This window comes from Tetrao urogallus, assembly GCF_951394365.1.
Source record: "Tetrao urogallus genome assembly, chromosome: 1".
NCBI classification, from domain to species: Eukaryota; Metazoa; Chordata; class Aves; order Galliformes; family Phasianidae; genus Tetrao; species Tetrao urogallus.
The window spans coordinates 14,598,711-14,670,799 of record NC_136813.1 but is presented as its reverse complement, the minus strand read 5'-3'; positions in this window follow the sequence as shown (position 1 = coordinate 14,670,799).

Sequence of the window (72,089 nt, the reverse complement as noted above, 5' to 3'; positions counted from 1 at the left end):
GGAAAAATTTATTCTCAAAAGAAGTGGTTAGGCACTGGATTAGGCTGTCCAGGGAGCTGGCAGACTCATGGTTCCTGGAGGTTTTCAAGAAATATTTAGATGCTATACCAAGGGACATGGTTCAAAGGAGAACTGGCAGTAGGTGGATGGTTGAACTAGATGGTCTTGGAGGTCTTTTACAACCACGGTGATTCTATGATTCTATGATCCTAAAAAGTATTACCCATCCAGAAGCATCAAGAGATATCTAAAGATGCCTATATATATTCTAATAGTATAGATATGTCGATGAATTTACTTTAGTGAGTAAGAAGTAGTCAACTAGAGGTTATTAAGCTACTTTTATCAGAGATAGTAACCTGTGTCAAACTTTTACAGTTCCAGCTAGATGCTTACTGAAAGTCCTTTTAAAAGTATCTGTAGTACCTGTGACTATGATGTAAAGATATACAAACAGACAAGTATATTTTCTTAAACACATGGAAATAATAGTCATCTATGGAAGAATATGAACAGATACCTAAATTCTGATTTGCAATAAAACTCATATACACAATGAATGTTACAAATTGTCTGCTCTAATTAAATTATTAAAGCAGTGATTAGGAGCATACGTTGTGTTTAAGATCCGTTATACCAGCTTGACTACGGATACAGAGTGAAAAAAGAGTTCTCTGCATAGACTTTTCATTTAGAGAAAAAGAAATTTATAATATTGACCTTGTTCTACCTGAATTCTTCTTAGATCAAGAAAAGCTGTTTCTCAACTTGCTAACACTGTTTAGAAAGGAAATATATGATCTAAAAGAAGCTGAAGAAAAGCTATGTTCAAATGAGAAGAAATGTGTGAAGAAGTAGTCAAATAGTAGATAAGAGGAAAAAGGAATAGGAAATAGAGTATAGCATAAGTCTATTCTGTCAAGAAATATTGTTGCATAAATTGTGCCTTTTTAGCCTACTTTGTAGTTTGCTTCTTTTTCTTTCAACAATTTAGTCACTAGCTATTTTTAAAGTTAAATTTGAAAAATAAAGAAAAGAGATGGGAAAAAGTCCCAGCAGGAGCCCTTTCAATTGCTGCACTCCTTTTATCTTTTTCTCCATATATTTTGTGGGTATGTTTTTGTATTACTGCAGCAGTTCTGAATTTTAATGATAAAACATTTGGCTTAAAATCAACATGCGCAATAATGGGCTTAGTTACTCAGTACTTGTCCACAATCTCTGAGAATTTCAAACCATAGCACCTTTGGAACCAGTGTATATCTTATCCCCATCCTAAAATGTAAAATAAAAGTGTATGCCAAAACACAGAAGTTTTATCTTAAAGTAGGAAAGAGTGAAATGAACAGATTAAATAAATAGAAAGCTGAGAAATAAAAAGAAGAAAGTGTATTATCAGAAGAAAGGAATGAAGAAACATATCTAATACCACAAATGGGTGTGCTGCCCTTCAAAGGGACCTTAAAGAGCTGGGATGTAAAGAGATTTCAAAGAGAAATGGGATGTAAAGGACCTTATGAAGTTCAGCACAGGGAAATGCCATGCCCTGTCCTTGGGGAATAATGAACCCAAGCATCTGACAGGCTGGGAATAAATGGCTGGGAAGTACCTCTGCAGGGAAGGACACGGGGGCCTTAGTGGAAAACATCTGACATGAGCTAGCTGTGTGCCATTGCTGTAAAGAGGGCAAACAGTATCATGCCCTCCATCACATATTGGTGATTAGCCTGGGGTTGTTTCTCTCCAGATGCAGGACTTGTATTAAATTCTTTTTTTGCTGTTGGCGTTGACTTTTTAGCAAAAAGACAAAAGATTCCTATGGCTGGAGGCAAGGTATTAACCTGATTCATAAACACTTTTTTCCTCCATCTGCTGACCAACTAGCTTTCTAGGTTTCCCTTCTCTCCACATAAGGAAAGAAGGTTGAGCAAGAAATTAATCTAGAAGGAATATTTGTCCATTTGTATCCAGGCTAGCCTTAACCCCCACCTAGTTCTGAGGTGCAATATTAGCCAAGGTGTGGGAACTCAATTGTTTGAAGTGATGTAAAGTCAAGTAACTCTTATAGCATTTTGCTGGAGCACTTAGTCCTGTGTCTGAAGAGCCAAACTTTTCAAAAGCTCTATTAAATTTCTAAAGCATCGTTGTATAAAACCAATGCAAGGATTACAAACAACAGTGCCAATACTAATCAGGGTTAGCCAAGGTTTTCTCATTTATACAGCTAAGGGAGCATATGGAAAACATCATGCTGCCATGGCAGATTCTTTGCTTCAGAAAGTTGCACGAAACATCAAAGTCAAGTAAAATAATAGCTGCATATAGCAAATGTGAGGTACAAAATCCTCAGATAATAAATTTTGTTTTTCACTGAGAAGGGCGCAATAAGAATGCATGTAAAAATGCAGTCTGATGTGTTGTCTTTTGTCTAGCTGTCATTTTATCTCTTCTTGCAAGTTGTTTCTTTATTTTTTAAATGAAAGCATTTAACAGTGCTTAAATGAATTTAAATGAATACATTTAATATTTTCTTCAGCACACAAAAAACCCCTACAGTTAATATTAAAATTATTATTAATTTATAAATCATTATGCCTTGTAAATCTTGAAGCACTTCCTTTTCATATGAATGTAGCTCTTCTTTCTTTCTAAGGTCTGTGGGAGTTAGACAAGAGTCAATAATTCTGTTTGTGTTACTTAGTGACTGAAACAAATATGATAGTATTTTTAGAAAAATATCACTATTGTACATAGCTCTTTTCAACGTGATGGCTTTGTATGACTGAAAAGGTATTTCACACTCTGGATCTATTTTTGGACTCACTTAGAAAGAAAATTTTTCAAATTTTGTTCCAAAAACTCTCATGTATGTTCCCTTAAATATAGCATCATTGTTAATAATTTCAATGATTCTTTAACTGTTCTCAGGGATACTGAAAAATCTGCTGTGAAGAACACAGCAGCCAGAGGGAGGAATCTAGAGATTGAGAAGAATGTCTGTTTGCCAGGAGAATATGTAACAGGTTCTTCCTTTTATATATATTTATTATATTTATTATATATGTATATGTATATATATATAACTGAAGAAACAAGGCAATGAAAAGTATTTGAAAAGTGTTTGAATGAACTGCTTGCGTATTTTTTTTGTAGTCTTTTTTTTTCTCTTGTACTTCAAGTTGTTGAATTAGCTGTTCACTGGTTCTCAAAGAAAGGAACATAAGTAGATGAAATATAAGCATTGCAAGATGTTTCCACCTCTATTTCTGACTATTTCTTGCCTCTGAACCTGAAAAGAACAACACTTTGCAAGAAAGGACATTTTTCCCTTTGTGGTTTGGGTAAGCTCATGCCATAAGACTCAGACCCCTGGTCTGTGTTCTCTGCTTTTCAGCCATTCAGGTTTTTTAAAGGAGCTTTATTTCATTTATCTTATTGTAAGAGAAGAAAGTATATCAGTCGGTTTTTACAAGGAATGTGATTGCTCAAAGCCTTGTCCTAATGTCAAGTCCTAATACAACCACAAAAGTGGGTTTGAAGCTCCTGTAGACAATAATAAGTTTAAATGGTACATCAGATAAAGGAGCCAAACTGGCATGGGAAGCTCCGGGTAATCTGATCCTTTGTTATTGGGGCAGCAGTAGGATACACTGAGTTTGACAACTACAGGTAGGTAGAGTGGTGGAACCTCTTGGGAGCTATTGCCATCTTTGTAAACCACAGCTTAAGCCCCCTCTTCTCCCAGATCTCCAGAATATGTAATTGGTATCCTGCAGTTCATGTGCATTTGAAAATTTGATGGATGTCTGTTGAGACAAGAATGGCTCTACCTGTCTCTGTTATAGGAGTAGCAATCACTGTAGACCAGAAGCTTCCCAGTGATTGTTAGAACCTGAACATGCTACTTTAATGCAATATTCAGGCCTATCCAATTAATTCTTTGTTTTTACACTATCACATTTCCTAACTTGAGGCCATGGCTTAAGATGATAAATATATGATAAATACTTTCATGTTGTTCCTGGCAGAGATTACTAGAAAGCTGTCAAGAACACTCATTATGGGCAGTCATTTGGTTTAACTGTTTATGATTTGATACTCATAAGAATTTGTTGTGTTTTGTTTTCTGTTGATCTTTCCTCTTAATATTTTGGTAGAAAATGGAAGACAGGGTCACCAAGAGAAACTGGAACTGTTTAAAACCTGTAGATGGCATTATGACATTACTGCATTTCTATCCACCGGTTTTAAACACATTCAAAAATACAAAGTACTGAGAGGTCATAAAGGTGTATAGCAGCTGTGACACAACTGACTGTGTTAGCTGATTGCTGTGCAGCGTCATTTAAATCTCTTAAAAAAATCAATATAATGTTTAGATGCAGTCCAGTGTAGTAAGGGACTGCTGTATAACCTGTGAGTAATGTAATGACTAACATAATCTAACTTTCCCAGAAGAACCTGGCTGTGGTTTTAGTCAACTAAGATCAGCAAATGGTGAATCAAAAATGGCAGATATTGTGTAGTCAACAGGCGAAAAGGCTGAGATGTGCCTTAGGGCCTTAGTTGTTCTGCCATATAGAAAACAAAATGACCTGACAGCATTACACTGCTGATATTACGCCTTGGAAGTATCAAAGATGTGTCACTTGAAAGGAAAATGTTATTGTCCAAAAAAATTCTCAGAGTCCAATACAGAAAATCAAGATGCAGAAGAAAGTGAAAACAGATATTTAAGGATGTGTTAGGATTCTGTTGGCATGCTCTTTCTCTGCATTAAATTTCAGGTCAGTAGTCTGTAACAAATCCTCTGTTCCAGGGGGAAACAAGCTAGTGCATTACAACACAGAAACCACATTCCTTATAAAATGTTTGTGAAAATGAAATGAGATCCACCAAGATACAAAAAGAAATTAACACATTAAAAGTATAGTCTACTTCTGAGATGAACATAATCATTATTTTTTTAAAGATCTTTCAGTAGAGATGTGCTGCATTCAAATTGCCTTCTGTATTCACAATATACTCTGAGATAGTCATTGTCACCTGAGATGAAAATTGTACTGTGGTGCTTATTTAAAACATAAAGCCTTCTTGCATATTCTTAGCAGGTTTTTATTTTGCTGGTACATATTCGAAATATGCTACTGTAGTATTACTGTAGCATTTTGAATTTTAAGTAGCATTATGCTATTTATGGCTGGAGAGTAATGGAATTGTTCACCACAGAGAATTCAAAATATGGTGTCATGCCAATTTTTCTTCAATTGTAACTTGGCAGTTGCACACACTGAAGTATGACTGCCTTGCATCAGCCATGGGTTTAAGGTATTTTTGTATAAATGAAGAGCAGCTGCCATGATTTAGTTGCCCACCAGATGAAAAATCCTATTCCTGCATTTTGACGAGGTCAATGCATTCCGGATAGTGTGTCACAAGAATAAAATCACTCAGTTGATCCAGAAATTAAGCAACAACCAACTCTTATGATGACACTGTCATTATTGTAGTGCTGTTAAAGAAAATAGCACTCTAGCATGTTAGGAGGCCACTAATCAGAAGTTGTATCCATGTAGACTTCTGTCTATTTGAGAGAAGTATATTCTCAGTGTTTCCGCACAAGATTTTGACAAGACTAGATTTACCTCAGTGGACTTTTTCTCCTAGTGTCCCCCAGGCCCACCTCTTTCAGCTGAGAATTTTGGAATTTACGAAGCTTTCTGTCTTTGAACTATTAATTTAAATTTCCAGTTAACAGAGAATTGCAGCAACGAACTTGGCTGGAGCATGAATATATTAGAATGGATGAAATTGCTGTAAGGTCAGACTACAATAGCACTTCTCCTCTGTAAAACAATAAGCACCATCCATCCTCCATTCACTGCAGTGGCTCCCTGTGGAATGCTGAATAGATAAAGCACAACTTACGTCTGTCTGTCTTTGCAGCGCTGCTGGCTTCTTCATATTCAGCTTTAACCGTCTTCCACATGCTATGAAACATTGCTTCTTATATGCAAAGTTATAAATCTCAGATAATTTTTTCTAGGTTAAATTCATTACAGATTTTCCATTTTGGTTCCTGCCTGGTTAGCAATACGTTTAATAGTTAAAACAGTGGAATAAATGAACTTTTTAAGAGGATTGATGGTCAAAAAAATTGCATTTGGTTTTGTTGGTGTTGATGTTATATTTGAATCTCTAGCTTTTGAAGGCCAGTTTTGGACAGTACACATTTGGTACATTTTAGGAAAACTGTTTTAAAATGTGCAGTGCAATTTTCCTCTCAGACAGAAAACTAGTAAATGCTTTGCTGTGAGAAAATAAGTTTATCTGTGTGATCTTTGCAACTGAGCATTGTGATTGTCTCTTAATGTTATGTTTCTTGTAATGTAACTTAACTGAAATACAGATGAGGTTTAGATCCTGATATAGCACTAAACAGCACGCTTTCTTTTCTGCTTATGAATTGCTGTGCAAATCAATCATCTGAGGATGTCTTACAAGTTCAGATCAAAATCCAGTCAACTCAAAAATTCTTTTTCCTGTGTCAAATATAGCTGTGACAATTAAGTAGCATATACAGAACAGTAACTGTTCTTGATTACTCCTACTAGTGCTCTAACTGTCTTCAGTGATTTCTGCTATGAGCATCCATTGTTCAGTTTGTTTCTGAATAGATTCTGATGCTAATTTTATTACCTCTGTAAGATTGTGTTTTCATTTAGAACTATGAAGTGGAGATTCATAAACAAGCCATAATTAGAATAAGGGGTTTGTGCTGTTCTTCTATTAAAAAAAAAAAAAAAAAAAAAAAAAAAAAAGAAAAAAAAGAAAATAAGATGCTTACTAACACTTATAGGGCAACAATTTAAAAAGCAGCTGATCTACTGTACTGGAAGTCATTGTGAAATTGAGAAGAGAAAGGTCTGTCTCAAATAGCCATTGCATATATCCTGCAGGTTCTGGCATTCTTCAGGCTTTATCTGCTTCTTTCTTGAGAGCTAAGAGCTGTCTACAGCCTAGTGGTGTGCAACCTTGTGATCAACTTGATAGGGGAAGCCCTGAGAGCTCCTAATGCTGATGACAGTTCAACCAAACAGCAAAATTCCCACAGACAGGAATGGTTGCAGTTTGTCTTTGGAAGTGCATTGTTGTCACTGTGCACATCTTTTCTAATAAGTGGTTTTTCAGGTCTTCCCGATTCCTGAAACTATTTTCTATATCCTCTATTATTTTTTGAGGTCGTTATGGTCATCTGAGCCTAGTCTCAGTTGCTATTCTATTTACTGTGTTTCCCCTTCAAAGCATTTTTCTGTAACCATAGCCACTCAGTGTTACATGGGGACAGGGAAATATAGTCCTTGAAATTGAAGATGCTTTACAGTACTGTCTCTAAGAGCAACAAATATCACAAAATGCCTCCTTCCCTCCTCTGCTTCATCTCACGTATGGTGTGTGGGCTTTGGCTTTCCAGATCTTTAAATGCTCTGAGAAATAATGACTGTGACTTAAAACAACAGTGTATAAAGATGAGAAGATTGCAATTCTGTGTGCAGAGAAAAAAATAAAATAATAGTAATCATAAAGATATTATCTCCTCTCAGGCAGCATGTCTATCTTGTATTCATTCAGGAGAAAAAACAAGTTCTGGGACAGCTGGTCTAGTGAAATATAGATGCCAGGACACCTCCTGGACACAGACCCATTAAAATCATGGACTGCTGGACACAGCAAAACAAAGCCTGCAGACTTCCAGCAAAGGGTCAAATTTCAAGGTACAAAATGCACCCTTTCTCCTCAAAGCGTTGAATACAATTTCCAAACTTTCCTGAAATTCAAATACGGAGCCCTGAATAACTCTCTGAAAGTAACGCCTCCTATTTATTAACATGGGAATTACAGATAGAAAGAGCACAATAACACTATTACAACAAATTCTCAGGTACAAAACACTGTTTTTCAGTGCAGTTCCTACCATTAGCTATACATGTTTGCCAGTGATGAACAAGAGCCTGCATTCTGCACATATAAAAGTCTGCACCAGTGGAGGTGACCACTGTCGCGGTCACCTCTGCTGAAATGCACCACCCACTGCCTCACTGTGCTCACATCCACTGTTTGCTCTCCACAAACATTCAGCAGGCAGTGAATGTCAATGGGTGCAATTTTTTCCACATGAAGAAATTCAATTCCACATATTTGCTCCATACGCACTTCCACGTCAAACACTATTTGCCCCTCTTCTTCAATCAGTCTCACAGCAACAAAATGTAGCAGAATATTGGTGGGAAGGTTCAGTCTCTGCTGCCATACAACAACATCCTCCTTTGACATCATGAGCCGACATCATAAAATGGGAGACATTGTTTTCAGAGCAGCCTTCATAATTTAATAAATTACTTGCTAACAAAGTTCTACTACCCTCCCCAGCCAAGTTAGAAAATGGAATAAAGTTGCTAGAAAAGATCTGTAGGGTGTTCTTTTGACACAAGCTAAAATGCAACGATTTCTATATAAATATAAGAAAAAAAAAAGTTGTAATATGAGGGGGGAACAAACACTAGAGGTGGGTAGAGAATACCTTTGGAGATATACTGACTGGACATGTTTGTCACATGACAGCCTGCTGTCTGCAACCCTACTTTGAGCAGAGTTGTACTAGATGGCTTCCAGGGGGGCTCTCCTAGCTCAGCTGTCCTCACTTGTTGGCTGCATGCAATATTCATTCACTTCCACAGAGGATTTTGTACTTTCTACTCAGGCTGGAAGCTCTTGGAGCTATGAACTTTTCCTCAAAATATTATTCAGTGCCTAACACAGTATGATCTTTATTTCTTCTGGGCTGTGTTACAGTACCAGTGTTAGTGACGAGTTAATTTTTCAAGCATGTGTTCCCTTCAAATATGACCATTTGTAATTGTTATTGTTGTTTAGGCAAAGTATCACAAATCACAACATCTGCAAACAAATTCTCTTTGCAGTAAATAACTCAGTTAGGTGCATACATCTTGATGTAGTATGTACCATTCTTTTGAAAAAAGCATTTTTAACATTTTATTAAAACAGTTTTTTAACCTTAAGATGCAAATGTGGCATATTTGCTCTGAAATCAGTAGCATTTTGACATTGTTGGAAGATTTTTGGTAGTTTTGGCATGTTTGTTTTTATGTTTCTGCTGTTTTATTTTTATAGGATCAGTATGTTTCCAATTAGACTAAATCTAGTATCTATTTGATTATTCAAAAACCTAAAAAAAATTATCACCTTTTTTAGCAATCTCCAAAGTCCTGTCTCAAGAAGCATATTAAACACGAATTTGGTGAGTACACATATTTCTGTGTTCCAGAAATACCAGTCGTTGTTTTCTGCTACATAGAGGATACTTTCTATTTCTCTTTTTTTTTCACGTTGAGTTATAAATGACTTTCAAGATTACCTGTTCCTGCCTAAAATCTCTAGAAAGTTATGTAGGCTGCTAAAATTCAGAATGACTAGATTTGCCATCTAAGAGGATGGTATAAAACCATTCAGATACCCCATTAATGAATTGCTGGAAACGTAAAACAATTGAAAAACTTCCTGCCATACCTCACACATAATACCACGACTTGTCCTTCTCTTTTGAATATCACATTGAGAAGAAACACTTTCATATCACTTTCTCTAGATGAGAGCATAGGAAGAACAAAGATACTCAAGTGGGGACTCACCTGTTAGTTGACATAATACATCTTTATAGACTGTGGAGTGAAACTGGAACTACTATGTATTGATTTAATTCAACATCAAGTTAAAAAGCTATAAAATTTACAGTTGTTCTCCAAAAAATTTCATGAACTTAGAAAACCTTCTGCCTTTCTCAGATAAAATTCTGGGTGCTGTTGCAGACTACAGTTGGTAATCTTGTCAATTAAGGAGCAGTAACAAATGCTTGAAACTCACTTCTGCAAGACAGACCATTCTTAAGGAAGCAGCAAAATATCCAAGTTTGTTTCTGTTGAGGGTTAATTTTTAAAGAAAAGAACAAGAGACTAAAAAGATAATGATAAAAGAAATAATTGTAATTAATTCTCCTTCTTATGTTTTATTCAGACCCTAGAGGAGAAAAAGACTATAAACAAGCTGGGAAGGTTAGGAACCAAAAGGAAGTTAGCTTTTGCAATTTTAAATTGGCTTAAATTATTTTCTGCCTGCTTGTTTCTTCATGCATTGTACATTATATGTCTGTATGTCTTGTATTTTACAGTTGATAAATGCTGTATAAGCATATGAATAGAATTCAGTGTATACATTATGATAGTCTGTGTCTGTACCTGCACTAGTACACATACTTTAATGGTATATTTTATGCAAATATTAAACAAAAGGATAAGTAGTCATCTTAGTACTGAAAATCATACAATAGGTTGTCTCACGGACCTATGAACACTTCAACAGAGAGAAAAAAGTTTGCTCTTTTTACAAGATCTACTGAAAATTTAGAATGAAAATTAAGTGCACTTGAATGAGCATGGGAAGCTGGGAAGCAGAGGAGGGCAGCAGAGTTATCACTAGAGTTCTCTTGCTCCCTGTTGTTTAGGACACTGAGTACCAAGGGTCACTGTCATGTGAAATCTCTCAGACTTTGTTTGAAGTCCAACAAAAGATCAAGGCAATTTCACCCAAGCAGCAAATCCAAAAAGAGGACCAGAGAAATGCTTTTTTAGACAGAAAAAGCAGTATTTTTCAGCCATCCTCAGAACTTTGTTCCCTCTGCTCAGTGAGGCCCCATTCAGTTTCAGCTTTGTCTTTTTGCTGCCACATTGTCTTCCCAAGATGTGCAAATTCATCCAGTCATCTGCCCATCCCCAGGGGTGGAAATCTGTTTAAATCCACAAACTGAACAGATTTCCACCAAACTCAATGCATTTTACGTTCAGAGTAAGGCTCTTCAAGGTTGTGAAAGGATTTGTAAACAATATTTGAGTCTCGTAAACACAATTTTGATACTCATAAACACATTTTTCTTTTCTATTTCTACCACTGGTGTGTTGTTTTATTGGATTGGCATTCCCAGTATTCCTTCCAAGTCCCACCTGTCTTGTCTAGATGGACTGTAATGTCTTTGGGAAGGAACTGTGTCCTGCTACATGATGTATATCATCCGTAGCAGTAGGTCTGATATCTCAGCTGGAACTGTTATATGGGAAAAAAATAATAATACATACTTTGTCTACATTTGAAAACATTCTAAAGATATTTAATGTGGTTAATAATCTCTGATTATTACTAAGGATGACATCTATCGAAATTATCTTCAGTTAGCACAGTAGTTTCAGAACTTCTAATTCTCAAATTGAACTACTTAAGAAATATTTTACTAAAACACATTTCTGAGAAAATTATCCTACATGTACATTCATAGAATAAGAATTTGCTTGAATTGCTGTTGGTTTTGGCAAAGCCCACTCAAAGACATTTGTGTTTGTTTTGTGCAGTGAGGATAAAATTGTACACGTAATACTTAAAAATGCCTGTGGATTACTTTGCTCATTCATTTTACAGCTAACTTAGCTGTTGCTTTAGCAACAGGAAATCCATTGCAGACAACTCTCAGATCAGATAGAATGATTCAACTCAGTTCAAACGTGATAAATGTGACATGATCAGAGATTCTTTTGTTATTTGTAGGCTTATAAAAATACAATATTCATTTTCCTTTTGCTAATGATGTAAAATGCATTACTCACTGTATATAGGTTATTACTCCAATCTCTCATTCCTCTTTCCTGTGCACGGAAATCCATAGTTCATGCCTTTTGAGGCTGGTGATATCTGAGTGCATTATGTTCCTACTGAGCATTTACTATATTCTGTATGCATCATGTGCCTTGTTTAGAATAATGATTTAACACTAAGTTGTCACTAGTCAGTTGGTCTGAAATGCAAAAGTCTATCATTTCTCCAGTTCAGGCTAGTGATTTCATGTAACGTGACTTTACTGGCTTCTTGTGTGTTATCATGTCTTCTTGGGCTAATCATTCCAGTTAACACATTCTACTGTGTCATGAAGGCGTGCAGTTATTTCCAGTTGTTTTGTGACATAGCAAACATTTTCTTTAATCCTAATGAAAATGAAAATTCCTAGGCAAAATATAATTCAAAGCAAATCATTTAAGAGTACATTTATTTTGTTCACTATTCCATTACTGAGGCACCAGTAAACAATTTGCAGAGTCAGCTGAGGGTAAAGGTGCACTTCATATCTGCTTCAGTGAAGCAGGGTGTATGCAGTGGTTTGGTAAAACAGATAAAAATGTAAAGTAAATATTTAAGAAATGTAAAGATTCAGAAACTAGATCAGCCAGTTTAGCCCTCGGATTGACAGTGGAATAGTAGATGAACAAGACTAGCCTTCCCAACAAAAGCGTTAAGAGTTTTTCAATATAAGTAGGAGGAAAGTGGGCTGGGTTTTGTGGAGAATAATAACTAGTGGAGAGAGTTCCTTAGAGACTCACATGGTGTTCTGGGTTCAGGAGCAGCCTGCTCCTGAACGATGGGCCCCATGGTATGGAGCCGTGTTGGAACAGTGCTTGAAGAGCTGCACCCTATGGGAAGTCCATGTGAGTTCAATTCGGGAAGGATGGCATCCCATCACTTTTGAGGCTACTATTTGTATACATTACTGCACAAATGTCTCATGCAGACTTCATAAATAGCCTCAGTGATATCCACAATTTCTCCTTCTTGTGTGACTGTGTTAAACATCAGTGTGCAGGATTAATTTAAGGCTTTGGGAAGTGAAAATGTTCATGCAGTGAAATAACAAAACTGATTTCACTCCATCAGCTTTCTGAGATGCTGCCCCAGCCTCCAGGCTGTGATGTTAAAGAAGCATCCCTTCTCTTTTGGAACAGATTACATTAAAATTCTGCCACAGACAATGGAGAGAAACAGGAACATTTAATGGTCTATACATCTTTACAGAAGGGGTCTTCCACTGCAGAAGTACTGATCACTCTCCACTCACTTAGTTGCTTACATATCTCTGGACACAAACATCTCTATAGATGTATCAGGAGAGTAATTGCCCATGGTGAGGGGAGACAATTAACACTCTTAAGGATTTTGATTCTCAGTGTTAAAAAGCAGTAAGGACAAGATGAATGATAAAACACACATAATGCTAGGAGAACTGCAAAACCAAGGCTTTAGATTCTTAGGCAAGGGAACCCAAACTTGATTTTAATTTTCTGTACCTAGACTTCCTGTCTGCCCCTGGAATGAAAAAGAATACTGGCCTATATTGGAAGGGAGTTAAAAATTCTATCTGTGATTTTGATAATCATCATGTAACAGAGATAAAAATTTCTGGACTGCCTTTGGATCAAGAAGGGAGTCCTGCCCAAAAAATAGCTGATAGGACTCCATAAAATATCAAAATTTTGACACTGTGGACTGAATGATATTAATTTTGTGCAATGACTGCCAATATGGCAGACAGTATGTTTTCATAGTTGACTAAAATATAGGACTTCTATAATAAGCTGTATAACATGCATTCATATAATTTTAACATGTGAGATGAAGTGATGAATCTAGCAGGAAAAAGGCAAATCTCTAGTGTTAAAGTAGAAATGAAACCCAGCATGATCGAGGAATAGAATCATCCAATTCTAACACAGCTCTTAAACAGCTCTGATGGATTGTAACCTGCAAGCAGGGGGTGAGCACTGGACTTAATTACTACATGCATTGCTGTTACTGTGAAGAAACGTTCACAGAAGACATTATTAGGTACTTGGGGCAGCATTACCTCATCAACTTACCAGCAGCATAGGTGAGCTGTGAAATGCCCAGGGAAGCTCTGATTTACCAAAGGTAGATTGTCACTCTTGAGTGATACTCCTGATTTTCAGCTGTAGGATCCTCCTTTGTGGTTAGAAAGTTTATACTAAGCCCAAACGTGAACACTCAGCATACAGGTGTTGAAATAAGATTCAAAAAATACCATTCTTACAAGAAAGCAATTACTGAGAGATACAGATGGGGATGTACTCTCTAGCTCTGAACACTAGCCATTGAAAATAGCATTTGAAGATTCGAGTTAAAAATACTCAGCATGCAAGTTGGAAGGCTCAAGCTCTGTGATAATGGGATGAAATCCTCTTTCTGTTGAACTGAACTGACAAAGTTCCACTGACTGCAAACCACAAAACCACGCAAAGATTTAAGTTTCAGGAGCAGACCAGCACCACAGCCACAAGCTATCCTTATTGCAGGAATGTGATGAGGCTGTCTACACTCTGGGACACATCACGTTGCCTATCTCACAAGCTCCTTCTGTGTGTCTGGATGGGTCTTTCCAGCAATAATACTACACTGAAGGTGTCTGCACCACAGTCACATGAAACTTTACACTGCTCCATGCCATACCCTCATTGGTTAGTTTCAGTTTCTCATTGGGTAGATTTAATCCCTCACTGTTGATACTGATTTTACTGATGAGACTTTTTAACAACTATCTGGAGGAATGGGCAGGAGAGGAGAAGGTAAAATGAAAAGCTCTTTTCAGCCTACTGGCCTGTGAAGCATGTTCTGATTTCTGGAATGAGACTTGAATGTTGCCTCAGTATTGTGTTTTCGTGTTTCTGTTAGAAGAAAAGCTGGCTAAGTGTGCAGGTTGGGAACATGATGAGCGATCAAAGTCACTAGGCAGTGTATCTGTTCTGTAATTTACAGATATCCTCAGGAGCCCAACCATCTCTGATTCCTTTTCTCTTCTGTAAGAATCTTACACTACTGGTGATAGCGCTCAGATCTCCTTATAACCTTTGTATTACTCATGGTAGCACATAAAGACATTCTGGCATCTTTGGGTAATTACCCTTTATCAGGAACTTTCACAGTTCCTGAATTCTTTATGCAAGTCCTGAGATGTTCTCCATCTGCCAGACTGTCATGTCTTGTTCTTTGCTAGGGGTGCAGAGATAGATTGATTCATGCTTCAGGATTCCATCGGTCATACAGAACTCTATGGAGAAAACACATGCTTTCTGCTTATGGTTCCTGATCAGCGTACATCTATCAAGCCAGGAAATACTGTGTCGGATATTTTAAGCTCTCAAGCCTCAGAATGTCAGTGAAGTTGCTGAAGCAAAAGACATCAGACTTGGAAACTCAGCTCTGGAAAGACTGTGTCATTTAGTGTTTTCAGACATTACTCTTGCGTATCTCTGAACTTAAATATCCAATGGAAATGTTTACTACATGCATGCCACTCTTACTTCAGGAATAAGTAAACAACTGAATTCACACAAACACCTTGTCCTGAATTCTGCTGTAGACTGAGTTTATTATATGAGGGATAGCTCTCTGAAAAGTTGTGAGATCTTCAGTGCAAGTTCAGTGTTTCCTCTGTGTTTTGACTTGTCACATCCCAGGCTTTCTGGGGGGCCAGACTTTCTTGCTATCCGATGCTGTACTGGCAGAAAGGAGAGAAAGGTCAGAATCTGAGCTTAGTTCGCTGTCACAGAATCACAGAATCATAGAATCACAAGGTTGGAAAGGATCTACAAGGTCATGTAGTCCAACCGTCCTCCCACCACCATTGCTACTACAAGCCTCTAAACCATATACTACAAGCCTCTAAACCATAAACCATACAAACTGTATACCATATACCATATACATATACCATATATCCCAGGTGGCCAAGAAGGCCAGTGGCATCCTGGCTTGCATCAAAAACAGTGTTGCAAGCAGGAGCAGAGAGGTGATTGTTCCCCTGTATTCAGCACTAGTGAGGCCGCACCTCGAGTACTGTGTCCAGTTTTGGGCCCCTCACTGCAAGAAAGATACTGAGGCCCTGGAACATGTTCAAAGGAGGGCAACAAAGCTGGTGAGGGGTCTGGAACACAGGCCATATGAGGAGAGGCTGAAGGAGCTGGGAATGTTCAGCCTGGAGAAGAGGAGGCTCAGGGGAGACCTCATTGCTCTCTATAACTTCCTGAAGGGAGGTTGTAGTGAGCTGGGGGTCGGCCTCTTCTCTCGTGTCATTAGTGATAGGACCAGAGGGAATGGCTTCAAGCTACGGCAGGGGAGATTCAGGCTGGACATTAGGAAGTATTACTTTTCAGAAAGGGTGGACAGGCACTGGAATGGACTGCCCAGGGAGGTGGTGGAATCACCGAGCCTGGGGGTGTTCAAGGAAAGGCTGGATGTTGTGCTGAGGGACATGGTTTAGTGGGAGCTATTGGGAATAGGTGAACGGTTGGACTGGATGATCTCTTAGGTCTTTTCCAACCTTGGTGATTCTATGATTCTATGATTCTACTGTAGATCCTCATCCAGACACCTCTTGAACGCTGCCAGGGATGGTGACTCCACCACCCCCCTGGGCAGTCATTCCAGTGCCTGACCACTCTCTGAGAGAAAAAGTTTTTCCTTTTGTCTAATCTAAATCTCCCCTGGTGTAACTTGTGTCCATTTCCTTGGGTCCTGTTTGTTGCCTGGGAGAAGAGGCCAAACCCCTCCTCATCACAACCTCCCTTTAGGAAGTTGTAGAGTACAAGGAGGTCTCCTCTGAGCCACCTCTTCTCCAGGCTAAACAATCCCAGCTCCCTCAGCCACTCCTCATAAGACTTGTGATCCCCTCACCAGTTTCATCGTCCTTCTCTGGACATGTTCCTGTGCCTCAATGTCTTTCTTGTATTGAGGGGCCCAAAACTGAATACAATATTCGAGATACGGCCACACCAGAGCTGAGTACAGGGGGATGATTACCTCCCTGCTCCTGCTGGCCACACTATTTCTAGTTCAGGCCAGGATGTCATTGGCCCTCATGGTCACTGTCAGCTCATGTTCAACCAACACCCCCAGGTCCCTTTCCTCTCCACAGTCATTCAGCCACTAATTCCTAAGCCCATAGCACTGCATGGGGTCATTGTAGCCAAATCGCAGGATCCATACACTCAATCCCCTCATCTGGATCATCAATAAAGATATTAAACAAGATGGGTCCCAGTGCCAACCCCTGGGGACACCACTTGTAACAGCTCACCAGCCGGACTTAACTATTAATTACCACATACTGAGCATGGCTCTGCAGCCAGTTCCTTACAAAAAAGAAGGGTATACCTGTCCAGGCCACGAGCAGCCAGTTACCCCAGGAGAACACAGTGACAGGCTGTGTCAAAGGCTTTGATGAACTTAAGGTAGACTACACCAACAGCCTTTCCCTTGTCTACCAGTCTGGTCACCCAGTCGTAGAAGAAGATGAGGTTGGTCAAGCACGACCTGCCTTTCATGAACCCATGTTGGCTGCCCTGATCCCCTGGATGCCACGCACATGCCATGTGATCTCACCCAAGATGATTTGCTCCATAACTTTCCCTGGCACTGATGTCAGGCTGACAGGCCTGTAGTTCCCCGGATCCTCCTTATGTCCCTTCATGTAGATGGGAGTCACATCGGCATGCCTCCAATTCTCTGGGACCTCTCCAGATAACCAGGAGCACTGGTAGATGGTGGAGAGTGGCTCGGCAATTACTTCCGCCAGCTCCCTCAGCACCCTAGGATGAAGCCATCTGGTCCCATGGACTTGTGACAGTCCAAATGGAGGAAGAGCTCTCTAACTATCTCCACCTGAATCACCGGGGTGTGTCTTGCATACCATCTCAGATGTCCAGATCAGGGTGTAAAGTGCCCTCAGGATAACTGATCTGCCTATTAAAGGCAGATGTAAAGAAGGCATGGACCTCAGCCTTCTCCTTATCCTCAGTGGTCACATTCCCCGCTGCATCAAGTAAAGGATGAAAATTGGTTCTTCTCTTATTGTTGATTTATTTGTAAAAGGATTTCTTGTTCTCTTTTACTGCAGTGGCCAATCTGAATTCAAGCTGGGCTTTTGCCTTTCTAACTTCCCCCCTGCACACCTTAGCAACTTCTCTGTGTTCTCCCCATGTAGCCTGTCCCTTCCTTCTTTGCTGCCACTCAAATAGGAAAGAGATGACAGAACCAGAAGTTCTTCTGGAGAGGAAGTCGGAGAGTATACAGGAGAATGTGAGAAAGTGAGAAATAATAAGCCATGTCAAACTCATACGGAAAGGAGTCTAATGAAATGTGACTTAACAGAGTTTATATAGAATCTATTTTCACCTAGCGCTTGATGGGCTGACAGTAGTGATTACAAGTATTTGAGTGAAGAAAGGTTCCGAAGGGCATACTCGTTATTCTGCTATGCCATTTGAAATATGGTGGGAAGGAAGAAGAGATCACATATTTATGGATTTGCAGATAAAGAGAATAGTTTCTTATTAGTAATTAAACCTTTTCCCCCAAATAAAACATGATCTTCAGTGGTAAATTGAAAGTTCACATATTTGAAAGGCAGAACGGATTTAGACACATACTACTGCTAGGTTCTAGACAATGCTACATGCATTTTAACAACGATGACTGTTAGAAATAAAGTTTTATGTGAAAATACACATAAAACTCACATTTAAATTTTTTCCATTTTGTAAATGCTTGGAAGGATGTAACTACAGATAAAATTGTGGTTGTGACAAAGAAATACCTCTGTCACAGCAGGTGTTTGTTTGGGCTTCAGTCCTCTTAATGTGAGAGAAAAATCTGTGAAAGAGTACTTTGTTTTGTCAGCCTCTAGAAATATGTTTCATAGTTGTAAGCATAAATTCCTAATAAATAAAATCTATACTTGTGGATCTTCAAAGCGCAATCTTTTCTCCTCACATGTATGTCCTTTAGTTCTTCTGAAATGTCCAGATGTTAACTGAATTCCTTTCACTGGGGATGCAGTAAATGTCTGTATTATTTTGAAGTAGATTCTGCCTCAGGTGGAACATATATGTTAGGGCATGAAGTTCCTTCATGCACAGAAAGCAAGAGTGTTTCACATCCCAACACTTGTATTCACCTCTGGTATTTGCTCTCAGTCTCCAGGGTCAAAATGAAGGAAGGTTGGCACATGGAAATTTAAGATTTTTCCTTTGAGTTCAAGACTATCTTACTATCCAGGTTATGTGTGGGAAAGAGATGTGGTGCAGAGGAGAGAAGTTTTCTTGCAGTTGCCAAGAGGATAGATTCAAGAAGCTGAAAATTCTATAGGAAGCAATCCTGAAAATGATTTTTAAGCCCATCCCTTGAGAGATAGAACAGACTTTGCTCTGCCTCTGCTGCAGGAAGTTGGATATATTTGGTGGAAAGGTATGAATAACCTAGAAACGAAGGAGGAAAAGATCAGCTTCAAACAGATGGGGAAAGAGAGACTGCCTACAACAGCAATCACAATGAAAAGTTACAGAAGAAAGTGCAGTTTCAAACTATTGTGCTTCGGAGAAGCTTGGCTTCCTTCCCCATTCCCTCACTTGCAGTTGGTTGTGTACCTAAAACTGCTCCTGTCTGATGGAAATGCTCTCTGTCTCCCTAAAAAAACTAGGAGTCTGGTAAGATGTTTTCTGGAAACATTCACAGTCTGTCCCACACCGCAGTATCAGAATGTCCTGTGGAGGGTGACTATACAATGTTCAGGATGCTACTTTGGGTTCTTATTGATCCTGGAAAGAATGATTGTGTTTTGGCTGAGAATCAAGGCTGCAGCATTTTCCGTTCCAAGGTAGGATGTTTTTTTGAGAAGAGAGGTGAGGAAAAACAATGGCTGACTGAAACTCTGGCTCCTGATGTCGCTTAGAGGGCTGCCCAAATGAGCAATCATACTGGAATAAATGAGGTTATGCTGTCATTTTCTTTCTTCCCAGTTGGAACTTTCCCTATTTTTATGCTTTTCTTTCAGTCTGATGGAGAAAAACAAAAATATTTTCTCTTTCTTTAAAAACTTTTAAAAAAATTTTGCAGTACAGGTAAAATTATGAAGGGTTCATTGCTATGTTTTTAAGGAATTATAGCTGTTACTGCATTCTTTTACTATAAGTCCAAGTATCTTATACTGATTCACATCCCAGAAATTAGCATATCATTATACTGCTCTGATTTATCTACTGAACTTTTCATTGGGCTAGCTTTCATTCCCCTAAATGTCCATTTGTTTCATGATGCTTGACATTTGACTCCATGATAAAAATAACACGATATCTCCTCTGTTGCTTTTCACCAGTAAAACTATGACAGAAAGGATCTCTGGGGAAATGGTGTAGCCACTGATGCTGGTACCAACTCACTGTAGTTAACCACACCCAGATCTTCCATGCTCTTTCCCTCATTGATCAGACAGTTGAAAAGCAGGGCTACCACCTGGACTAGGAGTGAATTGGAAAGGAGAGAGAATGTGTTCAGCCACAGCCGAAGATTTAAAATGTCCAAGCACTTTATCTTTTATTCTTTTGTACAGTGTTTGCATGATGAGGAATGTAAAGTGCATGAAGAAGCTCCTGAAATCAAAGCCCAGTGAACAACATAACTTCAAAGTAATGCTTGGACTCCCATTTGCTTCTGAATTTTCATTTCTTATTTCTGGCTTCTGGCTTCAGCCTGGAACACTTCATTTAACCACCAGGTCCCTCCCTTAGCTAAAAGGAAGCAAAAACTAGAGTAGTCCCTGTACTTTGTTCAGAATGTCTTTTGGAGCACACCTCAGATTTAGGGCAAATTCATTTTATTTAAAACTAGCCAGAAACTACAGGCCACACTATCTTTCCTGACCATCTGAAATGACCAATCTCCAGGAGGGATAGGAAAGGAAGGCAAAGTTGTTGAAGATACCCCTCAATATGAACAGAGCTATAGTGTTAAGTATGGTGCCCCACAGTGAATTGACAAAATTTGGTAAATTGTATCTTTTAATCCTACGCTTACAATTCTAGTTCATTTGTTATTCTGTATCTACAATGTGTAAAAATGTGAGCTCTGTTTTCAGTTGACATTTCAAAGTTCACATGTGAGCATCTGAAATCCCAAAAGAAAGGAAAAAGATTAGAAAAACATTAAATGTGATTCCAGTGGACCTGAGCTAATATTTATTCAGATTTCATGACCTTAACACTCTGTACAATGCTTTCTGCTATTATCTTTGTACTGCACCTCATATTACAATCCATAACAGCTTTGGTTTGCATGTGGCAAATACTGGCATTGTGACAAGGTATATATGGTATCTGGCTTATCAACAGACAGCAGGCAAGATGAGAATTGACACCTACAAATACAAATATTTCCCTCTGTACCAACAAAAGTAAGATTTGATAGCATTTTCAAAGTTTTATTTCAAGTTAGTACTTGCAATCTTTCTCTGAAACAATAAATTATAGGTATTAAGTGAATTTTAATGTTACTTCTAAGAAGTTGAAAGATAGTAAGCCCCAAATGTATAGACAGAATAACAGAAACTAATGAATGCTTTGTGCAACAGGGGAGTAATGTAATCACTTCCACCGGACATGAGTTACTACTTCTACAATAGAAATTTGTAAATGTAACTCTCCACTTGACCTAAAGAAAGCATATTTAGTGTTTTAGACTACCTGTATGGTGTATTACTCATATTACAAAGTCAATGAGCCTCTTCTTTTTCCTTATGAAGGGGTTCCCATTAAAAAAAAATTACTTGCCCACAGTTGAAGTAGGCTGCAGTAACTCATTTTGTTTAGTTACCCTTTTGATTTGAAAAGGAAGAATGTTCCTACATCTCACAGCTTCTAGATTAGTACCTTTGACAACTTCTGATAGAGCCTGACCTGTGGATTTCATACTGAAAGTGAGCTGTCATAATTTCCCTGAACATCTGTACTGTTCTTTACTGAGGTTTAGTTTATTAGCTTTACACATAAAAACTGGACTTTGCATGTTAGTATTGCTTGCACTTACTCTGTTTCTTTTGTTCCCTTCTTTGGTCTTTGCATCTTACCTCGGCTTCCTCAAGTTTTTTATCTTACAAAACACAAGAATTTCCTTCTTTTTTCACATACCAGGATTTAAAACTATTGTCTTTACAACTGCAAGTTCTATACATTTGTTTACTACCTGGACTAGTGGTATAGTCAGGGGCTAGATATGCTTTCTTGGATCATGATTAATGGGTCAGTGAATTTCTAAAACATTTCTAAAAGTTGCTGGGATGGAAATCAGAATTTGAAGACTTTCCAAACTGTCAAAGCATATATATTATGAAATGTATGTTAGAAAACTTATGTAACATTTCTATTTGGAGTTTTCTATTTTGGGCATTTCTATTATGGGCATTATAACTAATGGCTTCTGGATCAGTCTCACTGAACTGGTTGATATTCACGCCCAGTTACTAAAGAATTATTTACAGATTAGACAGCAGGTCTGTGAAGTTAGTCTCTTAGTTTTTGCTCCTTTGTTGTTGTTTTTTTTTCCCCAACTTCTGAGAAAATGAGCAAAAAGGTTAAAAGGGCTGTTGAAATTGAAGTAAACAGATTGTCTCTCAACCAAAATATGATGTGGATGACCAAGTTCTCTTCCTGAACTACCCATAGATTTCTGTTGTGTTCCATCTTTTACAGTATTTCCTTCCTATCACTCATGGAATTTATATTTCCCTAGAACACAGAATACATTATAGCACCAAATTTTTAATTTCACAGAATCACAGAATCACAGAAACACCAAGGTTGGAAAAGACCCACAAGATCACCCAGTCCAACATCCACCCATCAACAATAGTTCTCAGTAAACTATGTCCCTCAACACAAAATCCAAACATTCCTTGAACACCTCCAGGTTGTGACTCCATCACTTCCCTGGGCAGCCCATTCCACTGCCTGACCACTCTTTCAGAGAAGTAGCATTTCCTGACGTCCAGCCTGAATCTCCCCTAGTGCAGCTTGAAGCCATTCCCTCTAGTCCTATCACCAGTTACACGAGAGAAGAGGCCGACCCCCAGCTCACTGCAACCTCCCTTCAGGTAGTTATAGAGAGCAGTGAGGTCTCATCTGAGCCTCCTCTTCTCCAGACTGAACAATCCCAGCTCCTTCAGCTGCTTCTCATAAGCCCTGTGCTCCAGACCCCTCACCAGGCTTTGCTTTGTCCTTCAAAAGGAAGATCTATACAAACATAAATGGTCATTGGACTCTTATTCTTCACACAAGATGACAAAGGATTGATCGGTAAAGCATGTTATTTTAATTCTCTGTGTCTTGTAGAGGGTTTGTTGGATAACAAAGTATTTTCAGAACAGTTGCGGCTCTGCACAAGTAACATTTTGGAGGACACCTAGTCCTGGAAACAAGAGATTTTGAAAATACTTGAAACGTAACATTAATGAATAGAATTGATTTCCACAATGTCACTAGTTCAAAAAGCTTAAGTGGTTAATGTGCAAGTGGGGAGGAAGAAGATACTCTGTATACAAATCCAGTTCCACCCTTTGTCATCTTTTTATTGTGCTGCAGCATTGACTGATCTACTTCTTTTGAATGAGACAGAACAGGCCAATTTAATTTAATCTTTTCTGCTCCCTGCTTCCTGCACAATTTTGAATCAAAGCATATAAAGACAAAATGGTGGATTTTTTTCCACTTAATAACATTAATTCTCTTGTGATTAACTGCTGATATTTATTTCAGTGATATTTGATCAATGCTACTGTTGAACATCAAGAAACAGTCAAATCTGAGTCACACAGTATATGGCAAACTCTTCCATAGCTCTGTTAACCATAATGAATTTGTGTCATTACTACTCTGTCATTTCAGCAGCAGCCTTTTTTCTCAGTAAATACAAAACCATTAAGTAGTCAGACATCTGCAATTTAGTAATCCTGATGAAATTAAAAATCTCATACTTTCGTTACTGAAATAATTAATAACTTACTCAATTTAATAATAGGATGGATGGAGGTCTTTCATTGCAAGCTTGAATAAGCCTGAAATTGAAATGTCTTTTATATCCTGAAGAACATCTCATCCCTTTGAAATACTAAATGTCAGTTTTCTTATCAGAATATTTTTTTTGCTGGATCTTTGAATGAAGATAGCTACGAAGATTAGCTATTTGCTTCTACTTTGTTTTTACTTGCATATTAAGCCAGCTTTTTAGGAAAAGCTCCTCAGGAAATGTCCCATTGAGAAAAGAGTGGTTGAATTTCATTCTTACCTTTGTTGCTGAACTGTCATGTGATTTTGGACAAAACCATGGGGTGAATCACCTTGTGATAATGAAAGTTCTGTTCTGTCTGGAACAGGAAGGCTGGTACTCGGGAATTTCCAGACCTAACTAGGGGTCAGATCTAAATACCATGTCGTCCTGGGAAGTCATTTACTCCTATCCACTTTCCATCTTACTAAGAATCAAAACCAGGTTCATCCAAGGAGTGAAAGCACAAAACTAAATCATTATAGAAGTAGACACTGCTATCAAAAATCCTGCTCTTGGTTAGTTCAGTTTTGATTTTCTGCATGCTGCGATGGCTGAAATCTCTGCATTATGAAGAAAACATTTTATCTTAGGGAAAATAAAAATACTGACTAAAATCCCCAGCTGTAATAGTTCTCAAGTAAATACAACCACTGACATAGCCTCTTCTGCCCTCTTCTGACATTGAGCTGCAGAGAAATGGAGTTAAATAGGGCTAATTAATTTATTCTAACATAACAATGAGATTGATGCCTTCCATTAGGAGAGATTGTTGTAAAGCAGGCTACTGTTTCAAAATTCATTGTCCCTGGCCATGACTGCCAGATGCAACAGCCTGGATCCAGCTTGATGTATTCTCTCATTGTACTAAGTACATCTAGCCAGAATTAGTTCTGTAGACTTGGCACTGCAGAACATGTGTACAAAAATCTGCTACTTCTACCCTTCCAAAGCAGGGTAACTGTGTTCAGTTGCCACTTGGAATGGGATCTGTCAGGTATTGGCCATGTTCAGGCAGAATGCTAATTTGCATAAGCCAAATGAGTATGAGATAAAGCTAAGAAAAAGGTATGAATGATCACAAGTGAATTGTCTAGCTTGTACTATGCACCTATTCTTCATTTCCTTGTATAAGGATATTCAGCATGCCTGTCTGATGCAGAAACATGCAAGATAATACGTAAAATATATTCCATTCTCAGCTGTAGTTTAAACTTTAAACATGTAAACATACATGAATTAACTGACTTATGTTGAATGTGTTCATTGTAGACATACATGTCTTTATGTGCCTATATGTGGATGCATAATCACCCTTGCATTCTAACAAATTCAATTTATTTCTAGTAGACAAGCTTTGCTGTTTTCTTCTCAATCATCATTACCACTAATATGAAATGATAGATTAGAAATGTTGCAAATCCTCTGCCTAACGGGAGCCAGAAGAAAGCAATTTCAGAGGATGATGTGAAACAGGTTTAAAATAAAAATAAGATACTACAAGCCAAATGATTTCCATAGTTACACCTCTGAACATTCACTAAGATTTCAGAGCTGTCAACAAGAACTGAAAATGGCCTCTACTGGTTGTGATGGAAAGAAGAGAAATAAACCTCTCTGATTCTCAAGATGTGTCAAGTTCTCAATGGTAGCCATTCTTAAACCTTTTAAAAAATAATAAAAAAAAAAGGTGATGTACAGCCTACAGACATGAATATACATCATGATACGACCTACAGGTAACTCTAAGTTATAGCTTAGTACACTGAGATAATTCTTTTTCTGTGCAAATTTACCTTGAGTCTATACTTTGTGTTATGCCATATATGTACCAAGTCAGACTTTAGCCCCTCCCACTTCCCCATATCCTTCACTGCTTTTCCTGATGGTGCTTTAAGGCAAGGATTTCAAACTGATATGGAAGCATATGGATTATGTATTAGATTTCATCACTTTCTTGAATTTAATGAAGATGTGTTCCATCAGAGTGGGAAAATATCTGTGCAGGTGGCTTACATCTCATCTAACATTGGCCATATGACATAATCTGTACTTCTAAATGCTTTTTGGTGGAGAAAGATAGGTGGCTTAAGAAAAGAGGCTGTCCTATGTGATAGTGTGTACCCACATTAATCATGTTCTAGATGCATCTAATCCTCTTCACTGAATTTGGAGGGAAATTAGGGATTAGATTCACCTTTCCTAATGCAAATCCTTCCGCTATATATGCTTGCATACATACAGGCTTTCTATATTGTCTATGGGAATAAATGGGCAGCTCCTGAGTGTGACTCATCACATACTAAATTAAAGAAAATGAATTATTCTTTCTGTATTACTATACTGGAAGTACATGGTGTATATGGTCCTCTACACAGCTGAGGTAACTACATTACAGTCATTCAAAGTCAGGTGAAAACAGAATTTCAGTGAACTGGAAAATAGATAGCTTGTTTAGATTAAACACCTTGTTTCCCTATGGATGATACTTATTCCATAATCCATAGTCCATATTCCATGCATAAGTAGGTTATTAAAATACAGTAGCAATCTTATTTCCACTCTTCTCACAGCACTAGAAACTCTTCAGAAATGTTGATTACTAGCAGAACAGAGAAATAGGAAAGTACTTTAGAAAATATTTGTCAAAAGCATATCTGATGTATGACTAGCTGCAGTGAAAAACTATATGGTTAAGGAAGAATACTTGAAGGTGTATCTCAGAAGGAAGCTGGAAAGTCTCACTTCCTGATGTAGTATGCATGGTATAACTATGCAATACTGACTGCCCACAGATCTTATGGGATGTAATCTTAACTGGCCACTTGGACTAATAAATAATTGATAGAGTTAATTTGGTTGGGTTTGATAGTACCATTTGGATTTGTCTTTCATAAACACTTTTCAAATAAGCCTTAAATGTAGTTGGGATAGTTGAAGGTGGAGATGATGTGGAGAAAGCTGGATTTTGAATGTTTTACTTTGTTCTATACAGGACAAAAGGTTCATAAACATTTCCTTCCATGATTAGGATTTCATGGAAATCGTGATTATTTGGGTTGGAAAGGACATTTAAGATCATCTAGTTCCACCCCCGTGCTGTAGGCCAGGAAACCTCCCACTGGACCAGATGCTCAAAGCCCTGGCCTTGAGTGCCTTAAGGGAGGGGGCATCCATTTCCTTGATTGGCAAAGCAGATCCTAGGCATAATATTGATTTATTAGAGACTAAGCAAAGAGCAACTTCAGCAACAATCATTAGACCTGAAAGCTAAAGATAGATGGCAGGGGAACATGTGCAATTTAAAAACTGGATTCTCCTCTAATAAATCTCAGCCAAACTCTTCTTCCAAAGGACAAGTTTCAGGAGCCAAGACTTTGTCACTGTAGCCTGTTTTTAGTTATTCTCTCTGGTGTGAAATATGTACATCCCTCCAGTTCAACAAAATGCTGATCAGTATCTTTCTCATTGAGTGCAGAGCTAGGTTTGATTTGCTGAGACACTTATGGAGCTTCTGGCATATGTGCTAGAGAACATGATATTCTTGTCTTACATATCTTTGGAGCTATTTATTCCATACACTGTATTCTTCCCACTCAAGCTGAAAGAGAATCTGCATTCAAATGAATTCTTCCTGAGAACATCAGTTCCTCAAGATTTGAGAAATAGCATTGTCCACAGCAGGTGTACTAACAAAACTAAATATTTCTAGACACTGGGACAAAATGGTTTTTTTTTTTTTTTTTTTTTTGGGGGGGGGGGGGGGGTGAGGGGTCCATATTAAAAGAACAAATTGGAACATTCTTGTTTACAGAAAATGCACAAGAAGTATCTTGTCTGATTTCATTTGATTAACGAATATATCATTTATATATAACTTTAGCTGAAGCCAGTACTCCACCTAGATTACATTATACTTCTCACTATATGGCTAATAATAACTACAATGGCAGCCAGCAATGTAGATATAAAATCATCAACAGTGAATTGACTGGTTTTGGAAATATCTGTGGCAGAGGAAAATGGTTCACAGCTCAGAGAATGATAAAATAGCTCAAGACTTCATGTGGAATACTCAGGCTTTCCATTAGTCTCATAACTCAACATATTTTTTGGAAGGTCGATAAAAAATTAGCTGAAATTTTCAACTTCAGAGTGAAGTAATTAAATGAGTTGCTGCAAGGGAAACAGGATGAATGAACTGAAACCACTTGAAGAACTGTGGCCTGAGACTTTTTTCCCACTACAATCACTGCTGCTGATTTTGACACTCACTAACATTGTGAAGTGCTGTTGCTAGTCTGGATCTTGCTGGTCACTATTTCCTACTAGCAATCACAATGTCCATGTGCCAGATTCACTTGTTTCAAAACCCATAGTTACTCTTTTCAGGCAAAGATGTTTTGATGAAGTGCAGGTGGGTTTTCTGGTTCTCAGTGCATGTGAAAAGGCATGCTGGAGCAAAGTAGGAGAAAAATGAACTCTTGATGGCTGAAACATTATCTAGTCAGAGGAGCACATGGTGCTGTGGCTGAGAAGTATTTAAGAGAAGTACTGCAGCCATGGGCAAATTGCACCTAGTTCAGGACACTAGTGCAGCACAAACATTACACACACAGTGACAAGAAACTTGTACAGACAACAGAAACCATTGCAAAAGTTTCTTCAGACTCCTGTGATGCTCACTGCTTCCTCAAAGAAATTTTGATGGACTAAGTGTAACCACAGCAAAAAAAAACCTGATATGGGGATGAGAAAAGATAGACATGTGTACAAGTGCTTGCCTAATTGTTTATGCTGTTCTTTTTCTTGGTATCCATTCTGTAGTGGAAGGTTTGTGCTGGTTGGCAATAAAGCAAATTTCTGTGACTGCAGGCTGTTTTGCCTTCAACATGAAGGGAAAAAATATATTAACTTAGTCTTAGAATGGAATTTCAGAATATCTCAAATGTGATTTGGTAAATACACTTTTGCTTTATACTGATAACTAAGGTTAAAGAATATTAGTGAAATATTGAGAGTTTCCAATGATGTATTGGAAATGGATTAAGAAAACCATTTTGCTGGAAACTATTAAGGAATGGTGTATTCTGTAGTATTTTTAGATTCTCTGGAATCGATTCCTTCACCTTACCTGCTATAATTACTGCAATGTAAAGTTTTTCTGGGGAAAAAAAAGATATGACATATGATGTTATCTAAATGTCAGTAATACTGGTACAAGACTCAAGGGTTAGTTGCAAGTGTGAATATTATGAATTCAAATTCATGTAGACGTTGGAAGTTAGTAGAGTCACATGCATCTCTTGGTTTGCAACAAACCAGGACTGCTTATGAAGAGCTCCTGTTATGCTGACTGAATGTGGAGAAAACAATCATAATAAAATAAATATGGACTCATTTTTCAATGTCCTTACTAATGAAAGCTTCGCTGTGTCATCCTACAGTGAAGCTAAAATCAGATGCAAGCTAAGTGCTGAAGGTGTTTACAAAAACATGCTGCTCCTGATTGCTGATGGCATGGGTACTGTTTGCCATTATAAAATGCCTAACTCAAAAATCCTGCTTCAAAATCTGTGCATAAGAAGAAATTATTTCAATAATTTCTATGATGTGGGAAGGGACTATTTTTACACCAATTGTCTTACATTATAGAAATGTCTTTTTTGTTTTGGTTTGGTTTTGTTCAAATTATTGTATATTTTAAAAAATAAAATACATTTCCAGAGCACAGGGCATTGATACAAGACAAGATCAAGAGTAAGTCAGTGGAGTCAAAACAAAAGCCTTTGCTAAGGGTTTGCTAAAGGGTATGCTTCTTTTCCAAATTTCACATTAAAAAAGTGTTGCTCAGACTGAAAATTTCAATGTTGTTTATTTATTTATTTCCTAAGATCTCTAAAATTTGCTGAACTCTTGTTGGAAAAGTGGGTTGTGTGTTCTATTAACATCTCATTAATAGGCACTACAAACATCTGCTGCCCTATTCACATTGACTAACTTAGTGTATGTAACTATCACTGACCCATTTCAGAATCACTGAATTCCAGACGGCAGCTCTTTATTTATGATATGTGCACTCTGGCCAAATCAACTATTTGAACATCAGGAATGTTCAGCAACATCCCTATTCATCTGCTTTTCACCTTGGACAATTTTTCAAGGTAATTAGAAAGACTGAGTTTTCCTGCAATTTGATATTTAGTAGTATGATTCGGAAGGGGTTGATCTGTAGAGAACCAGGGGATGAAAAACAGAAGTTTGGCTCCTACACTGGAGTGTAGCTTAAATGTAAATATTGCAACTATGTATTTCCAGACCTCCAGCATTCCAGAACAATGCACACTGCTTATTTTTAAGACACATTTTCCTTCAGACACACCTTTCCTAAATTTTCTCATTGAGTCCATTTGTTTTCTTGTAAAACACTTGCCAATTCTGTCATAAGCACTGATTGTCTTTCACATAGATTCTCAGTAAAGCTATACTGTGTTATCTTGGTTTGTTTTTGTTTTAACTCCTAAATTAAACCTTGTCTTTTTAATCTTGAAACAAACTTGAAATCTTGAAATTAATCTTGAAATTACTTTTTGTTTTAACTGTTTATAATTCTGCGAAGAATCAGACTATTTAGAATTTGGGAATCATGCTCAACCAACCTGGTAGCCTTCTATGCTGGGTAGATGGGGGGAGTGCAGTGGATGTCATCTATATTGACTTCTGCAAGGCTTTTGATACTGTCTCCCACAACATCCTGATAATGAAGATGAGAAAATGTGTGATAGATGAGTGGATGGTGAGGTGGGTTGAGAACTGGATGACTGGCCAAACTCAGAGAGCAGTGATCAGTGGTGCAGAGCCTGGTTGGAGAGCTATGACTAGAGATGTTCCCCATGCATCAGTGCTGTGTCCAATCTTGTTCAGTATCTTCATATACGACCTTGATGAGGGAATAGCATCCATCCTTCAATGATACAAAGCTGGGAGAAGTAGCTGACACACCAGAAGGCTGTGCTGCCATTTAGCAAGAACTGGACAAACTGGAGAGTTGGGCAGAGAGGAACCAAATGAGTTTTAACAAGAGCAAGTTCAGAGTCTTGCACTTGGGAAGGAATAACTACAAGTATCAGTACAGGTTGCGGGATGACCTGCTGGGAAGGAGCTCTGCAGAGAAGGACCTGGGGGTCCGGACGGATGACAGGTTGGTGATGTGCCAGTAGCGTGGCTTGGTGAAAAATAGGACCAGTGGGGTCCTGGAGTGCATTAAAAGGAGAGTGGCGAGCAGATCAAGGGAGGTGATTCTCCCTGTCTCTCTGCCCTGGTCAGGCTTCACCTGGAGTATCATGCCCAGTTCTGGGCTCCCTGGTACAAAAAAGTCAGAAGTCTCGTGGAAAGAGTCCAGGAGAGCACCACAAAGAGGATAAAGGGCATGGAGTACCTTCCCTATGTGGAAAGGCTGTGTGATCTGGATCTGTTCAGCCTTGAGAAAAGAAGACTCAGAGGACATCTGATTAGTGTTTGTAAGTATCTTAAGTGTGGGAGTCAAAGAGGCATGGTCAACCTCTTTTCAGTGGTCCATGGGGACAGGACAAGGGGAAAGAACCATAAACTTGAGCATAGGATGTTCTGCACCAATATGAAAAAGAATTTCTTCATGGTGAGGAGCACTGGAACAGGCTGCCCTGGGGGGGTTGTGGATTCTCCACCTGTGGAGATATTCAAGACCCGCTTGTATGCCTACCTGTGCTATAGGGAGCCTGCTTTGCATGGGGGTTGGAATAGGTCATCTCTTGAGGTCGCTTCCAACCCCTACAATTCTGTGATTCTGTGATGCGATCTTTTATACTTTTTGACCAATGTGATTATTGCAAGTTTAAAGTGTTGCATACTTCAAAATTTTCAAAACATGTCAGCTGCTGAATCTTGAATTATATTATCTATCTTCTTAGATATCCTGGTTGTAAACCCAGAATAGTAACAGCACATTTTGTTCCACTTGGCAGCTGGATGAACAGCTACATGAGAAGACAGCAGACAATAAAGAAGACTCGGGATTGAAAACAAACTTTTTAATTTTTCCTACTTACTTGCTGGCAGATGGTTACCAACAGAATTCCTCAAGTGTTTCCTACTATATTTTTTACCATCTTTGTGTTGTGGAGTGATGTATTCAAATACCAGGTATAAAATATTCAGAGAACTCTGAAAATGTGTTTACAGGAATCAGTATAATTGCTGGTTATTAATCATAATCATCACAATCATTTTGGCTCTGGTATTTATGTTTATTTCTTATTTATCTTGTAAAGAAGCAAAAGAAAAGGTTTGGTTTTTTGTTGATGCAGAGTAAGTTGGGCATGAATCTTCATCTACAAAATATTTTAAGAGAATATTGTGAAAGAAAGGCTCATGCTTACCTGCTTATATTTTCATTTAGTTGGACATGGTGAGTCATTCGCAATAACAAATGTGTAGGACAGTGAATGCTGATCACAGCTGAGTTCAGATCTGCATTATTTATGGATAACCAAACTACAACTCAGCCAATCAAGATCATTCACCTGCCAAATTCACTTCAATAATGGATATCCATAGAGCTCACTCAACCTTTGTAATGTTGATGTAAATTAGGACAATAGCAAAAGTTCTCATAAAATCAAAACTGAATGAAAAAATATCTGTCTAAATGTAATTCCTGAACTATAATAATTTGGCATCAGTGATAATGACATTTTAAGACAGGAATTGTAAACATTGTAGGAAGCAGAAAAAACTGAAATCATTTATCTTTGACACAATTTTTCAGCAGGCTGGGATTTTCCTAAGCTCTTACATACAATGATATTGAAAGTTAATTGAAAATATTTGTTCAGTATATCTTTTTTTTTTTTTTTCCACTTCACTGCATGTATACTTAACAGCTAATTTGTTTTGAGCTACAACAAAGTCTTTATTTCAGAATACTTAGTAGGTTCATTAGTGACTTGCATTTGACTGTGACAAGTTTTAAATCATTTACTATCTAAATATTCATAAAAAAACACCAATACTTAAAAGTTTTCAGGTGAAAGTAAGAAGTGAAAGAAATATCCAGATGATTCAAACAAAATTAGAACAAATGTTTGCAAAATCAGCTGAAAGATTAAAAAAAAAAAAAAAAAAAAAAAAAGTATACTCCCCAGTTTAAAGATTTTGACAGGAGAAGGTGAAATTATAGCAATCTACAGTATGTGTAAGTAAGAGTGGAGACTGTCTGCAGCAAGGTGAACTGTAGAAATTATGCCTACAAAGACATTAATTCCTCAAATCATACATGGTACTTTTGACCAAACTCTTCAATAAATTGTATATATTTTAAGTTTCAGTTGCTTAGAGGCTGGAACTAATATTTTTACAGTGTTTTCCTGTTGTGTTTAATGTCTATAACGTTTTATGTTTCTATAACTGTAGACAGTCAACTTTCAGTCACTCTGGTATGACTAGATAAGATTGTAGGGAAAGAAGACTTGTTTACGAAGACCTGCAGTAGCTGCAGTTTGGCCCCTCAGAATAAAATTTTGCTTCTAATAATATTCGTAATTATTAATAATTATTATAATATTATTTATATAGTATATAATTATAATAATAGATAATAATTGTAATAATAAAATAGTTTTAATGAACTGATGCCTTGTTGCACACAGAGGTGCACGTAACAGTATGAGGCAATTGTGAAACGAGACAGCACAATGTGAAAATACATGCCTCTTAGGTTTCATTGTAGGACAATAAGAACAGCTTTCAAATAAATCAAAGCAATAAGACTTGAATTCAGAAGCAGAAATGCAATGATGTCACATCAGTTTAAAGAAATTTATGTACAGATATGGGTAGAGTGGCCTTAACACACAAAACAGAATCACAGAATCACAGAATGGCCAGGGTTGGAAGGGACCTCAAGAATCATGAATCTCCAACCCCCTGCCACAAGCAGGGCCACCAAACTCCCCGTTTAATACTAGACCAGGCTGCCCAGTGCCCCATCCAACCTGGCCTTGAACACCTCCAGGGATGGGGCATCCACAACCTCTCTGGGCAGCCTCTTCCAGCACCTCACCACTCTCTCCGTAAAGAAATTACATCGAACAGTAATTTAAAAAGTGTTAAGATTAGGAAGCAGGGACTTTTCAGCTATGCAAAGTAGCTCCCTTTGGTACTGGCTTTCAGCACTTTGTTTAATGAAAAGAGAAGCGTGAAATCTACTATGTACAATAACAGAGACATCTGTAAGCAACTGGTAACATATAGATAGGTCTTGGTGGGTGAAATAGATCAAAGGCATTCAAATTAGTGCTTTCTATTGCCTTTGACCACTTCTGGTTAGTTCAACCTAAACTTAAGTGGTAAAATTATAAACTGGTTCTAAAGGGTAAAATCAGAAATTTTCTCCAAGAAATGATGTCTTGATGCAAGACTTCAACTGCTTACGTACGTGATATCTGTATATGCTTCACAATGGTAAGCCCACATATTAAAATAATGACCACTGAACTTCAAATGAGACAGAAGATATATAATTTTTGAAGAATCTAGCATTTATTTTACTTTCTCTAAGAATGTTCTCTGACTTTCACTTGAAATTAGGCCATGATTTCCTTATTCAGCAGTCAGCTATGCAGGCACCAGCTATGAGTCAGTCAGCTGCATAAGGTAAGCAGGCATAACTTCATTCGACTGAATTATGAGCATAAGACTAAGAAGACAAAGCTCTACATAATTCCACTCAACCCTATGGTAATATGCATTTAGGAAGATGCTAACCTATCATTTACTCATGTGTTCTCTTGTTAAAACCTCACGTGTTTTTCCTAACAGTCCTCCAAGTGTTGTGAGTTTAAGAGATGTCTATGAATCAGAAAACTGTTCTTCATTCTTGAAGAATATCTTCTGTCTCATTTGGAGTTCAGTGGTTATTATTTTAATATGTGGGCTTACCACTGTGAAGCATATACAGATATCACATACGTAAGCAGTTGAAGTCTTGCATCAACACATCATTTCTTGGAGAAAATTTCTGAGAATGAACAGACAGCATAGACAGGTCAAACGTTGCTCTACTATAATAAACCTATGTGGACTGTATAAATTTTCTACCTCTTCATTCTCACTCTAGCACTTGCAGCAATAAAAATAGCCTATATTTTCAAGAGTGATGTCCTGAGTTAAATTCTGATTTCAACAATGAAAAAGTGTTAGACTGTTTGCATAATTTTTCTTCATCCTCTCGTAAACCAGTAAATTTAAGCTGTAGTGTTTTATAGAAGTGCAAATATAAATTTGTTTAGCACAGTAGAATCAATCAGCTGTGAAGCTCTTAATTCTGTATAGAGAGATCTAATATGCAATCTTTTCAAAAGTTCTGAAGGAAATATAAAATTAAGAGAAATTATTATAACTGAAGAGATTGACTTCAATAAATAAGATGAAATATGGTTTAGGAGACATGATCAGTGGTATTGATTAATACAACCATTACAGAAGACTATTTAAAATGCAATTAGGATTTCATGTGTAATCGCTTCTCCAGGAATTTGTCACATGAGAGCTTAGTATTTCAACACAGGGATCAATTCACAGCTCTTGCTAATTCTGATGCCTTTTGCCCACACTCTTCCCAACAAAGTTTGTTACAGTATCCTGTGAAAGTTCATTGATTAGCTTGGATGCTGTTATGCCACAGACACTGAAAAACTCCTGCTTAGTTCAAATATTTATTCTATAAAGTAAACTTTAAAAAAAGGTCATAAATAACATTATAAAATTAGTATCTTTCTTTTTGTTTACTAATCCCATTATTTTTATTTGTTCATCTTAATTCTATGTCACCATGGTCACTTTTCCAGGAAAACACCAGTCATGGTTAGTTCCCCTTTCCTAAGGCCAATAGCTGTAACAATTATTGTATACATATTTACGTCTGATAGGACCATGCTTTTCTATCTATTTTGCATACCTTTGACTTTGATTTATTTAAAAGGAAATCCTTATCCCAGCACACATACTTTTTACTATCAGGGAGGCTGGAAAGGAGAACAGAGAGATAAAAGTACATTTTTGTCAAGATTTTCAAGTTTCTATCAAGTTCCGGGCTCAATTATATTTGTTAGGAATTTTTCTGAATTTGTACACATTTTAGAATAGTTGAGGTATCCTTTTTATCAGCTCAGACTGATGTATTAGTAATATCCAAAGGCAATATACACTTCACAGCAGATATAATGAAAATTAGACCACTCATACAACAGCAAAATCATTGATGCTTTAGTAAAGAATATTTTTGTCTATCTACAGATTCCTTTGCCCTTTAGATAAAGCAAGTTATCCACTGAGTAATATCTCAATTTTTTGCCGTGTTCTGAAAACAGCAACTTTTCAGCTTCAAAGATTAAGCATTTTTGTAAAAAATTAACTTTCAGCTAACTGTATTTTAGATGGATCTTCAGAAGAATATATCATAACCACTTGTTTCCACTCATCCTTTCCTTTCCTTTCTTGGATCAGTGATAAATTAAATGATATTTCTGCATTAGCAGAAAAAAATGAAAATGCCCCACCCTAGAGTAATTCGCTGATTTGGTCCCTTTGGATTCAGATTCCTTCTGGCAGGTGTTGTAGGCAAGTGTTGCTTTGAGCCAAAGCACGAAAGTGAAAATAACCATTCAGCTGGCAAGATAGTAAATTTTACCTTCTGTCTCCCTGCAATAATTGGGACATCGACAACCAAAAAATTTTCTTCCAAATATTTAGCATTTCTGAGTTATCCCTTCATTTTTCTTTTATTGAAAAATTAAGAAAATGAGAATATGACCTGCTGAGCAAAAAAGAAGCTCATTTTAATGGCATTTTAATAACATAGGAGTAGGTTCTTGATCTAGGCAGGATTCCATTTGGGAATGACTATCTTGAGGTGGATAAAAATTAAAAGGTTCAAAAATCTAAAGGAGAATTGCTATAAGTTACCACCCTTTGAGATTTACTGCAAAACCTCTATAATCTATCTTAGAATTTAAAATCCTTGGACTCCTGTATGTAAGATGTAAAATTTATGAAAACTGAATCTTATTAAGTCATCTTAAAGCTCTAGAGAACTTTATATGGAACTTATCTGATGATCCTACTGCAATGTTTCCTAAAAACAGCTAAATCCTGACTTTCCAATACTAAGAGATGGAAGCATCCTTTTTTTATTATCCTTATTTATATGTCATAGAGTCATATAATTGTTAAGGTTGGAAAAGACCTGCAAGATCATCTGGTCTAACCATCAACCCATCACCACTATGCCCACTAGCCATCTATTTAAGTACTAAATCTTCACATTTCTTGAACGCTACCAAGGACAGTGACTCCAGAAGTGTCATGGGCAGCCTGTTCCAACACCTCACCACTCCTTCTGAGAAGAAATTTTTCCTAATATACAACTTGAACCTCTCTTGGTGTAACTTAAGGCCATTACCTCTCATAGTATCACTGTTCCCTGAGTGAATAGGCCTTGCTACAACCTCCTTTCAAATAAATGTAGAGAACAATAAGAACTCCCTTTAGTCTTCTTCTTCAGACTAAATAACCCCAGATCTCTCAGCCGCTCCTCATAAGACGCTTGTATTCCAGACCTTTCACAGCTTCATTGTCCTCCCTTGTGATGACTGGCCCAAATCTGAACACAGTACTTAGGATGCTGCCTCACCAGGGCTGAGTACAGAGGGACGATCACTTTCCCACTCCTGCTGGTGGCGCTATTTCTGATAGCCAGGATGCCATTGGACTTGTTGGCTGCTTGGGCAAACTGCTGGCTCATGTTTAAACAAGTGTCAATTAACATCCCTGGTCCTTTTCTTCCATATGGTCTTCCAGCCACTCTGCCCCAAGCCTGTAGTGTTACATGGGGTAGTTGTGGCCAAAATGCATTACCCGGCACCTGGTCCTGTTAAAGCTTTTCCCACTGGCTTCAGTGCAGTGATCTAGCCTGTTCAGATCCCCCTGTAGGGCCTTCCTACACCCATGCAAATGAAAGCTTCCTCCCAGAGTGGTGGGAGGGTGCACTTAACACCCTCGTCTACATCATAAAAAAAGATATTAAAGAAGACTAGCTTCAATACAGAGCCCTGGGAAACACCACTTGTGACCAGTCTCCAACTGAATGTGACTCCATTCACCACCATTCTCTGGGTTTGGCTTTCCATCCCGTTCACAACCTTAGACAAAGTATACGGAGATACTATTTAATTTTTCAAAAATATTTCCCTAAAATGAAGCTCAGGTTCCTTTGCCCACTCATGAGTCAGAGATTTTAAATCTCTTCTAATATAACTATTCTTTTTTAATATTAAATGGAATGCAGGATCATTTAGATTGTAAGTTCAATTCTTAGCTTCCTAACTACCAAGAGAGTATAGTAACAGCAGCACATAGAGCACCATACAGGATAGCATCACTCACTCTGCAGTAGCTGTGCTTCTGTGAGAACACAAGTACAACAAGAGTTTGAAAAAGAGGAACTGAGAAAAAATTCTTGGCCTAGTAAATACTTCTTGCGATGCTTATCTGTGAAGGGACATTCACAGTTCCTCAGTGATTCTCTCTGTACAATTTGTGTTGTGTGGTGGGATTTATTTATTTACTTATTTACTTACTTACTTAACTTCTATGCATTTGTAATACATTTACTGTATATTTCTAATATTAATTGGCTGATAGCAGGAAGTACACAGTGAGGTGATACAATAAATTATGGAGCAGGAAAGTGGACAAGGTGCAAAAATCATTCCCCATAAATCTTCACTCAAAACAGAGAGATTATTGGAATTACTATCTTGGATTTAAGATCCTAAAAGTTAACCCCATAATTTCTGAGTCAATGCATTCTCTCTGGATCTTAATATGTGTAATGTATCTCATCTCTATGAAAGACAAATAATTGCGACTTTTCCTTTTGGCTTTTAAATTATTTGGAACAAAATTAGTTGAATACAAGGGGATCTAGATCTGAAGAGACCTTGAATGTTAATATTAATATAATAAATTGTATCGTTAAACTACAGTAGGTTGACATAATTTGAATATCCAAAACATAAAGAAGAAAGAGTAACACTGCATAAAACAAGAATGATAGAACTGTGAAAAATATTGGATCAATTTTAATTAATTGAATGCTTCGTCTTCAGTTTTGCTAAACAAACTTTTTTCATGTTAAGAAAAAGCATTAACTTCTTAGAAGACTTACAAAACAAGAAAAGGTTTTTCAATAATGTGCTTGAGAAGGTTTTGACTACGTTTTAATTTGCCAGTTTCCCACTGCCTTAACCTAGAGTAAAAATGGCAGTTAAAATTTGTGCTTGTCAACTGAAACAGATTTTTCCTCCCATAGCATTGGCAGCACAGCACATACCTCATGGGTGGCTTGCTAAATGATTACCTAGTTTCTCAGGGCTTAGAGAAAGCAAATTGTGTGTTTTTCTAAAAATTTAGAATGTTCTCCTTAGCAATGAGGGTATATCATAAGGTACAACGTAACTGTGTAAAAAGAATCAGTGACCTGTATTTGCAAGTATATCTGCACGTTACTCATAATCAGAAAATGCTGTGGTCAGTTGAAGCCTGCTTTTGAAAGGAAAATGCCTTAGGATTTTTATTTATTTATATATATTTTTTTTTTCCCTAAGGGAATTAATAATTCAGAAAGAGAAAGCTAATAAAGTCTTAACTAGTGTGAACAATTTTTAACACATTCATGCAGAACATAAAACTGCCAATGAGTTGTAAATCAATGGTTCTGGTCCAGGTGATCTGGGAGTCATAATGGGCATTGACTTACTAGCTGCAGTTCTTCGCATATGCTCAATTTGCTTCAGTCTGCTGTAGTGTTAACCCTTTTTACAGCCATCAGACTCATAGAAATTACACTTTCTTCTTATTTTTAGGTATGAAATAAGTTTATTTCAGGCCTTCATATGGAATTTTGTACCTTACATTCAACAAAATTTGAAGAATCCTTTAGACAAGCTTGTATTACATGCCATGTCCTTGGTTATAGGCTCGTAAGGTGGAATTCAGTTTTAAATTAGAATAGTTACGTTTAAATAACCACCTGTGAGTATTTACATAGAAGGCAGACATCTAAGCAGCACTTAATAGTTGATGGAGGCCTGTAACCCAGAGAGTTGTGGCATACTGAGCACAAGGAAAGTAAATCATTTGTCATACCTACGCATTTAATGCTCTTGGAAATATTCTAGGTACCTGATGTCCAGCTACCCTGCTGGGAGAGTACAGCTCCTCTGTGTCTTATATGTTAACCTTGTTTGAATGACTTTGATAAGCAGAAAAACCACAAAAAGTACTAGATAACCCTGTGTGTGGCTGAATTGAGACCCCAGACCTTCACATTAGGGTGAGATGAACCTCTCACCTTCTACCTTGTCTTCACTGATTATCATGACCAGATCTTTACTAGTTTTAAAAGGGGACTAGACACACAGCTAACAGGCAGATATATATATGTAGACACCACTTTTATGCCTCTTCTCATTAATTTCATAAATTTAACCTGATACTAGTCCATAATATTATAAGACTACTTTAATAAGAAAGTTCTTTTTAATTCATGAATGTCATAGCCACTGTGTTTGGAGTATGGTAATCAGAATGAGTGGAAAGTACCCTTAGATTTGGAAGCCAATCTGAAATTACAGGTAACAAACTCTTTCCTTGGAAATGTCCCTCTTTGGTGTTATCAACCTTGGAAAAAAGATGATTGGTGAGATAGGCAATGTAAAAACCAGCTGTCCAAGTGGGAGAAACTAGGTAACTTCTTACTTTTACACTGTGTGAGGACAGCTGGTAAGTTAAGAATCCTAAACATTTCAGAGGGATAATCTCGGCAAGCAATGTATTTGAAGGTATTAAGTTTTGAATCACAATGTAATTCAGAAAGATATATACATATATGAGGTAATATTTTATTTTTGTAATTTCAGGATCATATTTTCATTCTTGATTAGGAAAAAAAAGAAATCTCTTATGCATTATTCTTTACTGCAGCAGAAATTTGGTACTGGGATTTCTGGTGGGGAGCTGATGATGCTCTTCAGTCTATGCCTTGATAGAAAGTACCATGAACATAAATCTTATCATAAGTTAATTCATGACATTCACTTTATTTTTCACTGGGGAAAAGGAAGGAGTATGAGAACTGCTCAGTTGGGGAATACAAGGAGAGAAAGAAAATTCTGCAGAGTAGTCTACTTGATTCACTAGTTTCTCTGAGCTGACCCACTGAAAATTATCTTTGTGCAAGACTGTGTTGTGTTAAACAATAAGGTTCTATGCCTTGTGTGTTCTTCTAAAAAACAGAAATAATTTATAGCACAGAAAAGAAAGTTATTACTATTATGAGCAACCTTGTCTAATACCAACGACTTTAAGATAGACAAGCAAGAGGGAAACATTAATTTTTCTTCTCGTGCAACCCAAGTACTAATGTATAGTTTCAAGACAGTTAATCTTTCCCTTCTTTGTTCCTGTCAGTTCTACAACCTTTTTACAGAAAGATGTATTGCAGCATCAGCCAAGAAAAAATGAGTAAGTCATTTCTTTCCCATGAAAGAGGAATGAGCAATCCATCCAGATAGGCTCAAGAAACAAAGATGAATAACGAAATGAATAGTTAATTCAGTAAAAAGTGCACTGTTGAGGTCCCTGAAATTTCAGTATTACTTGAAATGACTTTTTAATAGGGATTGATTTGAAAACCTTGTATTTTGATTTTGATCTTTTAAAATAGTATTTTAAGCCTTCCATTTTAGCACATAATTGTGGATTTTTTCTGTTTTTATTTAAAAATATAACCATAATATAACCATTTAATGATTTTATGATTCTAAATATTTGCTTAGCAAGATATACGTTAATACGATTTAGTATATACTACACTCAAAAGCTTTTATTTCACTGCAATGTTGATAATTTAAAATAAGAAAATAATGAGTAAAATAAACAAACACAAATAAGTGTCAACAAAAGAATAAACTAGATATTTCCTATCTTATTAATTTTTTTCATATACCTTTTACTAAAGTATGAGTTCACCTACAGAAAAAAATGGAGCAGATGAAGATTATTAAATTAGCAGAAAATTAAGATGACAGTAAATGATATCTCTAGCACTAAGACCTTAGAGAAAACATTTAATTTGCTTATATACCAGCTTTAGAATCATTGTCAATAAGCTAGAAATAAAACTGCACATTAAAAGAAAAGCTGATGTGAAGATTTCCATAGTTAGAAGGTTTAAACCCATTTAATAAGGGCCAAATATACAAGAGGGAGAAGGGAGTTAATGTGTTGTTATCACTGTTTTCTGAATCCAGGATGAATTTGAAGTAAATGATCTTTTTGGCTTTAAGAGCAGTTTTCTGACATACACACACAAAAAAAAATTAGATGAGGTATTTTCTGGTACCGGCTGAAGAAAGGCAAAACACAATAGAGAAAATCACATAAATGACAGGTCAAGCATCTCTAGAAATTTAAAATAGATAAAAAATATAATAATAACAACGAAAATAAAGGGACTTCAAACAGAAAAAATGCGTACTGTAATTATTTTCTGCCAATATTTATATTAAAGTTTTTTTACCTTTAAAAAGTAGCGTTCAATTTGAGTAAATTCTAGGTTACTATTTATTTATTTATTTATTTAGTGGTACAGAAGAACTAATTCAAGCCTAAAAAATTAATGATGATTGCTGCAAGTAATCATGATTTGATTACACTTATGTGCAAACCAATAATACATTCTGTGGTGCATACCAGGATCTAGTTTCACATTCTTAGTGATAATTATGGACTTAGTCAGCTGGTAAATGGAAACTAAAGAGAAAAGTGTGAAAAATTATTGGAAACTAAAGAACAGTTATTCCTCACAATATACAGTTGCCCAAAGGATGGTGGATTATTTAGAATGATATTGAGAGAATGGTATTGAGAGAAGGCACATCTGTGCATGTGTTCTGACCAAAATACTGAGTTGTTCCTTCTAGTGATGTCCTCCAACTTTAATACAAATATGTCCACCTTCAGCTTTTTCACTTAGTGATTTCCTCAGTGCTTTCTAATAGACTAAAAAGTCCATTATTAGGTTTCTCTACCATATAGACACTGATCTAATTACCCGTTTATGTCCTCATCATTGAACTAATCATTTAAGCTTCTCAGGCTTTTCATTCCTCATTCCAAAGCTTTGTTCAACCCTTTATTAATTCTTGCTACGCTCCTCTGAATCCTTCAGTTTTCCACAAAGCTCGTCAGTATGAGAAATAGATACCTGTGGCCACCAGCAATAACTACATTAATACAAACAGGGGTCACATTAACCCTTTTAGATATGGACCGGACTGGAAAGTCACCCACAGATCACTGCTATCTATATGTTTCCACGTTCCAGCATCATTGCTTTCCTGTGAAAGCTTCCTGTCTGCAGCTGTGACAGATTCCAATGTTTGGCCACACTGAAACTTCTGTATGTGTGTGTGTGTGCAACATATTTATATATATATTCAATACATATATATTCAATATATATATATATATTGAATGGCAAATAATATTTTTTTACAAGTAATCATGTTTTGCTTTTTTACCAAAAGCTGGAGTAAGTTTTAAATTCCATCATTTCTCTTTGAAAGGATCTTCATAGAAGTTCACCTAATTGCCCTAGATTTTTTATTTAGAGTCCTTTAAAAAACAAAACAGAGTAAAAAAAAACAACAACAAACACTGTTTTACAAGTGTTTGATCCATTTGGTAAGCACAACAATAACTTTGTATCATCACTCTCATTTGATAACCCTAAGGTGTGTGGCATCAAGTCATGCATTACAAAAACTGCATTAGCACCTGTGTATCTGCTAGATAAAGTCATATTCTCATAAAAATAATGTGAAGTTGATTGGCAGGAACTACTCCTCAAAGCCACATGGTAAGTAATAATCATTACAAAAACACCTTTGATCTTTTCAAGAATAAATTTTATACCAGCCAGCTATTCAGTTTCTGCTGCAACACAACAATCATTACAGTGAACAATTTCAAAGAACCTGATGTGCTTCTGAAATGTGTTCCTTTTTAAAGTGTTATGATGGACAGGAGTTAGGAGCTCCTCTGTGGATGTATTGGCTGCTGTTTTCAGAGGAATTTGATTAGAGGATCGCAGCTACTCTTCTTTTGTTTAAAAGAAAATGTTTTAAAAAGCAGATGTTTAGATGATGCAGTCAATGAAACAGATTGCAATCAAAACAAAAAGCCACCACACCAGAATTCACTGGGCATACAAACTATCATTCCAGATCAAACCAGTAGTTTGTGACCACAAAGATAATTCTTTATGTATCTCATCTGTTCAAATCCAAACATGAGGAGCTTTGGTTAATCTCCTCTGAAAAAAGAAAAGGAAAAAAAAGTGAAGTTACAGCTGATTTTCAATGGGCATTAAAGCCTTGTATCACAATGGCAGTGGTTATCAGACATAAAAAACATCACAGTCAAAACAAATGAGCATTACCAGGTATTACAAGAAACCATCTTGACAGCTGATGAAAAGTGCAGTTCCACAACTTCTCCTTTGGACTTTCCCTTGGCAAGGGACACTGTGCATAAGACTAGGTACTGCATTCTGGTGTTTATATACCTCCTGGCTAAATTCAGCTCCATGGATGTGATTTGAGAGTCCATTTTTTTTTTTTCATTTCTTGTAGAGATTAGTGGTGCTGCAAGCAGCTGGACAGCTCTGAACTCTGTCTTCCATGGTTATAGCAAGGTCAAGTGCTGGACTTACTACCCAAGCTGAAAAGCTATGCATCCAGGTCAGCTGTGCATCTATGACTGTAAGCCAACGTTTTTTATTATAAAAACACTTTTATAGTGTTTTGAATCAGGACCATAATGTAGCAACAACTGTGCAGTACAGACATTCCTATTCTCTCTCTTTTTCCTTTCTTCATTTCAGCAGTGGCCAGAGTGATTTCCATGCACTTGTCTATGTGAGATAATATAGACTTATGATACCCTTGAAACCTAATGCACTAGATAATTAGTCAACTATACTGACAAATATTAAACCTTATCATTTTGATGTAAAATCCTTTTTTTTCCCCTCCCCCTGAAGGACAGCATCTTCTGTGTAACATAAAGGCAACTGGCTTTCTGTTCAAAAATTTTCTTTAAATGTATTTCAAATTAACTACATCATCCACTTGGATACATTCTTTAATCCATTTTTAGAATTAAATGATACTTTTTGCATACACTTTTGGCTTAGAGATTTTTTCTTGGAGTGTTTACAGCTGTGGGGATAGAAAAATTAATTCCTTTGGGGCAGCTTAGTCTTTGAATTTGTTGGTGGCCAACAAGCAACAGTGTCTGCTCGATTGCTAGATTTTTTTGTTTGCTTGTTTCTTTTTTTATTTAAATTATACATTTAAATTAAAAAAGAAACAAAAAATAATCTTTTCAATGGCAGTCCAGATCCAATCTATAGAAATTTAGTTAAAACCTTGATGTGACATGAATATACATTGGTGAAATCATTTGGTCTCTTCTCTCCACAAAATTTTCCTGATTATTTTTTCCATGATCCTGTGAAGACTCATAGCTTGAACACTCATTAAAGATCTTCTAAATAAAACAATTTGAAATTACATATGAAGGATAAATTAAACTTTTCCTAATTATGCTTGGTGGTTCACTTAAAAGGTATCAGGGGAACGATACTTTTTAAAGAAAGCTGAGAGGAATTAGGACACATAAAGGCAGCATTTCTGCCTGCCAGAGATTTAGTTGTGATTTCAAGGAGCTCCTGCAGTAAGCTGCAAGATGTGGTGTGTGTATTAAAGGGACAGAAACCCCAGGCAAAACACTTAACAGCAAAGCCTGTAGGAGGAATTCTGTATAATTGTATATGTAGCATGAGAATGTGCCCTGACATTTATTGCATGGCAAGTTAAAAAATCAAAGTCCTATATAGGGCCTGAGGTTCTTTAAGGAACAGCCTTTTCAGAAATGAAGGAAGGACTGTTGTGGAATGTACACTGCCAAAAGCATGGAGAACATCTGAGGATGTCTAAGGGAATCATTATGGAAATATATGGCTTCACTGTGTGAATATTTCTCTTAGCCTAAAACAGAAGTCCATACAAATATAAAATAGAAATAACTTTTATTATAATTTTATTGGTAAGTGACATATTACTCCATTTGTTTTTTCTTTTAGGAGACTGATGTGTGTGAAATTATTCCAGTTACTTAACACTAAACACAATTTTATATGTAAGAAGTAAACACTGTTTTCCATCTTCTGATCCTAGAATTACACTAGTTTCATGGCGTTTGGGGTCTTGCAAACCTTACGGACAATTCTCTGGGTTCACACACTCTAGCCAATGCTTCATAATCCTATTTCTATTCTTTTACATTCATGTTTTATTTCCAAGGAGAGTTAAATTGAATCAAACATGTAAATTATAAGCATATGTCCAGGTAAGAGAGTTTCCAAATAAAAATAAATTGGCTTTACTTTAGTTGCTTTCTCATCCATGATAGAACGCTCCACCAGATAAGTAGTATGCTATATTCTCAGTATTGTTTCTTTTACCTGGCACCATAATTCTGTTTGTTGTTTTTATTCATTATATACAATTTCATTTTCACCTTCTGAGTTACTGTTTTTTGACCTCTACATTTTTGTCTGATGTTTTCCATATTTTGTTTATAGTTTACAATCTCAGAAAGTACTCTGGAGAAAAATTTTAAATGTTGATGACTCATCTAGGAGAGTCATTCCGACATGGATAGTGTTACTTACCTTCATTAAAACCTTTAGAAATAATAGTGATGGTATTGGAACTGAACTGGGTTAAGAAGAACTTCACCCACATTGTAAGAAACAATGGGTAGTTTAGAAAAAACAGAACACAAGATAACAGGATCCATCGCAATTCATGGTAAATTATTTTTCCTGTTTTAATCATATGTAACAATTTTGTAGTCATTGCCTTATCCTAAAAGTCCTTGAAATTATGTATTATTGGAGAAAAAGAGAGAAAATGACTTACCTTCACTGCTTTACATAGTACTCAGCTGCATTTTCTTTAATTTCTCATATGCAAGGCTTATTCCAATCTCTGCAGCTGTTAGTCTAATTGGATGATTTCCTGTTTGAAATGCAGAATAATTTAAAGTGACTAGCAGTTGTTCAAGGAAACTCCCTTTCTAGGACATAACTAAATCTGACATATTCAAAACTCATCAGAGATTCAAAATCTTTTCAAGCTGATTACTGCTTCCTCCATCACTCTCCAAGTTCCTTGACTTCCACTTAAGCACTACAATTTAGACCTTGATTATTTAAATGAAACTTACAGGAAAAAAATCAAGCTTTATTTTTTTTTAATATTTGCTCAAACAGAAGCTGTTTGAACTGCATTACTTACTAGATTCCTCTTCTTCTGTGATGCAATAGCATGCTCACACCTTTGCTGAGATTCAGAAAGATGATGCAGAGGAAGTTCATGTTGCAAACACTTAATATCATCAGAATTTCTCTGATGGAAAAAGTGTCCTAATTTTTATTAAAGAGAACAACAGATTCTTTTGAGTTGTATCAAAAGTAGAGCATAAATGTCTAAATCACATAAAGCTGCCATTTCTTACAAGAGGTACAAATAGCCAAAAAATGATATTTCTTTGCACAATCTAAAAGCATAAAAGTTTCTGATTTAGTGGGCCCAAAACTCCATAATAGGCAGCTCATCTTGAAATGTAAAAATCCTTGATGTATGAGAGAGGATATTGACTTTACTCATAGAGTTATCCAGGCATGAGCTCTCTAAAATTATAAAAATTAGATCAATTTCCTGAGAAAAAGGCTGCTTGCTGACTTCATTTTATGTTGTTTATATTATTGCAGACATTTTCTTCTTAGCCATAGTTTTGTTCTCTCTTTGAAATCAAGAAAGAACTTTCTTAGTCAGCTATTTAGGAAAATTATCATTAGTTTCAAAGGACAGCTACCGGATTCAAAACCCATACTTGAAGACAAGGCAGAAGAAAAAAACTCTCAAATGCCAAGTAAACAAAGAAGTTTGTAAATCGACTATGCAATGGGCTCCAAAGGAGGGAATGATTTTTTGTTTCTTTCAGGAAAGAATCTGGGCAGGTTCAGCCATAATGGGAATAGTTCAATTGAGGTTTCATCTAGAAACTGGCCTTTTTTTAAAAACTACCTTGAACATTAGCAGCTCACTTTAAAAGATTGACTCAAGGCAGAAAAGAACAAGACTTCTTGACTTCCAAGGATATCACTTAAGCTCTAACAAATAAAACACATTAAAAAAAAAAAAAACAAATCAAAGTCATTAAATCTTGCATAAATGTTTGTAGTGAAGGAAACATAAAGCTTTTTCCAAGGATGATTTTCTAGCTATTAACATATTCTACCAGCGAACTTTGCAGATTTCTTACATAAAGAGGCAATCCTCTCTTGTGTCATGCTGTCTGCCTGTTTTACTTCACATTTCTTCTACACAAGATTTCCTCAGAGGTAGAAATGAAAAAGGAGTTCAAAAGTTGAAAATGAAATCTGCTTGGGGTATAAAATATTGCTGTCAGGTTTCTTCATTATTTCTGAGGCAAGCAGCCTGTTTCCACTGTAGGCCACCAGTGGCAAAGTGCTTTGTGCATACTTTCTTTCTATTTTTTGAATTCATTTCTAGTAAGAAGTATAATAATATTTCCTAATGTTGACCACCTTTAGCCTAAAAAATAAAGGACAACAATTTATCTAAAAGAAATTGACAAGTCTGTGAATTAACAAAAATGAAGACTGAATGTAAGAATATCCCTGCACGACACTGCACAAAATCCACCTTCGGTGTACTCAAATCTGCACAGTGTTCATCTGAGCATTGCACAGAGTATGCAGTTTTTATAGCTTTATAGTCACCTTGAAACATTAATATTCTTTTACTTCAAATTCCTGCCTAGGATTGTTTTGCATGCTTATTAATTTCTTAATGAATTTGTCTGTAGCATCATGCATCATGAAGGGAAACATTTGTACAATACTGAAGCATGTACTAAAACATACCCCACGCAGAAAGGAAGCAATGTTCCACATGCCTTTATGCTCCTTGGAAAGGTATTAAAGTTCCTTATGGTCTCTTATGTCTGTCTCTACATTAGCAAGTACAGCAGACTGCTTAGGGAGGATCATCTGCAGGGTAAATCAATGAGTGCTGATGTTATGGAGTACAGGATTAATGTATTTCTTCTATTCTGCACATTAACTGTAGTTTGATCTCCTGGATGGAGTGACCACTAGCTGACACTACATTAACTATGCTCCTAGAGTTCATATTCCAGTTTAACTTCACCTAAGATGATACCATTCATGATCTGCAAAATCTCAATGTGGTGTGATCCAGAACCAGAAAAGAACAGGAAATTCACTAGGAAAGAACAATGCCAGACCAATCAAATTACATGTAGCTTGTTAGTTTTTGCACATGAAACCAATGATATCTGCTCCTGAGTAACTCTCTGTAATATTTCAGATCTATTCTTGTCAAATAAATCAATGTTTTGGATACTACAGTTCTGTACTGCTAAATTCTGTACTTACAGAAAAAAAGTCAACTGAACTGACAGTATTTTATCTTTCTACTTCTAGAGAGAATGTAAGAAATTTTCTTAGGAAAACTTCTTACAAAATAACTAGCTTCTCTACATTTTCATCAATTTCTTTCAAACCTCACTTTCTTATAAAGCATAAACAGATATGATTGCGCATGGAAAAACCAGTCGGAAGAGATTTAGAGCTAGTTAATGGGCACTGCTTTACAGAGTTTTATTTAGTAAAATTAGATGGCATTGCTGTAATCTGTTTAAAAAGCCTATTATCTTGCAGCTAACAGCCAATAATTTGTCTTACGTAAGCAATTAGTTCAAGTAGGGATATCAGCATAGCAGTTTGATAGAAATGTTAAATATAGGTATCATGTGCACACACTGGAAATGATGATTGTTTCTTTTAAGCATACAGTCCCAAAAAAGTGAAACAAATTGAAAAAATGAAAGTTCCCAGAATGCATTCTTGGCTGAAGTACTATGTTATTCAGAGCTTCATTTTCCACTGCCTGCAATTGTCTTTCAACAGTCAGTACAAAAGTTAGCAAAGCTGAAGCATTCATGGGACAAGAATAACTCACTTAAATCAGAACTGAAGCTGGCTCTCTCTGAGAGGACATTGCAGAAGTCCAAATGTTCAAAGGATTAAGGAATAAGGAATAAAGAGACACTCAAGGTCAGGCTGGATGGGGCTCTGAGCACCTGATCGAGCTGTCAGTGTCCCTGTTTATGGCAGGGGAATTAGACTAGATGGTCTTTAAGAGTCCCTTCCAACTCAAATCATTCCATGATTCTATGATAAGGCAAGGAAAGGACTGCAGGTGTTTATACTGATACTCACAGATAAATACGTGCTTCCAAGAATTGTGCAATCTGTGGATGAAAAAAAAGACAATTTCTGAGTTACTGGATGACTGCTAGATATTACCATCTGTACAACACTGTCTTAGACACTGCTTTGTTTATTTTTATACTTGGTTCCCTGTAACTACTTGGTATCATTACAGATTGCAACCTCTGTACGGTGAGAAAAAATAAACATGATCACTGCAGAAACATGAATAATTTCCACAAAGGTCTGTGTAGAAGCTTTGAGTTGCAAGGAACATTTTGACAAAGCTACTTCTTTGTCTCTGAGACATTGAGTAAAAGTGATATAAATAAACAAAATTGCAGCTAGACTGCCAAATCAAGCTGAGAACAGTGATCTTGAATTGGCTGCTGCCAATAAACTTCTGTGAGCCTTTAACAAGGTACTTCTCTACACTCTGGTGTATCTTAGTGCCTGAACTGGAAAATTTTAAATCCGAAGTACATTAAAAAGAAGCAAATTGCAAGAGAATATAAATAGTATTCAGGGACCTTTGATGAAAAAAGTACGGATAGCCAGCTAGACAAAAATTAAGCATACTGTCTGTGGTGAGGTGATTATCTTTTAACAAATGAGTCTATAATTCCTGTTTTCAATGCGATGGAAGCATTCTAAGTTATAACACTAAATTCTCTGTTCCCTATTTTGTATAGTTATTCAAGGCAGGAATCTATGGCAAACATGGCTACAGATACACCTAAAAAGCACTACACAATTGGAAGGGCAAGGTTTCAAAGTGAAAGGTGATAGAAATAGAAAGGCTAAGCAGAGAAGGGCAATAAAAAAAGACAGATGCATGGGGTGTGATATTCAACATTTCACTAATAAAAACAATTATTAAAGGAAGCATTGCATCTACCCTTTCATTTTGCTGGATGAAAAGAAGAACTTTAATGACTGGATTTCCTGGATTAACACTTGAGCAAAGAAGATTCCTTAATTTAACCAAAATCTCTGTTGTAATATGAAAAATGTGCAATTTCTGCACCTTAGTCAGAATAATGCCAAAAATGGCATAGAGTCATGTTAATGAAGCTTCACTGTTAATATACATAATATCTGGCTATTCTTTGGTGAAAAACAAAGCTGCTGAAAAGCAGCCCCTGAAGAAAGATAATCTTGTATGTCTGAAATATACTGCAGATGAAATTATAGGTCAGGAAGACTTCTGCATCCATAAGAGCTCAAGAGAACATCCCTGGATCAGCATACTATTTCTCTGAGTCACCTTTCCATTTTGTGTTATATGTTAGATAAATTAACAGAAATTTTAAATTGTCTCTTTTGTAAATGATCTGTTTGTGGTACTGATCTTAAACTACATTATTGCACAATAAACGGAGTTCCTCATAGAAATGATTGGAAGAAAACAGCTTCTCTTATGGTACAGTTTCTGAGATTTTAAAATGCATTTGTTCAGATTCTGTGCGAGAAGATCTTCCAGCTTTTCTGAAAAAATGGATGGTGTCAAAATGTTTGGTTTTGTTTCGAATTTTCATTCTGACCTCTCTTTGTCTCTCCAGAAATTATCAGAGTCTGATTTGGAAAACAGAAAACTTGCTATGACTAGAATCACCAAAATCTATGTGTCTAAGAGAGTTTTGTTTTTGAAAACATTGTCTTTGAAAGTGCAGTATATTTTACAGCAAAAATACATGCCCCAGGAAACATGTTGCTGCAACTCTATAGAAGGTTTAATATTCTTTTGCAAGGAAGTATATTGCTTTCAATGTTCCACAAACATTAAAAAAAAATATTAATAATAAAAAGGTGCCTTGTCAACTTGTCAATATTCTTGTAAAATCAAATGGGAAAAAATATATCCAAATGAAGTTGATCCCCAGGTACCTCTTGTGCCTGAACAGAATGAAAACAAGGGAAAGGATTTGGAATGCAAAAATGTAATAAACGTTTTTCATGGGAAAGGATCTCTCTCAAGTGATAAAAGGCAATCTTCTTAGTATACTAAGATGGACACTAAGGATGCAAGATTTCTTCCCAGAAAAAATACAGAAAATTAATTATTTATGTTATCTGAAGAAATTATCTTACTTATAATGAGGGTCATCCCTGCAAACTCCTTAGTAGTAAATGGACTTAGGTTTCAGTTTGATCGGGAAGTAAATCTAACTTTAAGTCTTGTGGTATGAAATGAAAAGAAAATCCCATGATGCAAAATAATAAGTCAATATCAACTCACTGTGTACAGTCATTTTCTTTTTGAAAGGATGTTGGTGTGTTAACTTTGAGATGGTAGACTTTCTGATGGAAAAGATTTCAATGTATTAGCTGCTTTTCTACATGCCTGAATAAAAAAGGTTTAACACTTTACTGTATGCTTCAGTGCACACTTGACAGAAATGCCATTCTGTCCCCCTTTCTGCCCTTCCCAAGTACGGATCAAATTTGTAGGCTGAGTGTTCTGGTAGCACGCAGATACAGTATTAATAGCTATTGATGCATGGAGAAAAAGTGTAGAAATGGTGACTTTTGCTAAACGCTGAGGCATATGGCAAGCAGAACTTTGTAAATGTCTGTTAAGGTGGAAAGCTAGGTAATAGCTCTGCTAGTTTTCTAACTAACTTTTTCTTTTTTTCTTTCCTTTTTTTTTTTTTTGTAATGCAGTTTTCTTTGTAGGTATTCATGAAAACTGTGTCTTTTTACTTTTTGTTTGCTAGTTAATGAAAACTAGTGTTAGAATTTTTCCATCCTACTGATATATTCTTGTTAGTACTGCTATCCACTATATGATAGGGTGCTATGTGTGCCTGCACCATAATGTAGTAAGAGACAGATTATGGGAAATGGACAAAAAAATGAAGAAAAACGGATTAAGCATTGCCTGCCAAGCTGACTTCACACACACACACACAAAATCTCATCTAAAATCTGAGTAAGAAGAAAAGTGGCACAAGTAGCGCAGCTGGGCTTGTCAGAGAAAACTCACGTCAGAACGTAAAACATACTGCAGAGTTTAGGCTTTTTTTTCTTTCTTCCGTCTCATCAGAAAGGAGTTCCAAAAAGAAAATGCAGATTTCACCAAATAAATAGTGAAAAAAGGGAGCAAGCCATCTGTTGTACCAATTCTACCCTCTCTAGGGGGAAGGGAAGACCTTCACAATCTGAATCAGACACCTACAAATAGTAGACTTTTAAAATGCTTTTAGTTATTTTACTAATGCATCTTGGAGGATTTGAAACAGGGTGGGGAAAGGAAGGGGAGCTTAGAGATAGAGGAAAGGGGGGGAAAGCAAATAAAGTTTCTGTACTGTAAAAGAATTTAGTTCATCCTAACATAGATTTTAAAATATTATTTACAGAGATTACCATTTTTGGACCGATGTCAAAAAAGTAAAACCAACAACAACAACAACCAGATATTAGTAGATGAAGCCATTAATGCAAATTTCACAGGAAAACCTGTAATTTTTCTGAAAATAGATGTAACTGGGGATCCAATAATTTAAGATGAACTAATGCTATCAAAATGCGTATATCTATTTAGAAAATTCATTGTCTGAAAGCTAAGAATAAGCTTTAAGATAAAATTAAAGTTTTGCAGCAGCTGTCTTGAACATTCCTCAAAGATTAGAGCAGTATGTATTTTCTGAAAGTAGTCGTCATGTAAAATGGTAACATTAGAGAAATGTAAAACAATCAAACAATGAGCACTGCTGTCTGATTGCAACCTTCATTTCACCTTGTAGTTCCTGTAGATGGAGTTTCAGAGCATAAAGAGATTAAATATTTCTCTTGAAGAGCTTTCAGCTTAAGTCCCAGGACTACAGTGAGGTGCTACAGGGTGACCGGGTTTGAAGTTAATGGAACTCTGCAGCGATGCCAAGGTCACTCCTTGCCAAGCCTTTGGGAGAAACTCAGCCTGCATCAGGTCTGACAACGGGAGGGATGACAGTAGATGAGGTAACCCTGAGGCAAAGTCTGAATCAAAATCAGGTCGTGTGTAAAGGAATCATTGGGGCTGCACTTGTTTGCATCAGCTGAGAATCTAGCCCTCGGGGAGGGAAGGTTAGCAGCAGATGGTGGAGGGTTGTATGGATATGTAAAGAGCAGCAGCACTGCACCACAATGATGAACATCTTTGAGGCATTTAAAGGCAGAGTGAAAGAAAGTGAAACTGGATGTTGACTCAGCACACTTTTGTTCTCCTCTTCATTCCCTTCTTGTAAACATATTTTATTTTATACAATTTTGCTGCTCTTCACTTTAAGGTCTATTTAGGATAATGTACTTAGATCAAAACCCTTTCATCAGAAAAATGTGATGGCTTCCACATAGGTCTCAGGTAATGTATAAGATCTTTCAAATGGTACTGCTAAAACAACAGAAGAAATGCAGGCTACCTCATAATTATGGACCACATAAATGAAAACTGCAATATGCTCAAAATTGTAACAAGCTATGTGAAACTGAAGGTTAAAATGTTGTCTTTCAGAGTGAATATAATTTCTCCTTCCTCATAAAGTACTAAAATAATAATATTTAAGTCAAGACTTCTCAAACCACAATGACTAAACAATAGGATTTACAACCAAGAGACTATCCATCCTACTGCAGATCTGCATTCCATGATCTACAAAATAATCAAATACTCTGTAAGAGCTTTGGAAAAATGATATTTCAGTGATATCCAAAAGGAAAATAGTAAATATGCTCACAAGGGCATGGAGCTCAGCAACATTAGGGAATCTGGCAGGTGGAACACATCAGGAATGATACTAAAAAATTCCCTGTCAATAAACCTTTGCTAGCCAACTATAGACGGGAATGCAACTAACTTCCTCCATCAGATTTTGGAGATGAAAAATTAAAATATATGAGAGATGAATCATTTGAGTCCTGAATGGCTTCCACTGTATGTGGAAAGTTTTCCAGTGCAACAGAACTGCACAACAGCACCAAACTCATAACAGTCAGCAAAAGTAATTCAATGATGAGGCTAAAGCTGCTGTCAGAGTTAGCCATAAAAGTGTTTCGGTAGTTTTAAGGTGATATGTGGATAGAACAAAAGCTGCTTTCTCTTCTGAGGTCTGCCTTATGAGAGGTCTGATGCACGTGAATGGAATGGCAATATACATTTGCAGAGACCACAAAATGCCCCTTTGTCAAGAGCACACTATAAACAATCATACTACATGAAATCAAGGTTTGATTGAAGAATGTAGATCTGCCTCAGGCAAAACTGTGGTGCCAAAAATCCCACTGTGAACACTGGTAGCCAGGACAGAATTGCAATTAACAACAACAAAAAAATGTCAGGTAAGATCTTCCCGTTTATACTTTTTTTCTCACCCTCATATTGAGTCTTTATATTTCCCTTGTGAGAGTTAAACTTTAAAGACTCCTGCTTAGAGTCCGCTTCTCACACTAATTACTGACACTAAGCATCTGTTGGAATGTCCTCTGGTTACCACTGGAATTTAAACTACCACCATTCCCCATGGTGCAGTAGCTAAATCTTAATGTTTTCAGTTTATATTCTCATGTACTCACTGCACAGTGAAACTTTAGAGAGTCATCTAAAATATGCACTAATTTCTTACACATTCTGATAATGAAAGAGATAAGGCATTCATTCATAGGTTTTACAAATAAATATCTTCATCTCCTCACTAAGACATGCAGCTTCTGATTACAATACAATACAAAACATTCTCCAGCATTTGATTTGCAAAGGTAACAGTGAAAGAAAAATCACAGATTTCTCTTCAGCATTGCAGCTTCATTCTTCACATCTGTTTGTTACTATCTGAAATTTTTTTTCTTTCTTTTTGGAACTGCACAGTGATTACAAAAAGCCCATTTTGCTCAAAATACTCACTGGTTTATTTTTCTGATATCTCTGCAAAATTTATTCTGCCTGTAGGACCTGGAATTCTCCAAATATTCAATCTCGGCTCTTCTGCTTTATTCAGATGGGAAAACAATCAGAATTCTATTACTTTGCTCAATTTCAATTATATTCCTTGGAGTTTATCTGCTTTACCTGAGCATGTAATCTTTCAAAATAAATGCTCCCAGCTAACAAACCTGTTGTACTAGACTCTGTATTTTGGATTTGTTGTTCAGGTCTCCATCTTCTCTCTCTCCAAGGCTGATTTGGTATCTTTGCCCTAAGATTCATTCAAGCCCTGAAATCTCACCAACACTTTCTAGTAAACTAATACAAAATTTTGTGTTCTCCTGGATTCAGTATATGGGGGGACCTTGACTATTACAGAGCTATTGTGTGTGCTTCTTGCAAGATGTGTGTTTTGAGTACAGTAATTTGATGATAGTCATTTTATGGGGAAAAAATTAGTACTTCCTACTAATATCTGTTTTAATGGGCTTTTTTTTTTTTTTTTTTCAGCTACATAAGATTATATGCTAAATAAAGATTTCATAGGTAGGATTCCAAAATTTATGTTCCTTAACACCAAATTAATATTTGCTAAACAGTCACTGACTTGCTGCATAATCCAGTGAGTATCTATCTTTTACAAACACTTTTTAACATAAATATCTTTCACAATATACTTGAAGCGTCTTATCCTAAATTGGATAGGACAGTTTTAGTTCAGCTGGATTTGGAGTGAAATCAGCAGAAACAACAAAATAAGGAATATCACTTCTTACATAGTTAGCAGAACTTTTTGGTATTGTCCATCCATACACAGTGAACTGAGACCCGTGTAAGTATAGCTGGTGACTTGTTTTTGTAATAGTTAACGCTATCCATTAGGTTCTTGGAACTGAGGGCATAGGTCCAGTCATCTCTCCTATAATTAGACAATTTCTCTGCCTTGCAGTAGAAATTGTATAGAAAGTTGGAGCAGGAAGTTAGACCCTTCGGAGCGTATTGACAGCACGGCCACAGAAATGATCCAAGGATGGAACACCTCCCTATGAGGACAGGCTGAGAGCTGGGGCTGTTTGGCATAGAGAAGAGAAGGCTCTGAGGTGACCTGAAAACAGCATTTCAGTCCCTAAAGGGGAGCTACAGGAAAGAAGAGGCCAGGATCTGTTGTCATAGAACAAAGAGAAATGGCTTCAAACTTAAAGATTTAGGCTGCATATAAGTAAAAATATTTCACAGTGAGGGTGGTGAGGCACTGGAAGAGGCTGCCCAGAGATGTGGTGGATGCCTCGTCCCTAGAGACCTTCAAGGCGAGACTGGATCTGGCTCTGAATAACTTAATCTAGCTGTGGTGTCCCTGTTCACTTCAGGGAAGTTGGACTAGATTACCTTTAAAGGTTCCTTCCATCTCTAAAGATTCTATTATTCTAAAGTATTTGGGAATAAAGGAAGGGGAGGAGTTACAATTAGGGGAAAACACCTTCCTGCCCTCCTACTAACCCGACAAACATTATAAACTGTTAACAAAATATTCTTGTAAAAGGATAGAAAACTCCACAGAGATGAGCCATTATTTTTAGCATTCTTCTAGTTGGAGAGAGCACTGAGTGAATACAAGATTGATTAACAAGCTTTGCATCAGTACAGTTCTAGCCAGTGAACTGGAACTCTCATCTTCCTTCCTCCCCATGAATGCTACATATCTTGAGTTTTTTCATGCACATAAGCTTCATCTGACAAATGAAATAAAGTCTTCTGCCCTGAGTCGTATCTATCACTCGTCTAATTCTGTCTGTTCAACTTATCTAGAGGCTTCCCTCTTTGATCTGCCAGCTCCATGATACCTGATGTGATTCTGTTTCTAGGAAGATAAGATTTTCCTTCCTGAGAATTTACATCCAGTTTCCACCTTATTCCTGTTACTGTTTAGTAGAAGCTCAGTCCACTGCTTTTAAGGGCAATCTCAGACATGCTGCTGCCACTCACCTCTGAGATGTGCTCTTACAGCACTAGAGGAAATTCAGTAGTAATGTCATTCTGGGGAGAACTGCAAATCAAATTTACTCCCAGAAGAATGCTTAATCAACCAGTCTATAGTGTATTCTGAGAAGGCATGCATGTTCTACCCCTCTTGATGAAGCCAGATCACTGTGAAAGGAAAAAAAAATGAGAATGATAGAACTGGAACCAGTAACTCTGGCAGGTGCAGACCTCCAGTGCCAAGGTGTTCTGTACTTGGACATGGAGTAGAAGACCATCATGCATTCTGCATATGGTGGTCATTATGTGAAATTCCTCAATAACCTCTGGAGATTAAACTCCCAAACCAACAAGGTGATAGATTATAGCTGAAAGCAGCACATTAGCATCCAAATTGGAGGATATGAATATCCCATGTTAAAAATGGAGCCTGATACTGTGGTGGGGAGATTAATGGCTCAGCCAGGAAGGGGAACATCTAAATTCCAGTACTTAATTTCCTGAGTATTTTACTTTCGCTCAAAGAAACATTTCTGAAAGTGAACCAAACATTATAACTATGCAATTACCCAGTGTGAGTACCAAAATATAATGGCTGTAATGGGCTATAAAATACTCCAGAATGAAGCCACTAAACTGAATAATTTCAGGTACCTAAAATAACAGCATAGTCTCTAGAATGTTGATTCATGGTTATCTGAACAGGTGCCTCCAACAAAGTCCCAGACTGAGCAGAATGCAAGCAGCCTGCAAATCACCTGAATACATAATCTTAACCCTCAGAACCTCTCTTGCTTTGGTAAAATGCCATCTGACCCTGGATGAAAGAAAAGGCCCGTCTCTCTCCAGAATCTTCATATCCTTGCCTGCAGGGCCTCATCTGCTTGATACTCTCAGAGCAAATCTAAGAGCTCTGACTCTGTCTAAATGGGTCTGTGAATAGGCCATCTGCCAACCTCTGTATCTAGGGCACTGTTCAGGTTAAGGACATCTTAGAATCAAGTGGCTCCTTTGCTTGAAATGATTTTTTTTTAACAAGGACTCTTATCTCTTTGCAGACCTTTTTGTCTCTGGACTGAGGGATATGGAAGGATAGGGTGAAAATAAATTCACTCAGGTGCTGTTTACTCTTTTTATTTTGCATGAGATAACAAGGAGTACAACAGAACCTAAAGAAAATAAACAAGAAAGAAAATGTTTGGGGCATATCTGAAAAAGAAGAAATTCTGGAATTTTGTTTCTGCTCTGTTATTTGATATACAGGTATTCATTGAGCAATGGACTAGCATCTACACCACCCTCACTTTCCTAGACAAGTTCTCTAGTCACTATGTTTCAGATTTTGGTTGCACTTTCAGTCTTCTTACTCAATTTCACACCACCTTGCTACAAGTTAAACAGAGTAATTTCATTAAGGGGGTCTGAGAACTTTCCCCACATCTCATTCCTCAAGAATACAGGGTATCTTAGTGATTAAATCTTTCTTGAATGGTAAGAGGTATGAGTTCATACATACTTTATACATTTCTGTAGCCATAGGAAGAGAGAACGTGGCTCTCAGTGAGATTGCGTGGTGATAGAACAAAGGAAAATGGCTTCAAGTTCAAAGAGGATAGAGGTTAGATATAAGGAAAAGGTCTTTCACAGTGAGGGTAAATGAGACACTGGCACAGGTTGCCCAGAGAGATGGTGGATGCCCCATCCCTGGAGACTTTCAAGGCAACCTGGGCAACCTGATCAAGCTGTGCATATCCCTGTTCATTTCAGGGGAATTGGATTAGATGACCTTTAAATATCCCTTCCAACTTTAAGCATTCTAGGATTCTATGATTCTAGGATTTTTTTAACCCCTTCTCTGTAGATCAGAAATTTCTAAATTATTTTTTGATAGTGGTGAGGATCAAGGAAACAGAGTAGACCAAGAGAATGCAGGCACAACCCAGATTATATCAGTCACATGAGGGTGGAAGATCTCCTCCTGCACTTTTCACATTCTCCTGCACTGCAACTCTTTCTCTTGTTTTCCAGCAGAGAACAAGATTTCACCAGCTCCTACTTCACAAGGAAAAGGAAAAAAGTTTTTCGGGACTTTGCTGTCTTAAAGTACAGCGATTGCTTTTCTCCCAGTCTGGATCATACGGAGCATCATGGCTCCAATACCATTATCTGCTCCTTTGCCATTCACTTCAGGCATAGGCTTTCTGACCAGAGCTTGTTACAGACATGCTCTCTAAGCCCTTTGGTACTACAAAGCCTCCTGTATTTTGGCCATTTTTCATTCTCTCAGAGCTGTAATGATAAGTTGTCCAGTGTGTAATGATAAATGTCCAGTGTGGCTGGACAATGCAGTGGTAAGAGTGCCCTAATAAGCAAAGGGCCAAAATTAGATTTCCATGATGCTTGAATTAATCTTAACAGGGAGCATATGTACTCACTGAATTTCATAGTAAGATATTTATTGAACAAGACTAATTCTTTGTGAATGTGAGAGGTGTATGCATAGTTTATATTTATCTTTTTTCTCTCTATTTATTTTTGCTTGCTTCATAGACTTTTCCTTTTCCCTTAAAAGCAGTGTGGTAGAAATCACAGTTTTGTGAATATTTCTTTAACAAATAGCAGTTGTTCAGTCATATCACAAATCATTACACCCCACTGTTAGCTCAGCTCTTGTTAAATCACAGGCTGCATCACTAATCACCAATACTAGGAATATAACAATAAATTTCCATGAATACAAAATGTCTGAAAGAAACATTTTCCTCTGTCCTATTAAATCTTAATATAATCAAAGATTATGCATTTTACAGATGGAAGTATTTTATCAGGAGTTTTATTATATCGTTAAACTGTAAATATCCTCCAACTTTCAAGAAAGGACAACAGATTATGCATTTAGGAGACCTGATAAAAAAAGCTTGAAATTTCATTCAACTACTAAGAAGTGCAAAAAGCTACTTTTTTTTTTTTCTTTTTTTCACCCAAGGCTTCTTTTTCGCTCCCACTTAAATCCATAATAATATGAATCACTATGAGTGTATGTCAGTGTAAACAACCCTAACTTGGGCTGTACTGTGTAGGTTAGGATACTTTTAAAGATATTATTGTCATTTATTATTCAAAGGTTACCACTGTGAAAAAGAATTTCTGACTGAAAAACAGGAAAAAGCAGTAAAGCACAATTCCATTTATAATTTTAGGATATAACTAGGCAACAGACTGTCAAAGTCAGCAGCAGAAGTGTCACGAAGCATTATTCCTCTTCTTATATCTGTCACTTTTAAGTGATTGAATGTATGATTGATAAATGTAAAGTTCAGAAATTTTCAAGTCAGGTCTCCACTTTGCTGAAGAAATAAATGTTCAAAAACATTTTATGTGACTTTTAATTAATTTACATTCTCTTTGGTGCCTCTGGAAAGGGACGCTAAGAGCAGGATGTAGTTGGGAATCAACATGCAAGGCTGAAGCCGATAAATATATGGCAAAATCAGTCACCTGTGGCAAACAATCTGCTACTTGCTGCCTGCAATGCCAGTGTGGTGCAAGGAGCATAGGCAGAGCTCTGCAGTGCTGTCAGGAGTTGCACACATGAGGGACCCCAAATTTAACCTGGTTCTGGATGACATGTGAGGCAGATGATCAGCCTGGAATAGTAGTGGGCACATATGCTGAAAACGAAGTAGGAATTATTGCCAGAAGGCAGTGAAGAGTTTAAAAAAACTCTTGATACCTGGCTGATAAAAGGATTAAAAAAACTCATGGAGAGTTAGTCCATTTGTGTTTATTAAAGCCAGAGAACCATATGCCATTTACAGCTCAGGTTTCCACAACTCCCTGACAACTTAAGTCCTAACAAGGAAAAAGATATCACGGCAATGGGTGCAGCAAAGAACCCCACTAACATGGTCCAGCCTCTTGCAGGGCCTCACTTCAGCCCCCAAGGACAGTCAGCTACATCCCCAGCAAGACCACAGCTGTGCTGGTCTCCAGCTCCTCTCCCCCCTGCTCAGCCGTGACCTCATATGCAAACCCATCCATTGGCCCCATCCCAGCCAAGCCTTGTCCTGTTTCTGATCACAGTGCTGATGCTTGGGTCTAGAGCCACTTTTTTGCCCCCACTTGCCCCGCTCCTGGTCAGGTAGGACGGGCCATGTTGCCAATGGGAGCCTGTGGCTCCTGCAAAATCCTGTCAAGGTCTTCTGTAGCTTGCCTGTTACCTCTCTAAACTGGTCCTGACCACAGTCTATGCTACAGTAGTCCCGGTATCACAAAAAAATCTGTGAAACATGAGTGTAAAGGCAGCATATTGACAGCTGCATGAAGAGGAAGCAGAGGGTTTGTATCTAAATGGCACATCCCTGGGGAAATGGCTGGACTCCAGGTAGCTTAAAAATGATCAGACAAAAGGGTCTTCCTTGGGAAGGTGAAGTCCACACTAGAAAAATATCTCTATATAGGCCTGAAAACACATTAGAAATACTTTGTGGACACAAAGATTGATGTCTCTGTAAGCCAGCTACTTTCAAAATATGACCTACAAAACTATAAGGATGAGGAAATCTGGAAACTCAGTAATGTGGAAACTCTCAGTAAAGGGAGAATATGTGGTTCTTCTCTGAAAGACAACTTGACAACTTGTTTTTTTAATTAAAAAAATAAGCAAAACAAAACTTGAAACTCATACTTCGATCACATTCCTTGGAAACAGAATTTGTAAGTGTTCACAAACATTTCACCTAGACAAGACAAAGGGCAGAGGACAGTGACTCTTGCAGCTTCACAGTAACAAACACTTTGTTAAAGCATAAACCAACAAGGTAATGGACTTGTTCTAAATGACAGATCAATGAATTTAGAATCATACTGACTGCCTCGTCACTTCAGCAATGTCTATCAAGGTGTGATAGAAAGTCTTTTCTTTAAAGAGATAGACACAAAACCAATCATAATTTACAAACAGGGAGCTTTGAAGTTATACTTTCAAGCAATAAATAACCATAAATATTCATTTTAGCGTAGACATACTAGAAATCCACTTAAAATTAGATAAACAGAAAGAGTAGCATTCAGCTTCTGTTCAGATGATGAATCAAAAAAAGGTTTATCCATTCATCATTCTCTGAAGATGCTGCCGATAAACTCCTGGAGAAATACATTCCAGAGAACAAACCTGGCATTGCAGATTGTGTGAGAAATACAGGACTCTAAGGCTATAGCAGCAAACAAAAGTGTAGTAGAAAATTATTGCAGCATAAGATAATAAGTCATTGCAATGATTAAAGTGTTGATGCAAAATTGGCTCAAACAACCATGCTTTAACATAGCAGATTCTTCTTTAGCAAACTCCTGTGGGAAGGCCACCAGATCATCAAGTATTCTTTTGAAAGTTCACTTTAGTAGGAAAAAAAAAGTGTTAGATTACCTAATACAGAGATGTAGATTGCCAAGGATTGCAGAATACGAAATGAAGAGAGAAGGAAAGAATAAAAGATCTAGGCAACCAACTCAGTGCATCATGGTAGTTATCTTCTAGTAATTAAAAGAAAAAAAATGAAAAACACGAAGCGCCCACTTAGAACACTGTAACACCATCAAAATGATAAGTAAGTCCAGAAAATGACCCAAGAGTGGGCACAGTCTGTGATGATTCCTCTTGGTAATTGATAATCTTAATTCCTTAGTATGTCTGTAAGCTTCCTGACTAACAGAACCTAATTTCTAGTCTCTTTTTTCTGCAGTCTTGCACACTGAAAGAGCTTAGCAGCTGACTTCTCTCTGGAGTTACTGTAAGAAGATTTCATTTAGCAGTGTACTAATCTCCAATCTCTCCAAACTCCAGCTGGAAATGGCAGAGTTTAATACACCACATGATCACACAAAACTCTTTTTCTTCATAAGCCAGATCAAAAACCCGTTTTCCTCTTTTGGTTAAATTTCCACACAAACTTGCTCTTAACATTTTCCAGAAAGAAAAAAAAAAATTATAGATGTGTATTTTTGAATAACACTTTGACCAAGGTAGAAGATCTCTTAACAGTGGGCTTTATTTCATTTGAAAGAGGAAATGTGGGGTACATAAATGTAAATTACCTGTCCTAGCACTGGAAGATGAATCTAGTCAAAACCCCAGAATATTTTACTGTAGTATTAGACTACTATGGAAATTTTTGCTCATGTAGCTGCTTAGAATCAATGAAAATGCTACAGAGTCAACAATAAATCCCATTGCATGTAAAATTATTTTCTTGTTCATATGATGAACTGATTTTTATGACTTTGGTGTGGGAATCAGAAAAAAAGATGATACAGAATAAGCTCATTTATAAGAAAGCTTAAGTAGATGCAAAAAATCTTTAGTGAATATGTAAAAAGAAGCTGCAGAATGTATCCATGACGAGGCATAACATTACTCATTACTTTTTCACCAGTTATACCTGATTTGATATTCAAGAGAAAAAAGTACAAATCTTCTAGAAAGACTCATAATTAAGGGAACATGAAGAAGAAAAGTCTTTGGTGAAATGACTATTTGGGTCTTTCAACATCTGCCTATAAGCATGAGCATTAAGCAAATAAGGCACTGGGAAACTCTCTCTCCTGGGACTGAAATGGAATGCTAAAAACACCTTCTGTAAAATAACAGAGATAATTTACGGCATGAATTTAATCATATGCATTATCCTCAAGATGACCAGATAAATGCAATTTCAATCTGCTACACACTTGAGTAGATAAATGGTTGAGAATTCGTGAATCAGTCTTGCAGGTATTCGTTCTGCGTTTCTGTAGCAGGAAGGAGCATGGCAATGTGACAAAATCCACAATAGTCAGCACAGTGCATTTCCTAAGGCTATGTGAAGGCCACAAGGTAGGAAGAAAACCATCTGTGTGGTTTGCATTTAACACTTTGTCTTGAGGAGTAAAATCTCAAATCTTCAGTCAATTATTTGATGATGATTAGCTAATAAGAATTTTTTCAACAAAAGTTTACTTTTTAGGGGTCTCATAAGGCAATTTTTTCATGAATAAAATGAAATTCCTTTATGTGTTTCAAAGGAGAAGGAAATCTAGGTTTGAGAAAGTAACTACTCGAATAACTACATCTCTTAACACTTGTCAGTAGTAAACTTTTTGTTTGCTATCTGATTTTTCTAGCTTGATACATACAATAAATAATATATGCATGGTCCAAGTGTATTCAAAGAGGACTGAGCGTGTGTTTAGGTATTGCTTGGCGTAACAAAACATTTTCAAGATAGCCTACTTGAGGGCTTGTGTTGATTCATATCTTTTTTCATATCTTTACATATTCTTTTTTTTTTTATATCTTTTAAAGGAAATAAAAACTTTCCTGAGGAAAAAAACAAAGCCAAAATTCTTGAAATAAAACAAACAAACAAAAAGCTTAAGAATCCACTAATTACTCTACATTTGGAATCAGAATTTTTTGCTAGGAGAATGTAGCCTGATGGTATCAGGAGAGATTGCTCTATTTTAAATATTAGAATCTGTAATGAAAATACTTATCAGGTAATAAAAAAACTATATGTACGAGCTCAATACAGACCAGGTGAAGTATGAACAAGTGCTAGAATGCTTATGAAAACTGCAAATCTTTAAATCAGTTCAGCTATCATGACATACTGGCCTGATAAAAAGAAGCTCGCTACTTGCTTGCTACAATTAGGATGAAAATTCAGTTGGTATATAAATTAAGGAATAAATATTGATGAACATGCCAAGAAAGGACTGTGATTTATTTCTTGTATTTTAATAGTAACAATTTGTAGGTCTCTAAAAATTCTTAAATGAACAACTCTAAAACATGTTGCAACTACTGAGAAGGAAAGTTTGTTGCAGAGATAAGTAGAAATTATTTTTAATGTTAGACCAGATTTACCTCCTACTTTCAGACAAAGGCAAGAATTTTAGGAAAGTTGAAACTTTTCATACTCACAAATTACTATGATGGGATTTATAACATTTGTATAAAGTTTTTATTTTGTAGAAATCTAAACAAAAAGTAATACATGTAAATTATAACATCAAGAAAAATATGAATGGAGAGGTAAATGTTTAATTTATTCTCACACACACACACATAAAAAAAAAAAAAAGCTGAAGGATAATTTTTTATTTTTCTTGGTGCAAAAAAGTGTTATTTTACATCAAGTGTCCCAATTATTCTATTTTAGTGTGACTCACTCAATGAAGAGGCATGGTTTCCATGAGATGTTTGGATGAACCACAGAAATTAAAATGTATATCATAATAAAGATTTCCTTATCTTGATAGCTGTAAAAAACATTTCTTGATGCTCTCAGTATTACTGCATGGCTAGAACTGAGATCATGCAGTGTATTTTCCACTTTGCCAGGAGGCAGAGTTGCTGAGCATGTGTGGGAATCCCAGATACATATGTAATTAATTATAACTAGTACTGAAATATTCTGAATGAAGTACAATCAGAATAATTCAATAGATTAAAAAAATCCATGGCAATGTATTATCTTTGAAACAGTAAAACAAATATTTTTCCTAATTGCAATTAGTTGGCATTATCTCACTCCTTCACTTTAAGTTTCCATCTGACATTTCAGTTCTTTCGTGGTGTGATATTGCAAAGATGTTTATTATAAAGAGGATACTATCAGAAAAATTGTTCAGATGTGAAAATGTCCCTCAGAGTGCAAAATAAAAGCTGGCATATGAATTCCTTCATGTAGTCATTGTAAAGCATCAGAACGGTTACTCATATTTTTGGGTGGGAGGATTCTTTTCTGCATTTTCCCGTTAGCAGCAATCCAGCCTGCTCAACACATAAGCCAGTCAGCTACAGTTCAGCCCCCTCATATAAGACAGATTTTGACTTTGCAATGTCAAGCCCTTGTTCACAGCAAGCCAGATGATTTTGTAGCACCATGTGGTAGCCTGATAGCTCATTTTCAGTTGTGCTGCACAGGGTGAAATCTTAGCTTTTACCCATTCTTTGATTTCTACCTTTCTTAAATAACCATTAACTTTCGGAAAATCTCAGTTGTGCTCATAAAATGGAATAGTCTCTGTCAGTTCAGCCTAGCAGGATTTACACGTAGCATTCTTTCATCATTTTCTGGCTGATAACAAAGTCTTCAAAATCTTCATTATTTAGTGGTATCAGAATTTGATGACAATATAATTTAAGAAACCAAAACTACCAAGAAACAAAATCCTCTGAATTACTTTAATCAAGGGACAGCTTCATGTCCAAATTCATTTCTCAGCATGCTGGAAGGTCGGATGTCCTCTCTTGTTATCTGAAATTATATCAATACGAGATCAAGGCTATCAAGAGGAGATACATTCTCAACAAAACTATAGTGAAGTCCAAATTCATTCAGGCATGTTACCCTTCTTATCATTAATTTCCAATGTGTGCTTTATGGTGCAATATCACCTTAAAGCAAACTGCAGTACCTGCTTTTTAGAGGTGGGAGAAATAATGAAAGAGGTCTTTTTTTTCTTAAAAGTTGTATTTTTAAATGATGAAATTGGCAGAATGGGATAAATGAAAGGTTGTGGATGTTGTTTCTGAATGGTTTCATATATTTCGTATACTCAAGAAAATCTCAACATTTAGATGTTCTGACAACTCATAGACTTAAATGCCAGCACAGACCAGCTATGCTACTGTCAGAAAAGCAGAAATAAAAACCAACCCCACGACAACAAAAACAAGAACAACAAAAAAGAGCTGGTGTCAGGAACAAACAAACAAATAAAAAATTACTAAAATTAATGTACTAATTTATTTTTTAAAAATGTGATTATGTTAATGCTGATGTAGCAGTTAGACTATTCAAAGCTGAAACTTGTGTATAGAAGACCTTATGCTGACAACTGATGGTGTGCAAAGACTTAATAATTAAAGAACTGTAAGAGAAGTCATAATAATTTCCAATTTATAAATCAAAGCTAAGGTACAAACACACCAGCAGCAGATTTCATCTGAACAACTGTAGCTGTCCATGACATATATATATCTCTATATGTGCGCTTATAACTTTAGGCTACTTTTTAAAATTAAGATTGAAAAATGGAAGCTTCCCAGCCATAATTCTCCTGGACATCAACAAAGTATCTAAAGAGCGGAGAAATGACTCTCAAAAAATGTCTTTTTTTCTTTCCAGTGATTGTAATTGGGTCTTGTTATCTTTATCTCTGTTGTTAAAGACTGTGTCTCTCTGCACAGTTAGGTTTAGCCAAATATTTTGCATATGGAAGCCATAAAACAAAGCTGTGCCAGACCTGGAGGTTGAATTGAGATCTATGAAAAACTCTATCAGCTCCCTCTCAAGACAATCTTTCCTGTGGCAAACAATTCTTGGTTATCTGAAAAGCAAATGTGAATTTCATCTTTCACAAACTGCTTTAGAGAAAAATTCTTTAGAATTTGTAAAAATTTATTAGAAGCTTGTGGAAACTGCCATTCATTTTCCACAGTCATTCAGAGGTAACTGCCAAAATAAATATCTACTTTCCAAAGAAGAGAAAAAAAAAATCTTTTTTAAGTATAAAGTTGAATTCACTCTGTGTGTTGGAAATATTTGTTTGTTTTTTTTTTACTCAACACTTTTGGACACAGCATTAAATTATGAATTCCACATATATGTGCTGCCATATCTATTTTCCAGGAAATTACTACTAAACGTATATCTACAGTTTGTCTTTAAAAGCATTCACCTAAGAAAGGATGCTAAATTCAGTGATATATATATAGAAAGCAAATTTTCCTCTTTCCATTTTGCATTGATTTTGATAAGGACTGTAGCATTTTGGCAGAGACTTAGACACATCAACCTGTGTAGACCTATACCTCCTTTGTATACTACAAATATTTCTTTTTTGTTTTCTGACAAAAAGCCCATCAAGCAATCTTTCATCTTCATTATGTAGAAGGAATTTTAAAAGTACCCTAAACTGCTTTGGTTATTTCAAGGACAAAAAGTACCAGAGTAAGCACAAGGCCATGGGAGTGAATTTTCTGTATTAGCGGTAATGAGCCTTTATATCAAGACAGTTTTGTCAGGCAGCCTGAAGTGATCTTATTACAAAGAATGACTGTTTTCAGATGAGTGATTTAAGGTGACTGTTATGTCATCAAATTGTGGCATCTGTAACTGACTAACTAGAAAGTCAATTCTTCTGCATCTAATGAACAGAATAGATACCAAAAACATCTGTCTCACAGTATAGACTTATGACACTACATATCTGGCACGATATTTATGTTCAGAATCTAATAAATCTGCATCTTTCATGTGAGATTCATAAAAAGATAAAATCAGATAAAAAAATCAGTTTTCTATCTAACTTGTGTCTCAAAAGTGATTTGCTTGTTGTTGTATCTGATTATTTAATAATAGCTCCTTGAAAACTCCCTAACAACATTTCCTGGAGCAATTTCTCTGCAGCACAGTGCTTCTTGGAGTCACACAGGAGTAAATCTGGAGTATGTCAATAGATTTCTTCCCAGTAGCTGCTTCAAACATGGTGATTTAGTGTAGATCAGTGCTTTTCAAAATGTGTTTCAAATGATTTTTCTCTGCTCTCAGTCACAAAAAAAAAAAATCCAACAAAACCATAGTGGTGATTTCTCCCTTTAAAGTAAAAGCTGGATTCCATTGGGAAAAAAAAAAAAAAAAAAAAAAAAAAAAGGCTATTGATAATTTCTTTTTCTGAATATTCTATAGACCTACTAAAAATTATCCAGACTTCCCTCAGAGCCTATGTTCCCCTGTAAAAATTATTACTCTAAATTCTCCTGTAGTCCTCTTCTTACTTTTCACTGTCTTCTGGTAGCAGTCATGCAATTTTTTGTTGCTCCACCCCACTTCTACTCCAAGCCAGGTGTGTATGTGCCATCCCAGAGCCAAAAACTGCTCAGCTACACCTGGTAAGGTTGCTGTTCAATCTGATAAAACTTAATAGGGTGCAACACAGCACAGGATATCACAGCAAAGAAAGATGCACAGTTTTCACATCAGACAAGAATCTGATTCCACTGATTACAAATTTTGCTTGGGCATAGCTCTGCCTATCTATGAAGCTCATAGCATATATACCAAGAAATGTGTTTTTTATTTTTCCTTTTTTTTAAAAGTTTCTAACTCAGTTAATTTGTACAGAGACTGTTTTCATTTAACGTTTGGTTCATTTCTTTATTTCAGTAGATAAGCACAAGAATAATTTAACTCACAAATGAAAGAAGTCGTCTTTCTAGTTGAGCAGTGGACTATGTCATAAAGTAGTTTCAAAATATGTACTAGTATTTTTACCATAGGTAGTTGATACTAATAGTGATTAATTAGTAATGCATGTGGAATAAGTCTTTATGTTCCTTTCCTTTTTATTTGATTGCTGCTTCTGTAAAATGTATTAATGGACTTAGGAGAAGGATGCATGTATAACTGTGCTGAATTAAAAATCAGCTGGATTAATTTAAAGCCTCTTGGAGATTGCTGAAGGAAAGCAGAGGACTGCAACTTGCCCTCAAAACATGAGATTATAAGACCTTGGAAGCATAAGTGTAAGATGATACCAATGGCTTCAGATCTTTAAGTGCAAATCACAAATTATCGATCACTAATCATTAAAGGAATGCAACCTGGAAGCCGGGTAAAACTGTATTTAGGAGTAATTAAAGAAAAAGAAATATGTTATTTGCAAAACTATAAGAATAACCCAAAGCAGATTCAAGAGCTAATTTGAAGAAAACATTGATATAATTCTCCTTTAAAGACTTACGTAATTACATGAGTTTAGGTCACAGATGATTCACCCCTGCTCTTTAGGAAAATTTGTCATCAACATTAGGATCTAATGAGGATATGATAGATTAAGCATAATGTCAGAGATAGAGGAGAGAGCAGGAAGTATCTCTGCTTCAGTTTTGACTGAATTATTGAGGAGATATTTGGATAACTTATTCAGTAAGTTTTATTGTCATTATAACTGGATCAATAATTATGTGATTACATTATTTCGTCATTAATTAAACTAACAAGGAATTCTTACCTTAAGTTATATTTCTCTAACCCACATTAATTAGATGGATTATTTGTTCTGAAACCCTGTCCTAAAGGACTGACTTAAACGTTAGTACAGGAATTTATGGAGAATATAGGTGACTGAGGCTTTAATTTACATGCAATAGTTGATGAAGAATGTGGGTATGTCCAGCTTTTAAAGTCTGGATGACCATCAAGAGGTCTGGAAGAATCTCTCTTTGTCTCAATTCTAATCATTTACTTTACTGGAAACAAATACGAAACTGTAATAAAATTTGCAGATGAGTGAACTTCTTTGAGAGAAGACAAATAGTCATGTAAAAATTGATTCCAGACAGACTCTTGATGTGCTTTTCTTATTTGAAGTCAAATAGAAGCTCATATGCCCTGGATCCAGGAATATAGGTCACATGGGCAAGATGGTCCCGCGTTCTCTGGAAAGCACCTTCCCCAGCTGTAACTGAGGTAATAGTTGCAATAGAGGCAGGAGGGGAGGTCTTGTGCAGAAATACTAATCCACTTACTGGAACATATAAGATGTTAATTTTATATGCGTAACAGTCCTGGAGATATTGAATCAGTTCAGAACAGATGTAGGAGAAAATGTAAAAATTTGGAAATCTTTGGAAGACTGGATATCGCTCTCCATTTAGTTTATAAAAAAAAAAAGATACAGTGATCATGATATGGTGACAGTAAGACTGATAGCAGAGAGTTAGCTGATACAGCAAAGTCATACTGACATCCAAAAGCTGATGGAGAATGCCAAGTA